Raw genomic sequence first — 72089 nt, forward strand, 5'->3', positions numbered from 1 at the left:
AACGAAATCCAAAAAAATACACTCTATCATCTAAGTTCATTACTCATATATTGACAACGGCTCTAAAAGCAATCAAGTGAGATAATTAAGGTTTTTCTAGAAATTTAAAGAAGTAATTAGTCTTGACTGAAGCAGACTCATCAATTTGGACCATTAGGTCGCTTGATTGGTCAATTTTCCCAATCAAGATGTTCCTTGCATCAGTAGTAACACCTACGTTACCACTCTCGATGCTCTTTATCGAGAACAAGACAGGTCTGCTCGAATACTGACATCTCTACGTTTTCAAGACAGCTCTAATCGAACAAAACTGCTCTAGCTTACTTTTCCAAGAGTTTTTCAGTACAAGAACAAGACAGCTCTACTCAAACATGACAGATCTACTCGGATAATTTCAAACCTGATAATGGACAAGTGTACAAAAATGTTTGTAATTTATTATTTTAAATACCTCTACTTGAATAGTTTAATGATAGTTCATATTGCGAACAGCTCGAATTTTTGGTCCCTTTTCTTGCACCTATGTTTTCGGTTCTTCTGATTGTCTGCCTTTTTATTTCATTGCTGCGACAACCTTGAGCATGAAATGGCCGATTTTAATTTTTCAAAAATACCTTTTCACCCCAAAACCAGATAAGCTTCAGGAAATGACCGACTGGCGCAACCCTTGCCATTAATGGCTAAATCTATGTTTATAGTTTCAAAAATGTCGTACAATTTCAAATGTATATAGTTTCAAAAGCCCTGTTTGTTCCAACTGTCGCCTAAGTCATATCGAATAGTTTTTGGGTAAAAACATGGAAAAATTATAAGTTTTGGACAATAAGTGAAACTTTGAGCGGAAGAAATTAATACGGCCGATTTGCTAGCCTCAATTCAATTTGGAAAAAATTTGTTGCCCGGGATAATTTGCAACGCATAATTAATTTGCTTTAAGCATTATGAATATGTTCTTCAAAGTGCGCATACTATAGTCCAGAACATAGCCAATATGGCAGTTTTCAAATCCCAGAATTTCACAAACAAAATCGGAGGTGAAATATCTTTTTGAATTGGAACTCAGAAAGTGGATATCTTCAATGGGGTATTCCTCGAAAAATGGAACACTAATAATAACCGAATTCAACCTTAAATATTTAATAATTCCAACTGAATTTCGGTAAATTTTTGTGACTTCTTCATGACGTGTCACTTCCTTTTGGCCTAATTGTTGTGATAATCTTATTTAAAAGATTTGTTATGTTTGTGCCTGTTTGTCGAGCTCCCTTTGAGGGATTTCAGAGACAGGTCTGTCAAGTGGCTTTCTGGGGGGAAGGTGCAAAACTGAAACTGGCTTGAAGAGTCTGGTGGTGCACCGCTGGACCTACTGAGCTCGGGTGAGATTGTTCCTTGTTTCTGATTTTTGAATTCGATTTTAAAATTTAAATTAAATCAATTGACTTTTATTTGCTGATATATAAAATTCCCATTAACCGCTTATCATTGGTTAGTTCAGTCCCCTAAAGTCCAGTCGAAATCCTTTTTCTTACTTTTACGCTGTGTCAAGATGAGGAAAAACAACAAAGAGTGTACGAGCAAAGATTGCTTAAAACCTTCACGCCTGATATATTGGATTAGATGTGATTGTTGTTCTAGTTGGTATTATATCAGTTTGTTAAATATTTCTCATAGAGACTCTAAGAAAACCCAATGGTTTTGTTGTCCTTTATGCCTTGATGTAAAATCTGTCGTTAAAGCAACAATAGGTTAGGATTCAGTACCAGAAAAATATGTTAATACAGCCATCTCAAATGTCCGAGTACTCAAGACAGTACCAAAAGACTCGCGTGTTCCCCAGGCGGAAAATCTGTCAGACAAAATAAATGACATCTTCTACAATGTAGAAGATGTTACAAAATGGCTTAATTTTTTAAACGTCTTTCTTGTTTTTTGGAGCAACCAAAAAGAAATGGACGCAAGCAGACCACAAGCATGAGTTCTCTGATTATTAAAAAATATCCGAGCAAATGACGTGTAATTTCCGAAATCCCATCGCCAAGTTTAAAGACCGCCCCTGAGTGACCTCGAGTGGAAAATAAAGCTAATAAGTAGTAAGCTCGATGAAGGAAAAACAAAGGAAGGACAAAGCTTGCTGCTTCGGATGACAAAATTGCTCTTTTTTCAACTGATGACTATCAAAAATTGTTGTCTAAGCACCCTCAGCGAGTTAAATTTGCTGCTACAAAACAAGTGAATTTTGATAGTTTTTTGGTAGCCAAATTCGATCAATACGAAGCCAGAATGTCATTTCACTAACGGATCAACAGCAGTTCCGGATAAAGTGGTTCCTCAAATTTTTAAAAACCTTGCTAGTAAGTCGAATGGCAGTGCAGGACTTAATTTTTTGAAATCGCTTGCAAAGCTGATAAACCTCATTGGAGATGGCAAAACACCCGAACCCTTAAGACCTTTCTTTTTTGGCTCAAAGCTTATTGCCCTCATAAAGATAGACGCAGGGTTGAGACAATATGACATAGGCAACACGCTGAGACGTATTGCGTCTAAATACGCTGGCAGCAAGGCCCTCTCCCAGCGACAAAAAAATTTCGGAAACCTACATTTAGATGCGGCACTAAACGAGAAGCAGAAATAGCTGCACACTCCTTTCGAAACATAATTGAGAGCGACGACAATCCAAAATTCGCTATTCTTTTGAAACTAGATTTTAAGAACGCCTTTAACTCTCTAAATAGAGAAACAATGCTGAATCAAGTTTTTCAATTCGTCTTGAATTGTACAAATCCACCCATTGCGCGTATAGTAAACCTAGTTACCTTTTTTACGAAAGCTCTATCATAATGTCAGAAAACGGAATTCATCATGGCGATCCTGAAGCCCCAGCCCTTTTTGCTGAAGCAATTCAGACACTAGTCAAACAGTTGGAGTCGCAAACGAATATCTGGTATTCAGATGACGGAAATTTAAACGACGACTATAAGGTAGTACACCGGGACTCTAAAATAATAGTGAAATCGGAACAATTTTACGGCCTGAGCTTGAACACTGAATAGTGCGAGCTTTAATTTTTGATACCGACTCCGAGTACAAGTATAATTCAATTTTAACACTTGATTCAGAGCTGAAAAAAATCTCCAATCATTGACAACCTAGACATCCATTATGGTTTTTAACTCCTGAAAATTGCCTTAGCATGCCAAAACTCCTTTATTTTTGCGTACGAGACCTTGTTTTTTGCAAAATGATTTTTTGGAACGCTACGAGAAACTAAGAAGAAATTCGTTATGCAAGGTGACTAATGGTAAAATTGGGTGATAACCAGTGTTTACCAGCAGTTCGTCCGGCAGCCAAAGGTGGCTTGGGTTTTTCTTCCGCTCGCCTACTAGCTCTACCAGCTTTCTTAGCCTCAGCATTAGGAGCAAAAAATGCCCTAAGGGAAGGTTATGGTTTGGAGCTTGCGGATGGAATCTATGATGATGCACTTAAGTGGTTGTTTCATATTAGAAAAATTGAAATGGATCCAACAAACGAAATCCAAAAAAATACACTCTATCATCTAAGTTCATTACTCATATATTGACAACGGCTCTAAAATCAATCAAGTGAGATAATTAAGGTTTTTCTAGAAGTTTAAAGAAGTAATTAGTTTTGACTGAAGCAGTTTTATCAGTTTGGACCATTAGGTCGCTTGATTGGTCGATTTTCCCAATCAAGATTTCCTTGCATCAGTAGTAACACTTACGTTACCACTCTCGATGCTCTTTATCGAGAACGAACAAGACAGCTCTGCTCGAATACTGACATCTCTACGTTTTCAAGACAGCTCTAATCGAACAAAACTGCTCTAGCTTACTTTTCCAAGAGTTTTTCAGTACAAGAACCAGACAGCTCTACTCAAACATGACAGCTCTACTCGGATAATTTCAAACCTGATAATGGACAAGTGTACAAAAATGTTCGTAATTTATTATTTTAAATACCTCTACTTGAATAGTTTAATAATAGTTCATATTGAGAATAGCTCGAGTTTTTGGTCCACTTTCTTGCACCTATGTTTTCGGTTCTTCTGATTGTCTGCCTTTTTATTTCATTGCTGCGACAACCTTGAGCATGAAATGGCCGATTTTAATTTTTCAAAAATACCTTTTCACCCCAAAACCAGATTAGCTTCAGGATATGACCGACTGGCGCAACCCTTGCCATTAATGGCTAAATCTATGTTTATAGTTTCAAGAATGTCGTATAATAGGAAAAGCCCTGTTTGTTCCAACTGTCGCTTAAGTCATATCGAATAGTTTTTGGGTAAAAATTATGGAAAAATTATAAGTTTTGGACAATAAGTGAAATTTTGAGCGGAAGAAATTAATACGGCCGATTTGCTAGCCTCAATTCAATTTGGAAAAAATTTGTTGCGCTGGATGATTTGCAACGCATGAGTAATTTGCTTTAAGCATTATGAATAAGTTCTTCAAAGTGCGCATAATATAGTCCAGAACATAGCCAATATGGCAGTTTTCAAACCCCAGAGTTTCACAAAAAAAATCGGAGGTGAAATATCTTTTTGAACTCAGGAAGTGGATACCTTCAATGGGGTATTCCTCGAAAACGGTGGTTTGAACTTGGAAAAATTGAAATGGCTCCGGAAAATGAAATGCAAAAACATTGGACGGAGCCAAATTTTGACAGCGAAGCTGCGCACATGATTTTACGAATCGAACCAACGGACGTAAAAAGATTCAACGCGATCAAAGATAGATTTGGCTCCCGTTGGGTGAACGTCATCCCGTGCAAAAATTGAAGGCTAAAATTGTCAAACCAACGACTAAGAGTTGCAATACGACTTCGATTAGGCACAAAAACTTGCAAACGGCATAAATGTGTGTGCGGAAAAAACGTTACCGAAGATGGTGGGCATGGCTTTTCTTGCCCCAAAAGTGCAGAGAGATTCTCTATGCATTCAAATCTGAATGCCCTTATAAAGCAGAGTTTATCTTCTACTCACAATACGTCTATTTTAGAACCACGACACCTCTACAGGAACGATCAGAGGTGACCAGACGGTTTGATGCTCGTTCAATGGGTTATTGCTAAGCAGCTCTTGTGGTATGTAACGGTAGTAGACTCCATAGCCTCTAGTAGGAGTAGCGCCGGATCTGTTTGTAACTGTTGAAGCGGATGAGCGAAAAAATGACGATTATAAAGACTTAATAGATGATGCGTACCTTTTTCAACCACTAGCTTTTGAGATTCAGGGCGCGGCCGGCCCCAGCACCTAATTTTTTCAGAGCAAGCTTTGTATGAACCTAAACATATGCACTGCAGAACCCAGATCAGGAAGCTTTTTAAAACAGAGAATCTCCCTATTAATACAGATTGAGAACGCCGCTTGCGTATTCGGAACAAAATATGACAAAACAACTTTCGATGAAACTTTTTTTTGTAACACAAATTCATTTGTATATTAGGTTTTCTCGTGTCGATTTGCGTGTTCTTATCGAAGAAAAATTACACGTATCGAGTGTAATTGTGAGCAAATCAACACTTATCATCTCCTTTTTATCATTAGCACTCAAAGGATAATGATACAATGAGAATGATCATCTCCTTTTTTTTAATCAAAATCACTCAATTAACGCTGTAGAACTCGGGTCGCCTGATACCTCTGGACAAAAATTCAGGGTATGGCCCAAGGGCCCAGGCGAGGTTCTGAGAAAAATAGTTGGCAAAACAGTCACCCAATGTATAAAATCAGTTCTTAAAAATCTCATAAAAAATTTCCAACTCTGCATAGGCCAGAAGTGTGGAATCGAATATGCTATCCACAGCTTGATGAACTAGTTTGAGAAACCGGAAACGGATGCCCTACTACTTATTGATGCACAAAATGCCTTCAACTCGCTCAATAGAGAACTTGCTTTAAAAAATGTAGAAATCCTTTGTCCGGCAATACATCATGCGCTGGCCAACTCATATAAATATCCCTCAAATTTATATGTCAATAACACGGTTTTGACATCTACCGATGACCGAAGCGCTGGCGGTGATCTTAAGAGCCTCCGCGCAATACTTGATAACCTGGATGTGCACGGAAAGGCTTTCGGATACAATGCGAAGCCTTCCAAGTGTCAACTCATAGTTAATGAAAACCGTCGTGAAAGCGCCATAAAAGTATTCGAAGGCACAAATATTACAAGGGTAGACGGTTTGAGAGTCCTTGGATCGGTTGTAGGAACACCATCAGCATGCGATAAATACATGGAAAGCAAAATTTAAAAGACAGCTACCCATACTGAAAAGCTTTCCAAAATAGCTAAAACATCACCACAAAATGCGTACTCCTGCTACACAAAGAGTTCAAATAAATTAAGCTTTCTAAGCAGAACAACCCCGAAAGCATTTAAGTAATTTCTAGCAATTTCCAAGAATTTTGACTGGAATAAGTGATGAAGGGACCGCTGACTGTAATCTCGGTTACAATGATATTTTTGACCTTCTGCTTCAAGATGTATGATATAGAGAAGTAATTAAAATATTGAAATTTGAATTTGTTTACTTCCAACTTAGCAGTGTCGTACTACAATAGAAAACAATTACGATAGTAGTCTACATCCAAGATAATGTTGGAGCACGTGAATCAGTCACCTGTCTGAACATTTGTTTTTCGTACATCTCAATCATATAACTTTCAGTATCCATGAGACTTGTCAATTGCAATTTCTTACGTCACTCTATGCCTTAATAACACTTGCACATAATTTTGTTCATGTTAAAATTGTTATAGTTCTCGACATCTTAATTAGAACAGTACTGGCTACGTTTAAGCACCCGTTTTTCTTAAGTGTGCTAAATGAGTTTTTTTTGCGAACATGATAGATACGATAACACGGCCATCGTGGTTTTGGTCAAAATGTGTATTGTTAGGTCTTCTGTTTTTATTAGGCTTTTAATTTTTACAGATATCTTGTGGCAGTGTTAATTTCTGTTAAAGCCAATGGCTAAATGGGGAGAAGGAGACCCGCGTTGGATCGTCGAGGAGCGCCCTGACGCTACAAACGTAAATAACTGGCATTGGAAAGAAAAAGACGCTACGATGTGGTCAAAGGAGAAACTGAAAGAACTGCTATCTGAATTGCAATTCGGAGATGATGCTGGCAATGCGTTGGAAGTAGAAGAAGTTAGCTTCGGAGACGAATGTGAAGCGGTGATAAACAATCGAAAGCAAAAACTTATCTTTCTTTATGAGTTCAATATTACGCTGAAGTCTACGGGTTATACGTCTGAAAATGATAAAATCACAGGAAAAATTGAGATCCCGAATTTAGAACAGCAAGAACCTATTGAGGATGTAAATATTGATTTCATTCAGGAAACTCCAAAATCGACAAACTCTCAATATTACGACTTCTTCAAAAGCAAAGTACGACCCTTTATTCGAGAGAAACTAAAGATGTATGTTACCATGCTAACTAAAGAGTACTCAAAAGGCCTTGTCCTGCCGACTAAGGAAGCAAAAATGACCGTCAATAAACCTGCGGGAGATAGTAAGAAGAGCACAATCGAAAGCCAAAAAGCTGATCAAAGCAATGGCGTACAGACAGGATTGAAAATATCAACATTCAAAATAGAGTTGAAAGAAACATTTCAAGCAACGGCTCACGACATCTTGGAAGCTTTTCTTGATAAGCCACGCGTTGAGGCTTTTACTGGCACTGCTGCTCAAGTAGATAGAAGCAAAGGGGGTGCATTTGGTTTGTATGGAAAAAATATAACTGGTTAGTCATGTTTTGAAATTCGTCTCAGAGCTGTTGAACGGAGCCACATTTTCTCATTGTTGTTTTGTTTCTATGCTAGGTTCATTTGATGTACGAGTTAATTACGCTTGTGGTTAGCAGGCGTGATCACATCGGAATATAGATTTTGTTTAGGTTAACAAATAGTTTAACACAATCACTTGAATCATTTTACCTTTGGCTCAAATGAAGTCAAAAGTCACACGTTAACTCGCGCATGCAGCGAAAATTTAACGCACCTACCTACAAAGACAAAGGTCAATGATTCGAAGCCGGCCAGGACCTGTTTTTTTTGTAAACGGAAAATTGTCCGCGCGTCGAAAAATCGTTACCCGACTTCTGTTTGTCTGCTTGTTTTTTGTCGGATTAAGTTGCCACAGCATCAAATTAGTTTGAAATTTAGGCAATTCTTACCTAAATTTAAAATAACTTCATTGTATTCCGGTTTTGTGCAAATGATTGACTGTCTTATAATCAGGAACTAGATTTTTCAGAATGCATGAAATTGATTATTTTTCCGGTAAAAATTGAGTTGTCGGACTTTCGCTTGTCTGTTCAATTTTTGTCGGCTTAGGTGCCATATCACGAGTTTTTCTTGTGCTGTATCCTAGTATCGTCGTAGTTGCAACTGCTGTTCATTGTAGTTTCAGGGGGGCCTGAAAACTTATTAGAGAATAATTTTTTTCGACTCAACTGGTGTCTGCTCAAAGATGGTCGGCTTTGTTTTTGCTTCGTAAGTTTTGTTCTGTTGCTAATTTAAAATTCAAAAGTCTTTCTTGGTAAGTTTGCCCAGAATTTTTGTTTGTTAAAAGCTGTTATTATGAAAATGTATGGGATTTTTTTCTTTCAAAATTCTTAATTCTTGAAAACAACTTTCAGTAAAGGGGTATCAGTTGAAATACTGCCCAATCCCCTGCGCGCCGCATAATCTTGTTTCTTTTTCTTTACTTCAATGTCTACAGCTTTCGAAAAAGTCTGTGTGGAGAATATTTGACCCACATTTTTGGATTTTTGTTTTTTTAATAACTACCCTCTCAAATCAAATATTTTGGGTTCAGTGAATAGAACGGGGTATGGGAAGTTTTGTTCATGTGATTTTTTGACCGTTTTTTGGACTTTTTTTGACTTTTCTCGAAAGCTATCCTCTCAATTCTGAGATTTTACGTGCAATGTAGAGCGCTGGTTATGGCAAGTTTTCTTGATTTAGCGGCCACTCCCAGTTTTGTTCACACAAAAAAGTTTTGTCACTCGGAAAAGTCAGTTTTTATTTATTTTTTATTCACTGTGAAATTTTGACTTCTCTCGAAAACTACCATTTTAATCTCGAAATTTAGGTTCAATCCAAATAACAGGTTGTGTGCATATCTTCTGCATAACTGGCTACGCCCATTTTTTTTTTTTACAAAAAGCTATGATTCTCGAAAAATCTATATTTTTGATTTGTTGACTGTATTTTGGGAAGTTTTTTGAGCGTTCTCGAAAACTATCCTTTCAATTCTTAGGTTAAGTGTTCAATTGAGAAACACGTTTTTGAGAACCTTCTCTGCTTAAGCGGCCATGGCCCAATGCAGAAAACTTTTTGAACTTTTGACCATTGTTTAGAAATTTTTTTGACTTTTCTCTAGCTATCCTATCAAATCTGAAATGGAGAGTTCAATCGAAAGAACCGGAAGCGAGAGTTTTGCCAATAGAAGCCGCGATTCCCTATTTTTTGTTTAATTTCCTTGGGAAAGTTCCGTTTTATTAAAATTTTTCACTCCTCTCACTTATTTTAGTAGAGAAACAACAGGTTTTGGGCAAAGTCCAATTTTTCAAACTTAGAATTTACCCATATCATCTTGCATTAACATAACAAGAAAAAATGCCGATCAGGTACCTTCAGCTTCAGTTGGGCCTCTAGATTTCTTTTATCGATACATACGAAAATTTTGGTTCACCTAGTTTTTTAAATATTTTTCTTTTTTTTTTTTGTTTTTTTTTGTGTTTGTGTTGTTTCGCAAGTGTGCGAAGCTCCGCTTCGCCTCTGTTCATGTTTGTTTTTGAAACATTTTTGGACGTTGATTGTACAACTTTAAAAATTGATTGAAAGAACAGTTTAACTTTTTCTTTATCAATTCAAGGAGTATTATGTGCATTTGGTGAAGTGGTAATACCCATGCTAGACGACGCAGCCCGGAAGTTCGATTCGAGTTAGGACCTGTTTTTAAGGGAACTGAAAGTTTTGGCTATTTTAAACTTTCGTGTCTGTTTTTTTTTGTCGGCTTCGTTCCCAAAGAAAGGCCCGACTTATTTTAGCATTTTGAAAGCTCTTTGTAAAAATTCTATTGGTGCAGGTAACTTAATTCCGGAGTTTCTTTTGTTATTTTTTGACAAAACTATTTGACAAAACAGGTTTTTTCAAGGTTAATGAACGTAGTGATAACTCTTATATAGGTCTTGGTGATTTTTTTTTTTCAGGAAACAGTCTTGAAATGCTCTAGTAACTACATACATATTAATGCATTTAGAAATTCATACATATTAATGCATTTATGAATGCTCTTAGATATATTTGCACTTTTTGAGTTCAATTCAAAATTATCCGCATAAAGTTACGTAAATAGCACTCACCAAATACGAAGGTGGAAATGGCGATAAAAAACGTGAACAATTTCTAGTTTCGAAAGTGGAATTTGATTTTTAGATTTCCAGCGGAATGAAAACTTTATCTATTGATCCAGTTTTCTCAAGTTGGGTTTATCTTATGAGAAAAGGGCAATCATAAATTGTTTTAGTATTTCAAAGAGCTTTAAGGGCATCTTTTTTTTCTTTGAAATTCAACAAAGTCAGTCTTTGATTTTTTCAACAAAGTCAGTATTTTTTTCTATTTACTTGCATTCATTACTCTTTTCCAACTGTCAGTTGGCTATGTTTTCATTTTTTGATTTGTCTTTTTATTTGAGTTTAATCATAGTCGTTCATTTTTGTATCGCATGCTTCGCCTCTGTGAAAATCGTTCAGCCTCTGTCGTTGCTTTGAATTTACTCTTTTATTGCCCGAGGGGGGGGGGGGGGTGGTTGTCATTTTACTCCAGCCGTTCCCGCTTAAAGGTGCGGATGACATTGGAGAACCTCCGACCGAGAATAAAACGGGATTGGACCCACGACCATCCTGTTAAGAGCGTGCGCTTTACTTATTCGGTTCCTGCCTCTCTTTAACGCCAGTGGTAACATGGGATGTGAATTTAATTTACTTTCTAGGGTTCTTCGACGTAATTGAAGATAAGAAGCTGAAGATGCGATGGCGCAAGAGTAACTGGCCACCTGAGCACTACAGCAACGTGGAAATTGCATTGAACGAGAGGAGTGAACAAAATGAGACCGATTTGAAGTTGGTCCAGACGCTGATTCCCTCCGACTTCTCGAACGAAAGCGAACTAACCAATGGATGGAAAAACATGTACTTCCAGCCGATGAAGCAAAGGCTGGCTCTTGGTTACCTACTCTAACGCTAGCTCCATAAATTGATGCTATCGACTTGCAGGATCATTATGAAATTGGATCGATGAAGTTAAAACCAAAACGGACTCAGAAACTATCTGTTTCAATAGTGTCCGATTTGATCGATCAACTAACTGATCATTAAATTAATGTTACACGACATGACTTAAATGTAATTTTGCTTGGACAATTCATTTTTCACAATTCATCCTTTTCAATCAAAATGTCCATATTGAAGGCATCGTGACTAGCTATACTCTTATGAAGGCAGTTCATAATTACACTTGCGATTAGCAAGCGTTATCAAACTGGAATATAGACTTTTTTCTAGTTAACCAGTTTAACAAAATCAGTTGCATCATTTCAATTTCAGCTGGCATTATCAATTTCATGAAAATTCAAATGCAGCTTACATGCTCAATTTCATGAAAATTCAAATTTAACTACTGGGTGGGTTCTAGTTACTACAGGGGAGTTTCAGGGGGACTCGAAACTTTAAATAAAATTTTCTTACAAAACGGTTTTTTTTCGGCTCAACTAGTGTCTGCTCAAATATTGTCGGCCTTTTTTACGCTTCGTAAGTTTTGTTCAGTTGCAATTTTAAATGTCTTATTTGGTATGTGTGCTAGGAATTCCTGTTTGATAGAAATAGGTTTTATGAAAATGTATGAGGTTGGGTTTTTTATTTCACTTTTTTGAGACGCTTTGTGTAAAATTTCTCAGAAACTCTACTGATTTTCAAAAAAGGGGTATCCATAGTAGGATAGCCTGCACCCTTGTGTGACTGCATACCACCCTGGTCTTTTTTGCTTTAACCTTTCATCTACAGCATTCGAAAAAGTCAGAGGGGAATAATTGACCGATATTTTTGATTTTTTTTTCCTTTTCTCAAAAACTAACCTACCAAATCTGAGATTTTTGCTTAAATGATATTTGTGTAAATGAATTTCCCCTGCGGGGGGGGGGGGGGGGCTTATAATTGACCGATAGTTTTGATTTTTTCCTTTTCTCAAAAACCAAGCAAATCTGAGATTTTTGCTCAAATGAATTGTGAGGATTTAAAAAGCTACCCTCCATAAGCGGCTACGGCCAAATTTTTTTCACAAATAAGATAATAAATGTTTTTGACTTTCCAAAAAACTAACCTCCCAAACCCGAGGTTGTGGGTCCAATGAAAACAAAGCATAAAAGGAAGCTCCCCTAAATTAGTGTCCACTCACAAAATTTTTGTGAGTGGACACAAAGTTATTGTGCTCAGAAAAGTCAGTTTATAAATTTTTAAGCGTTTTTGTTTCATGTTTTGTGAGTTTTACCGAAAAATGCTTTCTTATACTTGGGATTTTGTGCTCAATTACAGAACGAGTTGTGGGAAGCTCCTTTGTATAACCGACTACGCCCAACCTTTTTTGACACAAAAAATTGTGGCCCTCGGAAAAGTCAAAACTTTCCACCGTTTCTTTTGAAACTTTTTTCGAGAGCTGACCTGCCAAATCTGGGTTTATGGGTTCGATCAAAATTGAAGGTTGGGTAAGTTTCTTTCGCACAAGTGACTGCGACCTTTTTTGGACTTTTCTAGATAACTATCCTGGCATTTTGATATCATAGGTTTAATCGACAAACCAGGTTGTTGCAAGCTTACTTTAATAACTCTTTTCGCCCAAATTCTTTTAGAAGAAGTTATTGCCTTTAAAAAGTAGAAAGTTTTGAAACTTTGACCGTTTTATGGGAGTGTTTTTTTTCCTACTTCACTCGGAAATTACCATGCCGATTCTCAGGTTAATTAATTAATCGAGAAGCACAATTTTGGGAATCTTGTCTGCTTTAAGGGCCACGAACTGATTTTAGCAGTAAAAAAAAATTACGGGTTTTGGAATATCAAGTTTTTGAGCTGTGAACATTTTTTTTGAATCTTTTGATTTTTCTCAAAAACTACCCTATCAAATCTGAAATGAAAAGTTCAATCGAAAGAAGTGGCTGCGTGGTTTTTTCCAATAAAGCGGCTACTCTTCAAAAAAAATTTCGTTATTTTATTCGGTCGATAAAGCTTTTTTGTTTGTTATTCAAAAGACATATTTAAAGCATTTCTGCATTTCAAATATCCTTTTTTTATGTATTTTTGTTGGTTTGAAATCTATCAACTCCGGTTCTGCGTAATTTCTGTTTTTTTTTTGTTTAGTAGGCTTCAAAGAATTCCGGTGTACATCTAATCGGCGTAGTGGCATTATATTGCGTCGTTGATTGAGCCAAACAAGTTTCTAATGAGTGAGTCTTTTGGTGGTCTGTTTTTTCTTCAAACTTCCTGCCTTTGTTATTGATTCTTAAATTTTGTTTCCTAAAGGGTGGGAAGCCCTGCTTTGCTGCTGTGTATAAATTTGAACCAACAGCCATAATCGGCCAACATAATCATTTTGAGCATGTCTGGAGTTTGCGCTCACGTTTTATTCGAAATTTGTTCTTAATATGCCTATACGTAAACTCCAAAATTTTAAAGCTCTTTTTAAAAAGATTTTTTTTTTTCAAAAATTTGGAGTTGACGTAGAGGCATATTAAGAACATATTTCGGATAAAACGTGAGCTTAAACTGCAGACATCTGTATGATTACAATGTTCCTTTAGACTAAAGAACACAGTTTTTTTTTCAAGAAAAAGTCTAAAAACTTGTTCATGCTCGATTTTGATTTTTCCCGGTTTGACTTATGATTTAAAGTTCAGTGCATTTCCATTGTTAAAAGGAAGGCAAACTCCACTATCGAACAACCAAAGTGCGCAGGTCACGAAAAACGTCGCCGACTTTCAATTTCGAAAATAGATGTTAAATCTTTAGGTTTCTTTTTGGATCTTCAAGAATTGTTTGTTTTTTCGACAAGAAAATTCTATTGTTTGCCGCGCTGCTTTTCCTAAAACTGACAGTATAGAGAACTAAAATAAAATTTTTGGGTTGATCGTCCGACGAAAGATATTGTTAAATAGTACCAAAGTTAAAGCTCTTCGATTGACCAGGAAGTCAGCCAAAAACGAGTGTCGTAAAACAGTATAATGAGGACCGATGGATTTTGCCTCCCTTTTAAATATTTCCCCGTTTAAATTTTATTGAAGGTGAAACCTAACACTAAAATTATCTACTTTCAAAATCAGAGATAATAATAATAATAATAATAATTGTAGTTCCTGCAAATCGCAGAGGAGCTATCAGTAGGCCTTAATAGTCCTGTCGAGTATAGTCCATTTGTATTATCTCCCCACATTCCAGACTGTGTATTTTGTTGAGCGAAGCTCTTTTTTGCGACTCAAGGCCGTTTTTGTGCGTCTAGAATTTTCACGTGGTACCACTATTGCAGCCAAACTTGGTCAGGTTGTGGTAGACCTGAAGCTAGAGGTCAAGTGAGAGCTCGTCCTCACACACTATCATTGCCATGGCATGGGATCGATTACACGATCTGACGATTCTTAAGTGAACGCCTTACCACTATGCTAAGTGCCCCCACCGTTTTGGTTTAAATGGATATACCAAAATGGATTGATATTCACCTGTGAAGAACCTCAGAAAATTAGAGCCTTGGTTTTTTTAAAAACTTTTGTTGCAAATTTTCATTTTTTATTCCTTCTAAAAAGTTCCTTTTAGCAGCATGTTTGTTTGCCAATTGAAACGCAAATTTTGCTTTCTGTGTCAAAAATGCGATGGGGCAAAAATTGAAGCTTGACTTTGTTTCAAAAATAGTTTTTTATAGATTTTCTAGCGGAAAAAAAATTGTCTCTCCACATCAAGACATGTTTGCGAAAAATTTTGCTAAAAAAATTCTTGATATTCAAAAGTATTTTTATGATTTTAAGCAAAATGAAATTCTACAGTTGCCAGGGATAAGTTCTGCTAAAGCTAAATGTTTCCATTGTTGATACTCAAAGTGAATAAAGAACGTTCTGAGCTACATCAAAATGGCAAAATACAATTTTTGGGATAAATTGTTCTTCCACGACTTACTTGAGCCTTATTTCTGCGATGAGAGACTAAGAAGTTCGACTTTTCAATTTTTTTGACATGGGTGAATTTATTATAACAAGAGTTTCAGCTAACTGGCTGTGGGCTTTATATATGTCGGCTTATTTACCATTTTTTCCTTAAAATGTCCGGAAGTTTTTTTGATATCGATAAGACTGTCACCAAATTTTGAATGACCATCGTCAACATTACTGGGTTCTCTTCGAAAAACTTGAATAAATTTTCAAAAATGTTTTTTATTTTTTGTTTGTTTTTACACTTCTTGGCCCACCATGATCCGTGCTCGTTGCTTGAGGGTGAGGCAACATTACCCAGCCCCGAAAATTGCATGTAGTTCTTAAGCAGGGGCACAACAGCGGTTCGCCGTGATGAGCTGTACAGCTCGTATGTTGGTCCTATCCCTCGTGGATAAATGATCTTAATTCTTGCGTCAATTGTAACATTGTTCAAAATTCTGTTCGCTAATTTTTTGGTGCTTTCATCCTATAATTGTTGAATCGCAAGAGGTGCGAAGCTCAGCTTCGATTCAGTGTTAAAATTTTTGTCGAGTCCTCTTTCTGATGTCAATTAAGTCGGTAGTTTCCGATAATTGCTGATATTTTTTTAGTATAGTGAGCGGTGCAGATAATTGAAGCAAGCATAGAGTTTATTAGATCAAAGTAAACAACATCATATCGAACAATTTAATTTATGTTGGTAGATTTGAAGCGGGCGTAGAATCCTGGAATTTCATTAGATCAAAGTATCCATATCCAACAAAAGAAATGTTGGAGCGATAATTAAAAACGAGTAGTTCGATTGAGGTTTTCTGGGGTACACCCACAATGCTACTATTTTAATTCTAAATTTTCATTTTCTGAAAGTATTTTGGTTTTCCAACCCCTTTTTTAGGGTTAAACTTTGGACCCGGGTGTTTATCTCACTTTGGAATGACGTCGTACAAACAGGATTGTACAAGCAGGAGCGATCGTTTTTTAGGGTTGCCCTTGTGTTCTAAGGGTTTCTCGTATAACCCTACCAACAAAGACGATAGTTCTACTTAAAGAATGGAAACGAAATTTGTTCTAGGGATTTTGAACGCATAAATTCGTAGCAGCAGTTGCAAGCTTAGCTCTAATCAATTTTGACATATACCTGGCGCATACTTCATTGAGGCACTTTTTTCAGTATTAAGGCACCCTTTTCAGTATTAAGAAAGCGAGGAGTACTACACCAAGGGTTTCATTTGCCCCCATTTTTTCCTATGTTAAGTTAAACATACACATAACTTATGATTTAGGTTAAGCCTACAAAATCTATGCGCTAATAATTCCGCCAAATCCCATTCGGACAGCCAGACAGAAAAAAAACTTCAGATGTGTCGGGGGAAGTATCTTGATTTTTTAAGCCCTCTAAATTGTTTCTCTAAAATGAAAAAAAAATTCAACATTTACTCGAAAAAATCTGGATAAAGATTGAATTTAGTCTATTGTATCTTGAGCGCAAACCTTTCAGTTGTCGACCAGAAAGAAAAACATATTGAATTATGTATACTATGTGAAAAATTGACTCCATAAAAACAAACTTTTTTTGCGGAAGGCTCTAAAAAAACAACTGCTTCTACGAATAATGGTAGATAAGGCGGACCAAAGAAAAATTCTAGCCCAATATCAATTCAGCTAGGATATCATTGAAAAGTAAAAAATTGTATTCTTAAGTTTCACGGAGCAAACATTTCTGAAACCAAAATCATTGATAAGCATAACGCAACAAAAAGGAATTGATTTTACGTTTGACAAATTACCGATACTCACCTGCTTAAGATTAAATACTTAGTTGAGACAGTACTTGGTTGCTGAAAACATTTTTATTTTATGCTCACTTGGCCTTACAAATAAATGTCAATCCATCTTGGACCTTAGTGGTTTACTTTGGTCAATCCATCTAGGACCTTAGGGACTAGTTTAAGGTTTCGCATCTTTCAACAGCCATTTGAACAGGAATGCTAACAATTGACGACCCTTTCTATGGCGTGGTTGGACGAAGATGTAGACTAGATTTGAAGAGCGACTGGACATCCCATTCTAAATTTGGCGAAGAAAATGGACGTTTTGTATACAGGAATCATCCGAAAAAATTTGCACCTGTGCTTCACCCGCTTAGCCGAAACTCGCTTAACCGAAAATACAGGTTTGATAGTAATCACTTAGATGGCTCAAAAGAGTAAAAAGTTAGACGTATCCGTATCAAAAAATTATAATAAATGAAATGCTCACTAATGTGCGGGTGTCGTTACTTCAAAACTACATGCTCTGAAAGTTTTTAGAGTTTGAGTGAACTATTTTTGTGGAGTTTATCTGTTTGTACTTGTTAACTTTTATTGATTGCCGACTTGAGTTTGCGTAAAGTAACTGGAACCATTTTTGAACTAACTGGTTGCTACTTGGCTCATTTGGGTGCGTCTGGCCAAAAAGACAAATCACTGTTGTTAAAAGCTGTAACGATAGGCGAACAAGTTCAAGAAATCGGAAGAAAATATGACCCTCAAAGAACTATTGCTGCTAGAGGCTGTCATCAGCGGCCTTTGGGTGAAAAAAGAAATATTTGAGTCCCACAAAAAAGTAAAACGAAAAGTATTTGAGTTTCTCAAAAAATGAAAGAATTTTTAAAATTCGAATTGCTATCTGTTTTTTTTCTCAAAAAATGTTTTTTCTTTCAAATACGGGCCTGTATTGAAGACCAGAGCTTGCGGGTGATCCTGGGCAGAGTCGAAAACCTTTACTGATTTTAATGTTTTACCGTAATATAAATGCAAAATCTATTTTGAGTAGAGTTGGAACCGGGTCCGGGCGTTTTACGGGTGAGGCTCGGGCTTCATTTTTAGGATCAGCAATCGGGCCGGGCTGGGCTCGGGCCCGACTTTCAAAAGATTTTTTACCTTTCACACTTCACTTCACACCTTTTGAAACTTCACTTCAAACCTGGTAAGGATTCCGTTCACACCTTCTGAAACTGCACTTCACACCTGTTGAGGCTGCCGTTCACACGATAAGCGCTTCTTTTACACCTTTTAACGGTACTAGTTGACTTTTTTGGCCACTCATTGATTATACGAGAGGAAACCACAGAGAAAGATGGTACAAAAAGTCTTCATTGTGAGTTTTTTCATATCTCTGGAGCCATAATAATTTCGTCTATGTTCTGGCTTCATCTCGACATTTGTCCCAATCATCACTTTAAAACGTTTTTTCGCGTTCTTCCACACGCACTCAACCTCATTGGTATGCACTTCTTTAACAGGATCGACAAAATTCGCGTGTATTGACTTCGAAAACAACCACGAATGTGTTTGTATGTTTTGACTTATTCATCTATTTGGACAATTACCCCAGGGCCATCTAAAGAAACAGGATGGCTGACAAGATAATTTGAGCAAATGTCCCTCATATAACTGTTCCATTGAATAGCTCTGACTTGGCAATAGCCAGCAACTCTTTAGCAGTGCCCACAGACACCTCCTGTGCCCATAGATAGGCAAATAAAATAAAGTCCTTACTTTGTGATGCTCCAGATAGCTACCCTTGACTGTGAATTCCTTTTCGCCTTGTGAGTCGGGCAACCATTCACATCCGTCCTTCATCCACAAACTCGGCAAGAAGGTGCGCAAGATCGCAGTACTCGTTTTTCGCGAAGGATATCCAATGCATTTTTGGAAATTAGTAAAGAGCTGCAAAATATCGGCCAACCGCATTTTGCGAGAGAACAGATCTAGATAGTGTAGAAAACAGGCCTAATTCAGTACTAACTCAGGTCTACCTAGTGTAGTGGGTACGAATGCGACTATCAACAAAATGGCGTGGGTTCATATGACGTTCTATGCTGGATTTTTTTCAAGCAATAGGCGGGGCCTATATAAACTAGTTTTGTCACAGGACCAAACAGGTAAACTAGTCCTCAGTATTCTCATAGTCATAAATAAATATCACTGAGAGTTAGTTTCACCAATATGCACTATTCTTAGAGGGTAACAAGTTCCCTAGCTACCCTCCTTACGAATCCGAGCTTTTTAAAATCACCGGGTATGAACCCTTCCAAAGATTACATCATAGGATCCACAGTGCTAAAAGTATTGTGGCGGTTACCATTCATGGCAACTTCGGGAAAGCCCATTTTCCACAAATAGCTTTCTCAACATCAGGGGATCTGTAGAACACAGTCCCCTGTTTCTGGTCTCCACTAGCACAGAAAGTTGTACCAAAAGTCGACTCTTTCCGAGGACACGCGAGACAACTAATGGTACTTGGTCTGGTGGCTTTCAAGGCCGGATCCAGCCGGGGCATGCGCAACACAAAAATTTCGAGCGACCCCCAAGGCTTGCGTTTGCCGAAGCAAGGCTCCCCAAGGTTCGCACTTACGTCTTTGAGCACTGGGCAATGCGGCGTGTGACGTTTGCAGAAATGGCCTCGTTTGATGAACCGTCGGTGACATATTGGAAGCACGTGATCCAATACATCGCGCAGGTAATAGGAAGTACAAATACCTGCCCGACAGCCCAAAAGCTCAGACCAAATCCCCAGGATACACCGGTGTAGATCCGATTACTGCGGACCCTACCGCAAAGGACTACACCACTCGAGGAGGTGTCACACTAACGTATCCCATACTTTTTGTTTGGAAATTATTTTTCACTAAAAACGGGCCTGTGCCGGGCCTGGACTTGAAATTTTTGTTCTCCAACTGAATTCAATTAGTTTTTTTTTATAAAAGGGGAACATTTTTTAGAGCTGGTTCACCTCCAGGAAGAAAAAACTTGAAGTCTGTCTTTTTTTTTATTTATGAACTTTGTCATAACAAAGAACGTGACAGCGGGCTATGCTACTATCAAATGAAACTTCAGTAGATGTTTTTAGAGCTGTCGATTTTGAATAAATGATGTCTTGTCTGCTTGATTTTTGATATCTGGTTACATTCATTTCAATAGATTGTCATCATGATAATTTTCAGAAATCTTTTCCTTATGCTACTATGAACGCTCGTCCAGGCCCTTCTGCCAAAGAAAATTCAGCCAATTTAAAATTCAGACAATTCAGCCAAAAATTGGAAGACAATTCAGCCAGAGAGAATTCAGTCAATAATAGTGACCACCGGCGACCGTAAACCGAGAAATAACTCAAAATCCGACCTTTTTTTCGAATCTAGCGTTTTGAAAAATAGCTTGAATTATCTCAGGCCGCCGAATTTTCTGAATTTCAAATCGTCTTCGGCCAAATTGTCTGTGCGTCTAATGAAAGATCTTGGATCTATCGTTGTACTTAACTGTGCAATAAGAAATGGCGCTGCAAGCGGGTCAAGTATTTTGTTGAGTTGTTCTCCTTGTGATTTTGTTTTTTTCCTTGGTATTTACTGAGAAAATGTCAAAAAATTATCACCCTTCGTAATAAAATTAAAAAGTTATTTACATTCATTTTACTTTTTGTAAAAAAAAAATGAAAGGTTATTCATGTTTTTTTTTCAATTTTATGGCTCTTAGATTGTCCAGCCTTTTTAATCGATTTTTTTTTATTTTTGGTTGTGCGAACGGCTGTGTGTATCATATTTTTCAAGGTTTATGCAATTTAGTTTGTTTTTTCGATTAACTTTTTTTTGTCAATAACTGACTTCTTTACACCAGCAAAGCTTTGTGTTATAGTTTGACCTCTCTTTTTTCAACCTAAGTCGCAAACATTGTTGCAAAAAAGTGTTCATTTTGCAAGTGATCGCTTTGATCAATAACCAGTTATTAAGTGCAGTCAATGCTGAAGATACTAACACAGACTATTATATTATACTATTATATAACACAGACTATTATAATAGCACTTTAAATTAAAGGTATTATGAATCTGTAGCGTAGATTTAGGGAGCAGACCCACAACAAAATAAAAGGGTTTGAACCTGGGCAGAGTCGGATGTTTTTAATCAACTTTTTCGTACACTAGCTAAAATGCGTCCGCTCTTTAAATTGAGGCATTTTAGTTGGTAAAACTCTTTTTTTTTCTAACTGACTGGGGCTGCTAATGTGTTATAATTGGCGTGCATCACTTAACTAATAAGTAGACTCGTAACTGGCGTGCGTCAATTAAAAAATTTCGGTGACTAAAAGTTTTACACATTCAATTTTCCCCAGTAGCGTTATCGGTCATATTTTTGCTTGTGTATGCGAAGTGCAACTTCGCCTCTGTGTAAAAGTTTGGTTTTCACAGTTTCATTGCCTTCTAGCTTCTATTGTTTGGAGTGGTAGCCTTTTTTTCTTGTCTGGCCTTAAGCAAGCCCAAAAATTTTGTCCAGTATCTGTTTATCGTTTTTTGTATCTTCAGTTTGTTGCATTTTTTCGGAGCACTTTCTTTGAATCAGTCAAAAATTGTTTCCAGATTTTTAATTGTTTTAATTCGTTTTAGGAAAGTTTCTTTTTTTCACTTTGAGAACAAATTCTATTTTTTTTTCAAATGAATACTATGTCAGCGTTGAACTGTCTCCGCTCCTGTAAATTGAATTTATGTTTTATTTTGGCAGCGATAACTGATTGCGTGATTTGAGAAACAAATCTTATGTTAGTATTTTTTGTATTTTTTTCACAAATTTTTGCCGTAGTGTTATTTTTTGCCTTCTTTGCATTCGCTGCAGTGCAGCCCAGTTAAAACCTCAGTTGAATTCAATTTGAATTTCGATGCAAAAAAAATTTATACTTTTTTATAGATCAGTTAAATTACAAACGCTACTTATGGGTTGCTATAATGCTTATTCAACCATTCTAATGGCATCCCTCCAGCTCACCTAAGATGCAATAAACGGCACTTCAAAAAGTTTTCTGATAGCAAAAAATAGAGAGAAAATATCTTTTCACTATCTCAAACATAAAGTTTAAAAATTTGCTTGAAAAAACTCAACTTCAGTCATAGAGAAACTTTCGTTGAAAATCAGATTTTCTGATGTGATAGGTTTTTCCTAATGATTTAAAGGTGATTGTTTTCTTAATTGTCTTAGAGTTAAAGATTATATCTAGAGAAACAAATTCTCCTACGATACATCACTCCATTAAAATTTCTTACTTTGCTATAGTGATTTTCACTTTGGTCACTAAAGTTGAATCTTTTGTATAGCATGACTCTGAGTGAGGTACTTGAAACTCGTAACAAATTTTAATTTTCACCAGCCGACGTAATATCTTTTTGAACCCATTATTTTTACCAAGTTATTCAACTTCAAGAAAGGATGTATCGTTAACTTATTTCCTGTTTTTTTTTTCAATCACACGGCTTATATCATCATAGAAAAGTGCAGCAATAGATATACTTTTTAAAGCGCTCAATTTCATCGTGTCTTTTTCAAAAATGACAACCTCACAGTTTTTAAGAGAAATAGAAAAATCATTATTAAACAACGGAAAAATAAGAGGTCCAAGTATGCTCGGTTGTTTTCCGTTGCTTCAATAACTGATTATTTCCGAAAGACAACCGCTTCAAGTTTAATTAAATTTTCCCCGATAACCCGTTTTTTTCCATTTTATCAGTGGGTATTATATGGCGTACTGTATCGAAGTACTTTTTTGAAATCAACAAACAACCGGTCTAAAGTTTTTTCGTCAATAGTTTCCCGCATAAAAGTAGTTATTTGAAGGATACATGACCTTGTTTTGCTGTTTTGCCGATATTCCATATTGTTCAAATAAACATATCACTCTATTGAAAATCAACTTTTTGTCGTTTTTGGTCGATAGTTATTTGCGGTTTTTGGAGCCATGTTTATGCAAAGGAACAATTTTATTATTTTTTAATTTTCAGGAAAAACACCTTGTTAATGCACAAGTTAGAACAATGCACTTATTAGAACAATGTACCAAGAGTGGACTGATTCAATAGGGCATATTGGTCGCTGATATAGCGCTTCAGAGTGTTACCATTATTATTAGTGGTCAAATCAAAGCCAACTAAAAGCGTCTTTCTGCTGTTTCGATGCTTGGGTTGCATTCAAGTCAAAATTGAAATTCCCGATAAAAGATAGTTCTCCTTCAGTAATTTAAATTGCTCAAGGAAACATCAACAACTACAAAAAACCGATTCCAACGATGTTGGACGGTAAATTAAGCATAATTTAAAGAGGGCAGTGTTGTTTTGTTTGGTTGTTAACTCAAAATACTCTTGGGGATTATCAAATGTCAAATTCTTTTCTTCGTTTCTGTCTGTACAAAAATGCTACACCCTCTTCTTTTTTGTTTTACCATTTATAGTTATTAATTACAACAATCCACCAAACATGAGGTATTGTTGAGTCATTTTCGGAAATCCACGTTTCACATAAAACTAATAACCTTCGAGTATAATAATTGAAGCAACAAGTGTTTATAAGTGGTTCTAACGGCTCCGCAATGATTGCACATTCACGAAAAAGTTTTAATTCACTATTCTGGAGTTCATTCTCAGAGCCGCCGCATTCACAACTCAACACATATCTGAAAGTTTGCACAACCCAAATTTTTAAAGATCCATTATCAAGACGTCAGAAAAATTCTTGTTGTTTATATATTCTGCATCCTGCGAATTACACAACACAATATTTCAAGGATTCATTTTCAAGAAGTCAGGAGCATTCTTGTTGTTTATATATTCTGGATTAGGCAATTCGTTCCGTAGGGCTCGAACATGGTTCAACAGCCCAATAGGATCTGACGTATTTTGCGCTAATTCCGCCAGTAATTTATAAGTTTTTATATCAGGATATATTTACCGAGCTCTTTTCAATGTTTCATCACGATGTTTTCGACCAAGAATAGACTAATTTGTTTTAGGCATATTCAAGTTTGGTCTGGCTACAGAGTTTGTTCCTGGATAGTGCCTGATTTCACGAGCTTAAAGTTTTGCATCCTAACTTTTTGTAAATATTTCTTCAGCATCCTTAGTACCGACTAAATTATGCCTTCAAAACCGCCATTTTGATTCAAAGTTAGTGCTTGCGGAACACCATCATAAATAACTGTATAAATACCCAGTGCCCTGGACTAATCAAAAAGATTCGAATCTTTCTTAGTCAGACGTTTCATACGAGCAATTGTTTTGTAATGGGGAACCAGTATTTTCCCCCGTAAACATTTTTTCTTACACTCTTCTCTCTATTCACTTCTTTTTTTTCTCCAGGCTCACTTTTTTATTGACTTCTTCAAGATTTTTTCCCTTTTCCAGATTTCTTTTAGTTTCCAGGTCCTTTTCCTAAAGTCTGGTGTCTAGCCTCGGCCCGACCTTGTTTTTTTTTCAGCATGCATGCAATTGCATTCTTTTTCGGTAAGTTTTGAGCTGCCGGAATTTTGTATGTCTGCTTCAGTTTTATCGGTTAGTTCCTATTTCACGGATTGTGTTTGGGCTGTATGCAGCTTTTTTGCTGTTGCACTTGCGATTGTGTTCATTGTAGTTAAAGGACGGTACTAGAAAGACTTATTTTTTTTGTAGAAAATCAGTTTTGTTTCTCGGTTCAACTGGCTCAAAGGTTTTCGTATTCTCGCACTAATATGTTTGGTATCAACCAACTTTCATTGTAATTTCTCAGCGAAGGACTTGAAGGATTCAAACCAAAAATTATAAACTCAGGTTTTTTCGGCTCAAATGGTGTCTGCTTTGTTTCCTCTTTATTTTTTTGTTCCGTTGTTATTTTATTAATAAATTGTCTGACATGTTTGCTTAGAATGAGGTAATTTAGAAGCTAATTTGACATAAACATTTTCAATTTTTCAGGTGCTAAGTCACATTTTTGCTCTAATTATTTTCCATGAAAACTTGTTAAAGCTTCTTATCAGGCATCTGCTTTTCCCGAAAAATTTTTTCCAACAATTTTTGATTAATTTCAATATCTGTCAATAGAGCATATTGGTCATTGATATTGTACTTCAGAGTAACGTTAGGGTTTGAACTAATACGGGGTCAGCACGTTTAAGTGTTGACTGTAACTATTGTTGCTTCACTGTTTTTTTTAACAATCAAAGCAAAATAAGCTGGTAAAAGAATCGTCTTCCTTTCGTTTTGTTTCTCTAGTTGCATTCCAGTCAAATTGAAATCTCCCCTAATGTATAGTTCTTCTTCAATGTCTCAAATTGCTCAATGAAAAATCCAAATTTACAAAAAAAAAGTAAACTGATTTCAACGATGGTGGACGATAAATTAAGTGGAACCAGTTCTTAACTAGTCTTTATGATTGGAGATAAATAGAATTATATTATTGATAAAACTATCACTATAAAATTTTAATAACTAACCAATCATATTCCATCTCCAACATTGACACTTATTTGTAACTGCTGAAACTACTTGCAGTTTCAGTACCAGAACAATTTGAATAAATCTTAGACTACAGTTGTTCTCCTTTTGGACAAGCTCCAAGACTAACTCGCAAATATCAGTATACACTAGATCTCTTGAGACTAGGAGATATAAGAGTAAGATTAAGATTGGTATTAGACTAAGAAGTTGCACGAATCTATCCGGCCGAAAATAATATAGCGTGACGAACAGACGGTGTACCTTATCTGAAAATACTCTATGAGAAAGCTACGATTGCAATGATTGCACATTTATCATCATTCATGAAAAAACAAATTTTAATACACTTTTCTGGAGTTCATTCTGAGTGCCGCCACCATCTGAAACGTTACACAACACAATTTTTCAATGATCCATATGCAAGACGTCAATTGGATTCCTGTTGCTTATATATTCTGCATCAAGCCAATTTTTTGCCTGGTTTGAACAAAGTTGAACAGCCTAATATGATCTGACGTATTTTGCGATAATTCTGCCAGTTATTTATCATTTTTCTCTTATAATATCAGGTGATATTTGCCGAGCTCCTTCAATGATTCATCAGGATGCTTTCGACCAAGAATAGAATGATTCGTCTCAGGCATTTTCAATTTCAGTCTGGCTACAGAGTTTGTTCCTGGATTAGTTCCTGATTTGTTGAGCTTAAGGTTTTGCCCCGTAAATATTTCGTCGGTATCTTTTGTATCGACTAAACTATGTCTTCTATAACCGGGCTTTTGATTTGCAATTACCACTTGCAGAACACCATTATAAGTATTTGCGTATGTACCCAGTCCTCTGGACTAATTATTAAGATTCGCATCTTTCTTAGTGAGACGTTTCATAATACTCTTAGTCAGATATTTCATAATACCTCCTACTCACGCCAAGAAGAGGAAGGCAGGCCTTCAAATTGTACTCAGTGATGTCTTGTCCCATAATTTTGTTGAATAAATTCAAGACATCCCTAACAATATTGCGTTTTTGAACTTTGAAATACGTCATTTTTGATCTATTTTTTGCTTTGGCTGAAAGTGCAAAGCAACAGAGTAACAACGGACCATTCTTCGAGTCATTATTAACTTTGAGTCAAATTGATAATGGTGCCTGTAAGTTTAAAAAAGATTTTTTTTGCTGATGAGTAGAAAACTCATTTTACAGTCGTTTACTTAAGATTTTTTAAAAAAAATTTTGCCTTCCACTTTTTCTGCATTGCAAGTAATGTGAAACTTTGCTTCTTTTCTGGGTCAAAAAATGCAGTCAATCTTTTTCAAAATAATTCTCTTACCCAAAGATTGCAAAATTCAAGCTAATTTTGCCATGGGCCGGCAAACGAATAATTCATCTTATATCATGAATTAAATATTAGCTCAATTGTTGATAATTTTGAACAAATGTGAGTTTTTATTTGGCGGTTTGATACTTTTGGGCAACTGTTTTTATGACTTAGTTGTCTCGTCTTTTCAGCAACAGCGTGTCTGCATCATCTCTGCTGGAACTCGCCGCATCTCTTCGCCAAGTGTTCATCATCGTGTGTCACTCGCCAGCCATCAACGAGAGTCTAAGAGCCAAGAGTTACCTGCCAATCATCTACCCTGCCAAGTTGCACCTGCCGCCGATTGGGCTGGGAGTGCATGGGCTAACCACAGTACCTGGTTATAACAGTGGCTCTTGGTGGCATCATGGAAACCATTTTTCTTACCTGGTTTGTTTTTTAATCACCATAAACTCCTCCAACCCTTTGCTACCTAATAAACAATATCAAGCCCTAGAACTTGTTAATCAAATTGGTAAGCATTCAAATTGATGACAAAAAAAGCGCATTTCTACTGCAAAGGATTGTTATGATGATCCGTTTTGCGTGGAGGATTGGTCCATAAATTCCATCATTTTGGGCATATGCAGCCTTGTTCGCAATTTTTCCCACACTACAAATGCGTTGAAAGTCTAGCAGGGTATGGACCCTTAACTGCTGACAGGCTGTCTTCAATCACAGATCAACCTAGTATCACCTTATGTTACTTCACAGTATGTCGAAAAACCGTCACAGACGAACGTTTTCAAAAAATGTAATTGTGTATTTTAGTGAACTTGGCTTGCGCAAAATTAAGAAGTTTTTTCTCGTGTTTTAAGAGTTCCGGAAAAAACCAATTGTATCAACTACAGAGATTTTTTGCCACCATTTGTCCCAATAATTATATATTTTGCTTGTCTCTGTTTTTTCTAGAGCCTGTGTGATAACCCAGCTTTGGTGAAGAAAGCCAGCAAATTCTGCTACGGCTGTCATGAAAGCGCCAAACCTCAGTAAGTGACCACCAGTAAAAATACATATACCTTTGCGTCACCAAACAGTCTTTATTCTTTTATGATCAAATAAATGTAGCTTTTTTGAAAAAGGTGTTATCGAGTTTTTTGGAGTACGCGAGTACATCTAATCTACATTCAAAGTAATTTCTTGACTATATGTTAAAAGTTCATTCGAGTATGCAAGATTTATGTAATCGCGACGCTCTGTGGTTTTCAAATTTTATCTCCAATTGCTTTTATATTAGATGACAATGATACGTATCTTCTTAAAACATACTAGTCATCAAAAAACATAATTTTTGACAGAACATCTTTAGCCGCTAATCAAATGAGTCCGCACTTTGTAAAAAGCACTCAATCGTGAACTTAAAACTATGTACCCGATTTGTGTCAAATTGATGAATTTCATTGCGTTATCGAAAATATCTTCTTGAATATTTTATTTGCTATGGTGGTTTTTGATTTACCCGCTACAGTTACGATTGATCCTTTGGATGGAGATCTTCCCGTTCCCCAAAAAGTGCTCAGGTAGATATGTAAACCTACATGAATTTTGAGTAGTGCTACACAATGTCTTGCAGCAAAACATAAACGGTACAAAATTAGAGTTGAAACCGTTTTCCTCGAAGCCGTTGAACACAGAGTAACATGAAAAAAAAAAAACGTTCAGCTATCATTGATATATTGATTTGCCGGGCATGAAAATTCTGCGCAACATTTTTATTTAAACTCTAGCATGCACTGGGGCATGCGACCTTTCGGTTGTTTCCAGTTCAAATTTCTCCTCTTTAATTGAAGTTAAAATTTATGGGTTGTTTTTGATTGTTAAAAGTTGACCCATGTAAAAAACGAAAGGTTCGTCCGCACAAAACAATCCATGTAAGTATTCTTTTCTACCATTCTGCCTTTTACGCTTATTTTTTTCAAATTTTAGTAGCTAATGAGGTCTAACCGGAATGTTAATAGTTTAAGCTTAAATAAACTACGCTATGCCTTGGTTACAAGAGTTCAACTTGCGCACTTAGCCGCAAATTGTAGCGCACTCGTCAATTTTAAACCGGCAACCAGAGACTGCTAACACATGTGTCACGATGCCACATAGCAACTATTATAAATAATTCATGTTCCGCCTTTCAAAAAACGGACGGAATATTTGTGCTTATAGGGTTTTTCCATTCGAAAAATTTCGACTTCGACTTTTTGACTAGCCTTTTTTGACAGGAAATTTTTTAATTGTGTGAAAACTAATGATGTTAATGAAGTTATTTTACCTGATGACAATGATGACATCATTTTTTGTAAAAAAAATTTAGGTTTGAAAGTTGCCACTTTGGCCAATTCGGATAAAACGCCCGATTTATTTTGAGTTGATAATGACAAAACTTAATCCGCCACAGAGACTGTTTCAAACTAAAACAAAAATTTTCATAAGCCAAGGCAAAGCCCTGAAAGCTTCGACTGCCCCTTAATTGATATCGAATAGTTGTTGCTAAAGATAATGTGGATCTACTTAACAATTACCCCCTCCAAGAACGGGGACAATTGTTAAGTAGATTAAGTTAGCCAAATTTTCGACACATCAGAATGCAGCAAATTTCAATTTTAATTACAACGCTCGTGCTAATTTACTGGTTTTATTTATTCTGCTTGAGTAGATACCATAAGGGAAGAATTGTTAAGTAGTTCCGATAATGTTTGAAAAACTATGAACTTTGGACAAGTGTGAAAAATTTATTTGTAAAAAATTAATCCGACCGATATGCTTGCTTCAATTCAATTTGGAAAGACTTTTTATAGCGGTTTATTTGACCATGCATAAATATATTGCGTTACGTTTTCAGCGTAATTAATAAAACTTTCATAACGCGAACAAATCAACCCGGAGCGCTTAAATCAACCCGGAGCATGACCAAGTTGACAATTTTCAAATCCCCAGAACTAGTCTGATCATTCAGGGCTTTGCCTTTATACGTCTTGGCGTATTTTATAGCTAAACACATCAATGCAAAGTATCATTTAAAAATTTTGGTTTTGGTGTTCTGGCTTTCGAAGAAAGTGAGGAATATATATGCCCGTGGTGGCTTTTTTTATTCAGACCGATGTTAGAAAGTTTGACTGCGCATTGACATCGCTCCGGAAGTTTTGGGATGCTAAAGCAACGTTCTCGTTCAGTTTCATTTGATAAAGTATTTCAAAGAGAAAAGGATTCAGTACAGTTGTTTTTGACGCCGTGCTTACTCTTTTTTGATGTATGCTTTTGCTTTTGGAATAAGAATCGTATTCGAATTTTTTTTAGGAGACTTTACATTATTAGTCCTCGTTAGCGCTCTAGTAACGTTATATAGCGTAGAAATACATCCCACCTAGGCAATGTAAACACTGTGAAAATATGATATTATATGTAAGCAATGTATAAAATTTAACAGCAAATCTCTTTTGAAGCAAAAAATGCGGCGTTTTTTTCGTTTTCTCAGAATTTTTTTTATTTCGGAAGAAAAACTGTGTGCTACATGCATTGCAGCCAGCTAATTTTTCTTAATTACGGCCTGTTTTCCTAGTCTCAATGAAATCAGAGGCGGATGTCACGGATTTAAAATTTTGACTACTTAAAGGGTAAAAAGTCTTTTTTTCTTAATACGTTTTTATTCAATTTTGATGGACGAACTCTAAAACTTTTCTAAAAGCACCATTTTGAGGGGGCATTAAATTTTGGTCATAATTTTTTAAAAAACTGCATAAAAAGTACCTGATTTTTTTAAGTTAAGTTGTGATTCGCAAGAGCTCGGAGAATCAATTTGGACGATCCAAAAATTAGTGTTTGAAATTGAGGTTTTTTGATTCTGCTGGAAGTCTGTTTGTTAATTTTTTACGGTTCCTATTAGCATGCGTTATCAAAATAGAATACAGACCTTTCAAGTCTGCATCGGTTAACAACTTGTTTAACAAATCGGTTGACAACCTGATTAACAAAACCACTGAATGAATCATTTGCTCAGTTTGTTTTAATTGTATCAAAAATGAGGTACGAATGTGGCCTGTTTAGTAAGGAGGTAGCGTCCGTGCGTGATAAGACAAAAATTGTGCGCATGTTTAGCAATGAGTTGGTTTTTTTCTGGCAGAAACTTAATTTCCGGATTAATGTGTATCTGCTGAGTTTTTTCGGCTTACCTTCCATCCAAATCATGAAAGTTTTTTCTGATTGAAGCAATGCTGGAAAGCGAAGCATTTTAGTTTGTTGCTATCTCTGATTAGTCTATTTGGCCTATATGAATCCGAACATAATGCAATATACTTAATCACTTTTGATTGCGTCGTTTACTCATCTTGAAAACTATCGCTGGCTTAGTGGCAATCAATTAATTTTTTGAATGCTAATTTAACACTGTCGATTGTTTTTTTTTCGGAATATTTTTCTCAATTTAAACATCATTAGGGACAAACGCACAAATACGTTGTAACATAAACTATTTCGGCATATTAGTTTTGTCGCTTATTGCGCAACGAGCGAAAATAAAAAGTTGTTCCGGATTCCACAAGTGTAAGCGGATTTTGTAAACTAGTAGTAGTTTTCGAAAAAAATAAGCAGATTTTGCAAAATTGTAATGTATATTGTAATAATTTATTTAGACCCAGGAAACTTTCAGTAGATTCTGCCAACATTTAAGCGGATTACGCAAAACTGTTTTGTATAATGGGGTAGGACATATTCGTTTATAAATTCTGTAAAATGTTCTGGATGCCGCATACTTTGATCCGGGTTCCACTTTTGGAACAATTTTGAGCGATACAGTGTTTTAACTTTTTGTTTTTGGAATCAAAAACAGCAAAAATATCAAAGAAAAATAGCCTTGTTGGAAAGCCCGCGACATATCTGTTTTCAGCTTGTTGCGGAGTCAGCTGAGGACTCACAAATTATTGTTCCGACTTTCGAAGAAAATGGAATATTTATGCTCGGTGTGGTTTTTTTTATTCAGTCAACTTTCACCGATCGAAATAATAATTACAACAAAAATTTTTTGTACCCCATTATAAAATTAGTCATAATAATAAGATTGAATTAAACCAGCAAGGCGGAGATAAGTTGCTCTTAGTCATTGATAACAAAGTTAGTAAAATAAACTTCAAAACCATGACTCTGGATAAATCGAGTATTTAATTGTTAGTAGTTTGTCAACCAATAACACGTTCAAATTCTTTCTAAAGGTTACAGGTTCTTAAAAGTGATCATAGCCAGGCAATTTCTTCAATCTCGCGAGAGTGTTGGACATTTCTGCGTCAAATTTAAAAAATATATTCACAAAAATTGCTCCGTGTTATCATTGGCATTCTCAAAAACGTCTGGTTTCCTGTTCGATCTGAATCAGGGCCCTTGTCGATTGTCTAAAAATTAAATAAATTTATCGGCAACTCGTTATTAAGAATTTTATTCGGCAAAGTTAAACCATTTTAAATAACGCTAGTGAAATTGGCAACAGTTTGCTTTTATACAAGTAAAAAACATAATCTTCGTCAATCAATTCATTTTTTTTGTAACACCATTTTAAGCATCGACGTTGATATTTTTCTTTTCGCTTACATTGGTTTTTAGTCGGAAACCAAACTGGAGATGCATAAACAATTATTGATAGTATGGAACTTTTAAAAAGCGAAACCCGAACAGAGCTACTCAGTGAGTTTGGTCAAGATCTTCTGATGTAATTAAATTGCATGTTTGCTTTCTTAAGCCTTTCGGTGATGTGGTATATCCATGACGTTTTCAAATTGCACCAAAACCCACGGTTTTCCAACGTGTCTTTTAAAACTATTTGTTCTCAATCAATAGATAAAAAATCGCTGAACTTTGATTTTTGAAATCTAATTTGTTCAAGTTTGTCAAAAATGAAATAAGTTTTTTTTTCTGCTGCCCAGGTGATTACTTCGTCTAAATCAGTTTGAATCGAAGAAAGGTCAAAACAATTTCCAATATTTTTTGTTTCGTCAGCATATAAAAAGGAAGGGTTGTCAATTTTTTTTGGAATATCGTTTATATATATATATATATATATATATATATATATATATATATATATATATATATTGAAGATATTGACTTCTTGAGTTAATGTAAAAAGATATTTCACCTCCGATTATTTTTTTGTAAAGTTCTGGGGATTGGAAAATTGCCAAATTTGCCATGTTCTGGACTAAATTATGCGCGCTTTGAAGAGCTTATTCATAATGCTGAGAGCGTAACGCGAATTACTTATGCGTGGTGAGTTATCCCGCTTAACAAAATTGTTCCAAATTGAATTGGGGCTAGCTAATTGAGGTCGTATTAATTTCGTACGACTCAAAATTTTACTTTTTGATATTGTCCAAAATGTATAGGTTTTCAAAGTTTTTTTCTCCCAAAAACTATTCGATATGAATTAAGGAACAGCCGGAACATTCAGAGCTTTGCCCTGATAAACGAGCAGTCTTGTTCTGTCTAGCGTCGTTTTATAATGTAGGTTGTTTTCCGACTTAGTGGCCTTCGCCTCCTTTTTTTTAAGTTTGAGTTGCATTGCAATAGACGCGAAGCCTGCTTTGCCTCTGTGCTACAAATCTTTTATTTTTAAACTATAATTCAAAATTGATTTTCAGTTGGCACGAGGAGAAATATCGATATCTTGGCAGTGGCTACAAGGTCCCCAAAAGTGCCCTCTCCCGCAAGCGGCTTTCCCAGTTAGATCAAGTGATCTTGTCGGGCGAGGATGGGGATCAGAGAAAGGGGGTCAAAAGTGCATTTCACCACAGGAGGAACACTATGGGTGGGTAGCTCTCTACTTTTTGATGACACATGTCACATGCATCAAAGAATAAGGTGTCTGAAGCAGATTGGTAGAAACTTCTCAGAAATTGAAAGCGATAGTCAAAACTCTATTGGTGATTATTTTAGTCTTAAGTCCACTGCCTCTCATGTTAGTTCTATTTAAAATTGATGGTCGCTTTTCGTTCTAAAGACACAAAGACGAAATGATATTAATTGGTTTTAGTTCTGATCCTCTGCGGAAACGCTCAGCTGAATTGCATAACATTATTTAGAATGTACTTAAATTCAATATATTTTTGGTCTCATTCAAACCGTCTTAGAAAAAGTTTGAAGCTCTTCAACAGTTTGAGAGGATAATTTTTCTTAATAATTGAAAAAACTTCAAGGCTTGACGTTGAATTTGAATATCATTTCAAATATGATTTTGTAACATTTTTCAAATGCGTATACTCAGATTTTGAATTCTCCGGGCTCACGTGATGTCAGCTTACTCTTTGGGCAAAATCAGTTTTGAAGGTAGTTGCTTTAAAAAACCATCGAATTGTTTTTGGATTCGCCTAAAGTTGCAGAAGCGCAGCTCACAGTTATCAAACCCCTTATTTCAAATACTATTCGTTTCAGCCGTCCACAGGACCACGCCTAACATCTTCGATCCTAGAAAAGATTTGACCTCATCGTTCTACCATGACGTGTCTTCGCAGGCTAGTGGCGATCAATTCAAAATAGTCATATGAAATAATTGAATATGAAATAATTCCATTTTAATGTCTAACTGTTTTTTAAGGGGAAGCATGCGCAAAAAAAATCAAGTATTTTTTCGAAAATTATTGAAAATTAATTTTAAAAAAATGATGTATTTGTGATAAAATGGTCAGCATAAAAAAGATCGACTGGTTTTTTATTATCAAAATCCGCTGTACAAAAAATTTGAATTTTTCAATTTGAACCAAGAATTGTTTTAGGCTCTGTCCGAGGAGAGAGCAGGAGGTTTGAGCTCTTCTGTCGAAAGAGGGAGACAGCAGAAGAAGCATGTGGTGAAGATACCTGCTACTCTGTCACATAGGGAGAGGCCACTCACGAGGCACAGCCCAATAGTCGAAGTTGACTCAGGTGGGCAAGGAGTCAATCGTTGTGCTGACGTGACGGCACATGCTACTTTTGAAGTTTTGCCGTTTTTAATATGCCTCCTTGTAGCTAATTTCGATTTTTTCCTACCTCTTCCTTTAAAAATTAGTTTACCGGTGGCAGAATGTAATGAAGTTTTGCATGGTGACAGATGAACGCTTCGGAACACATTTGTTTTCATACTACACTTGATAATTTCAAGCATTTAGGCATAACTGTGTAACGCTTGAATGAAAATGGAAATGTTGAGTGCTAGTCTTTGATTGATTTAGGGGCATGAACGGGTCTGTATACCCTCTACCTCAGGATTTTCTCACCCTCGCTAGCCTTTTTTGACGCCAACTTTTTGGTGCCCGATTCTGCAATATAGCCTGGGGCAGATTTAGGTGTAGGGTAGGGGAAATTTTTTGAAGTTTTTACGACATTCTTTTTTGCGCAAACAATTCTAAATGTTTTTACGAAGGCACCTCGGGCAATTCTTTCGTCAAAACTTTTCAAAACTGTTGAGCAGAAACGATATTTTTGGTCTGTTTTTTTTGTAAAGTTCGCTTGTGGCGCTGAAATTGTTGGCCAAAAAGGGTGCTTACAGTAATTTGAGAGACCCCAGAAAATCAATTTCGGTCGACATGTAAAAGATGGAGAAAATATTTGAACAATTTTTGAAAATGCACCCCTCCCCCTCGAGACAATCCTAATTCCGTCCTTGATTTTAGAATTTGTAAAGAGCTTGTGAAATATTTCGAAAGTTGTCTTCAAAAAAGGCGCAACCAAGAATGAATGATCGTTCAGAAGCTTGATTGTATTTTCGTAGATCTGCATTTTGTATTCTCTTAGTTACTTATTTAGTTTCTTTAGTTCAACTGCATGTTTCTTGATTTCTTTTCCCACAGGGTTCCACAGTCCAAGAACCCCACGTCGCCACACCACTTTTGGGACCACTCCCACAATCGTATCTGCTCGGAACACATCGAGCGTGAACAAATACAACAGTGGCGAGTTCGGGTGGTCCATACGACTAAGAAGCAGCCGAAGTCTCAAGTCGCTGAGAACAAACACTTCTGAATGGTCAGATTACGAGGATGAGAATTGCAGTTGTGAAGGGGATAAAAATCACTATGATGGGCAGCATTTACGCCCTCGTGCCCAGTCTGTTTTTTACTGGGACTCATCGATGGGCTTGCCCAGTCGCAGGCGACCTCTTACAGGCGCTAAAGGTTCATTCATTTCACCATTTTCGGCTTAAAAATTCTATACATATACCGTTGGGGTTTTAATTCTCAATATGAATCAGAAAAAAGGCAAATTCGGCTGAAACGTTTGGTTAACTATCAATTAACTTGGTTCTTCAATATTGTTTTTAATATATATTTTTTTGAAGTTTCAAGTTTTTTTAAATTCTTTTATTCCGCAAATTTCAATGTATTTGAAAGTAAATAAATGGTTAAATGGATAAATGGTTAAAAGCAACATTTGCATGACAGGTTTCAAATTTCAGCATTCTGCATGTTTAATTTCACATACTCGCATCTCTCTGATTGTAGAATTCTGTCCTTTCTCTTTTCATCTTGTGTAGCTCTTCGTGAGAAGTCTCCCGTAGCTGTGAATGAAGTAGCTGACACTCACTCGGTCACTGAACTAGATGAGCCCCCTCATTGTGACCCCCACGAGTACTTGCGGGAGGGGGGAGCTATTAGGAGACCTACTTGGTGCAGGTTGATTTCTGAAGCCGACAAAAAAGAGGAACCAAATGATGGTTTGTATGCAGTAGCACTTTAGTACTAGTTCAATGCTTCTATTTTGGACGAAGTGCTCTGACACGTTGCATCAATGCGCTATAACTTTGAGCGGGTAGCGCGTGCCCACAAAACACGTTTTTATGGCCTAAACTTCCATGCAGAGCTTAAAAAGGCCATAGTTTCAAAAGAACTCTTAAAATTATCTGTGGCGCAGATTGCTGGTTGCTACACTAGATCATTGTTTGTTTTCGATCATTGAAAAATTACCGAGTATCCTCTTTGAAAAATTGAAAAATTACCGGGTCTCTTTGGATATAACTGAATCTGAATCAAATTCGGAAAACTGTTAGGGAAAACTATTTTTGCAAATTCTTGTTTGCGGCCGCAAAACAATATTTGTTGAGTTGATGCTGGCTGTCTTCTCTTTACTCTCCAGGATATCCTACTCGATGAGCAGTACTGCTCTTTAGGATCTCCCTCCAGGCATAATATATTGCTTTTGGCGTTGTATATGTAGCTGGTAAAATATTCAAATTCAAATATTCATATCGGCAGTTAATCTGAGTAAAGTTATTATCTAATGGTATATATGTTATTGCGCGTTCCAAGGTCGTGCCTATATGCCTCGATTCGCGACCAATATTCGACACTTCCAAACTGCTATGACCAAAGTTTAGTATTTTCAGACTTTTCAGACCAACCGCGGAAACGTTTTTGTGCAAACGGCACCAACGAGGGAAAAAAACACGGAAAAAAGACAAAAAAATTCCGAAATGGGACAATGATAGCCGTTTGATGTGCAAGTATCACAGACGGTTCCGACCATAATCATAACAAAATAGAAAAAAAAACTTTTTGATTTTCTTGAAATCAGTGACGGTTTTAGTGGACGGTGCGATTCGAGAATTTTGCGATCGCGTAGAGAATAATTTATTTAGGCATCATCAAAAATTTAGTTTCAAAAACGAATATCAAACAAAACATGAAGAAAAAATAATGTTTTTTTTTTTAATTTTTCATTTTTTTGTACAATAGCTCTTTAACTTTTCTTTAACATCCAAACTAGTTTTCTTGATATTGATATCAAGTTTTGCGAGCCTAAAAAATTTTTTTAAAATTAATTTGCATATAATGAGCGTTTCTCGATAACATTTTTTGCTCGGAATTGAGCTAAAAACAAAATTTAAACATGTTTTTCACAACACTGGGAGAATTTTTTGGAATTTTTTGATGTCGTTGAATCACGACTGAAATGGTTTTAACTTGATATACCACTCAATTCTCTCCGATGAGTATTTGTGGTAGCTAATTTTGAGTGAAGAAGAAGAAGAAAAAAGAAAAAATCACACCCGAATACAAAGTTGTTCCCATTTTTCAAGCGTCGGATCAATAAAGTTATCGACAAAAAGACGGCCGTTGGTTTTGTGAAAAAAAAAAACAGAATTCTTAAGCAAAGACTAAAAAGTCCTTTTTCTTAGTATTAACTTCGATAAAAAAGGACCAGAATAACAATAAATCAGTTTTTTTACAGAGTTAACAGACTTAACAGAGTAACAAATACAAATCCAAAACTAGCTCGAAGGAAACAAAACTGTCAGAGGTTGGCGCAAAAAAAGAAAAACTCTGTGCGACAGTCGAGATTGCGAGAAACATCTATGACAAGGACTGTCAGTTTTTGCCACCTATGCATCTATTTCTTGTTTTAAAAAAATGAATTATTGAATTATTTCTATGACCTATCCAATTTCTATTTGCTCACAATTTGATTATTTTAAGTAATGAGTTAAAGCACGCTTCCGTATAGCAAGTAGCAATAATAATTAGGCAGAAAAACTTAGGCCGAATAAAAAAACTTTGGTAGAATACGGCGTGAGATTTTTGTCTGGCAAATTTAACAACATATTGGTTAGGCAGTATGCAACTAACTGTCTCGGTTCAAACAACATAAAATCAATCAGCAAAAACAATAAGATAAAAGACCGCAGTCGCGCCAACGTGTTAAAAGGTTGCCTACAGAAAGTGGGTATCCTTACAAAATATAGAGCTAATTTTTGCCGTTGAAGCGGCCAAGAGCACCCACCGGTGGCCTGAAACTGCCAGTTGGCTTAGTAGTTTTCGACCGCTTTCGCGTGCAACCTTCAACTTCCATTTTTCAAGCAATTAAACTCATTTAAAGCGATTTGCATGTGGACCGATATGAAGTTGTAAGCTTGTTGCTAAGTGACCGCCCCTTACTAAAAAGAAAAAAATTCTTATTGTAAAGTAGAATAGTTTAAGAGGAATCAAGAGTCTCAAAATGAACTCAGTAGTGATAACCAAAAGCACTGAAAACATTTTCGCGCTCTTTTTCCTTTCCCCCTACCTGCGAGCTTTACAAATGAATTTTTGTTCACAGTCGCCTAATATTGCAGTTTTTTGTTCAATATTTTATTAGGTTATATCTTTTTCTTGTTGTATCCAACAGATGTCAATCGTTTTTCACTGCATTTTGCAGACAAGTTGCGAGACAAACTGCGAGACAAAAGTCTTTGGCTGGTAACAGGTTTGATATTTTTTGTCGTTTTGTTTTTGTGTCGACAGAGTGATTTCCGAGCACATGAAAAAATACTGAAAAGACTCTATGGTGCCTATAATGGCTAAAATTTCCGTGCCTCTGCTTAATTTTTGAAAATATGACAAGTGGTAATTATTTTATGAGAAAGGTGTTTTTTTTTGGCGCGCACTTTTATTTCGAAATTTTTGAGCAGAAATTTAGATATAAAGTCTCGGCCAAAACGGATGTCAGGAAAAGGAATCAAAGGGGGTTCCTTTGGGTGCTGAAGAGGTCGAAAGTGTGTGTCGGGAGGGGTAATTTTTTGGCGTACGCTGCGCCTTCCTCTTTAATCTACGCCTGGTTGAAAACATTATATTGTGAACTTTTTTCATTGACTTTGAAACCATTGCGATAAGCAAGGGTACTGCACTCGGGTACTAAGATTTCCCCTTAAATAACTCTGTTCTTGGGACTCATTTCCTTGAAGGACTCATGACCTTTGCATCTGGACTCGTTTCCTCATAGCAACCAATTTACCGGTACAGAAGTATTTTGTGCTTGTTGGGATTTTATATACCTGTTCAGTTCAATTTTTTATGTCGTTTGTAATTTAACCAACTTGATTTGCAAAGGTTTCGTGGTTTGTTCTTCTCCTTCATTTTGGCTTGATAGGTTTTGGTCTATGTTATATCGGTATAGATTAAGACCATTTATCCATGGGGGAAAGGACCAACACAAGAGCTGTACAGCTCATCACGGCGTCCAGCTGTTGTGCCCCTGTTTAAGAACTACATGCAATTTTTTTGGTTATTTTTTGGGTTGGGTTATGTTGCTTCACCCTCAAGCAACTAGCACGGATCATGGTGGGCCTCGAACATCCGACCTTTCGATTGAGAGGCGGAGACGTAAACAATTGACCACCGCTCCCCAATAGTAGCTTCATTTGTTTCATTTAAGGGGCGAACAAAGTTTTTTTGTGTGTGCGTTGAGAGTGAGGGAGACTTAATAAACTTTAAATATCTTGCTGATTTTTTTCAGCGTAAAGGGTTTCCTCTAAGGTTTTTTTGGCTTTGCTAACGCTCGGTAAATTTTCTTTTGATGCGAACTTTCCATTCTGTTGTCTTTGCTTGTTTTCGTTTCAAAACTAGCCCAATTCATTTTGATAGATCTAGTTTTGACGACTTTTTTTTCTTTTTTTTTATTTAGCGGCTTTCTTATTTTGTATCGCAAAAGCTCATCTTTGCCTGTGTAACAAATTTATTGTTTTTTTAAATTTTGTCTGGTTTCAGATTGGGCTCCCCATACTTCAGGACTGGACACTTCTGGCAAGCGAGTGCAAGACACTGTGGCCCGAGAGCGGAGTCAAATAGACAGGAAAAACAACAGAACTGAGAAGCTTTACACAGGCAAGTTATTAAGAGTCAATGAATGGATAGGAGGCTCTTTTTATGCCGAGTGGCATTTTTTCCTTTTTTCTTACAGAAATAGGTCTCAAAGGCTGAATTGAATGTTCACGCTCAATATCGATTTTTCTCGGTTTTTCAGTTGATTTCATTTTAAGTTTAGTTCAAATTCATTTCCTAAAAGGAGGGCAAATTATACTCTCCGAGAATGAAAGTACAAATCATGGAGCAAAAAAAACCTGTGTGAACTTACATAACCTAATTTTAGATATGCATAAAAGTAATAATTTAGATATAGCAAAATATTATAACATTTAAAGCAATGCTTACACTCAGTTTCATTTTCAGCACCTGATGCGTTTGTTGCGAGGAAGTCTGACAAAGAAGCGACAATAGCCGGCGATCCCTTCAGTGCCAACAGGAGTTTCGACCTCCCCAAAGGAGATGGAATGAAAATCAGGAAGAGCTCAAAGGGACCCACTTCCTTCGTGGAAATCAAAACTGACAGAGATGAATTCACGAGTAGGCTATGTCTTATGGTCATTCTTATTGTGAGCGCTTACTTAATAAATGACTCATAATATAAAGCGGCTATAACCCTGTGTTCCATATTAACTAACCATTTGCTAAAAAGGAGTTATAGGATAATTGAGTTACTAACGATTAACAGATGCGCTTTTTGAAAAGAGGGATCTTCAGAGAGGTCAAAAAATAACCTCTCCAGTTATTCGTGAAATCAGTTTGAAAATGTACAGAAACGGGTTCAACTATTTTAGTGCCACCGGCTGAAAAACTGAAAAAACCACCAGCAAAAAGCGCAACTCAGTTCGATGCTCCCGAAGAGAGGGAGAAAATAGAGCTTCCGTCTCTTCAAACTCCTATTGAGCAGCCTCGCATCCATTCCCCTCCCTCGGTCGCCACCGAAACACTGTACGAATGCGAATACTGTCCTGAAGTGTTTGCAGAGGTTCAGCATCTAGAAGAGCATGCGAAACTTCACACCAGTTAGTCTTAACTTCATCATGTTCTTTTTCAGACTCTTGAAAATGAATCAAAATCAAGCTAAATATTTTAGGAATTGTTAGGATCTTTAATCACTTTTCAACAGATCTTTAATCATTTTTCAACAGATCTTTAATCTACGTGAAAGCTTTCCTTGAGACTTTTTAAGATTTTTAGGAAACTGATTTTCAAACTTTGGCTTTTTCAAGTTCAATTGGTTTTTCTGGCCAGATGAAAGCGTTGTGAAATGTCCAAACTTGTTTTTAGTTCCTCCTCTAGAGTGTCCAAAATGTCCCGAACGTTTCTGGGACGACCAGCACTTAAAAGAGCATGTGACTGTTCATGGTAAGTTTGAGCTACATCAACTTCACAATTGCGTAAAAAATTTCAGAAACTCACGAACAGTTGTAAAATCAGGAACAAATCGGATTAATACTGTTTAACCAAATTAACCACTCATTACAATACAACGCAAAAAGTGTGTTTTTTTGGTTGAATGGTTTTTTGGTAGAATTTCTAGTTTTTCATGATTCTACTACTAATGTGACCTTATTTGTAACGGTATCCTTTTTTGGCCACCCTAAAAAAAATTTTGTTTGCCCTAAAAGTGATACTTGTAAAACATAACTGAAATTTGTTGCTCTAATCTTCGTGAATAAATTGAAGTTTTTCTGAACAAAAGTTCTTTGTTGTTTTATAGTCCCTCCCGTTGAGTGTCCTGCGTGCCCAGAGCGTTTCTGGGACGAGGAGGAGTTAGACAAACACAAAGTTGTCCATGGTAACAGTACTCGTTCATAACTACCTTTCTAGTTTTGACAGAAGCTTACGATTCTGAAGAAATATCAGCAATATTTGATTATTTTACAAAATTTTGAAAGCCAAGTTCATTTCAGCCCCGAAATTGCCCTGTCCTAAATGTGATGAAATGTTCTTCACCAAGAAGGAAATGAAAAAACATGTCAAGATACACGGTTTGTTGCTGAACTATCATCAAAAAATTTTAGTGCTTTGCTTTTAAATGTAAACAGTTTTTTCGGTGTTATGTTTTAGATCCTTCCGTAAAGTGTCCAAAGTGTACTGAACTTTTCTTCACGGAAGCAGAAATGTTGGAGCACATAACTATTCATGGTACGCCGGTTTCATTGACCTGTAAATTAATTTGAAGTCTTGGACTAGATGACTTCAATTAAAAAAAATTAAGTATTTAATTTTACTATAATGTGAAAGTGAGATTACCCTTTAGATCCAAAAGTGGAATGCAGGGATTGTGATCAGTTGTTTTTCACTGAAAGCGAAATGGAAATTCACTGGTCTGAAGTCCACGGTTCGACCTTTTGCTCCTACTTTCTGCAAATTGTAAAATTGTGACTGAATAATGAATGAAAATTGTTTTCAGAGAAGAAGCATGTTTGCAAGAAATGCGGAGAGGCATTCTTTGAAGAAAGTGAACTGCTGCAACATAAACCAATTCACGGTAAGATAAACTAACAGAGTTCCTTTAATAGGAAAGGCGAGTGTGTGTGTGGAGGGGAGTTGAGATAACTTACTCATTTTTACGTCTTCCTTCTTGCTTATTGATTGAATATCAAAAGCATTAGTCTACAAAATTCAAACTTTGAAGAAGCAAATATTGCAAATGCTTGTATTCTAAACAAAGTAATTTTACAATGTTATAGAACCCCAAATAAAATGCGTGGCCGACAAGTGCAATTGGAAGTTCTTCTCCGATGAAGACAACGAGCAACACTTTGAGTTATATCACAGTGAGTTAGATTAAACTTCTAGGGGTAGCTAGGTTAGGTCCAGTCAATAATCCTTAACTATAATCCAGCGCCGTCATTTCTTTAAAAAATATATTACCTTTGAAGTCCAACTGTTTGCTGAAGATCTGTTATACTTAGGATTCATTGCTTTTTTGGTTTCCAAAGAGATTAATTTGTCCTGTATACGTTTAGAACCTCATGTTAAGTGCTCGGAGTGTCCCAAAATGTTTTTCAACTGGGAGGAATTGGAACATCACTACAGTTATGTCCACGGTCAGTCAAGTGCTGAAGAACTCTTTTCATTTGGCTCTTAAGAACTCCATAAATGTTGTCCAAAACAATTATATATCTCGCGTAGTAGTTGATTGATGAGCACCTATGTCATGATGAAGGCTTTTATAAAACTGAATTTTTTTTATTCGTTTTATGTTCTTCTTTTTTTTCAGCTGAGAAGTTCAAGTGTCCTAAATGTGATCAGTGGTTCATAAACATAGAAGACGTTAATCACCATCTACCAGTGCACGGTTAACAAACATTTTTTAAAAGTTTTAGCAAGCGTTGTCAAATCGGAATATAGTTTTTTTTCTGCTTTGGAAAGTTTTGACCAAAAACTGGCGTTCACTTTTTGCGCGATCACTCCTCAATACTAGTATACATTGAATGCAGCGATGAAATTTTTGGCAAAAACTTTTCGCTCTATTTTGGTAGAGCTCGGAAAATCAAATTGGTCAACTTATCAAATATGTTCAAAAGACAAGCCTCCTGAGAACAAAATACGTACTATGTTTCAATTATGCTAACGAGTTTTTTGTTGCAGTATACAAAGCTGATGTCGATCATCAGAAAAAAATGAACAAAACAGATAACTCTAAACAAAAATTTCACAAAGCGGGACAAAATTAAAAGATCAAGACTTAAGTTCACTAGAACTAATAGGGTTTTTAGGCATTTACTATGCCAATGCCAAACAGTGGTTAAAAACAAAAAATAGGCAAGAATAAAATATCAGTTTGAGCTGATTTTGAAATTTAACATCACAATCCAAGTAGCCTTGAAATTTCGACCAGATTTCTCATTAGTTTTGATGTTTTCTCTTAGATCCTCAGATTAGCTGTCCAGAATGTGGAGAAAAGTTTTTCACAGAAGATCGAATGCGTGAGCATAAAACTGTCCACGGTAAGACGAAAAACATCATACTTTCCAAAAACCAAAAACCTATAAATGAATAACGCGTCGTTTGCTTGTGCGACTTTAGTTATCTTTCAATTCGCTCTAGTTACCTTAAAAAGAAAAATTGCTTTTGTCTAACTTGCCCAAATCTGTTTCAGAGAAACCGTTCATTTGCCCAGACTGCCCTGAGTCATTTTATACAGAGAAAGAACTGAACAGGCATACAGTTATTCATAGTAAGTTCAGTCAGATGGCAAGTGAGTTGTCAAAAACGGCAAGTAGTGAGTACATGCGTGACGAGTCATCATGGTGCGAATGAATAAGTGGTTTTCACTCATGGTATTGTTCTGTTCGTTTTCCATTGTTTTGTTTCAGATTTAGGGGACTTAGCGGATTTAGGGGACCTTAGGGGATTTAATTGTAACTTAGAGGATTTTTCGGGTTTTAGATTTGACCCTCTGACCACCCAAAGGGTCCTCTTTGTTAATAGTCAATTTTGGCCGATCTACCCTTAGACTTTCTAAAAGCGCTTTCAACGCCAAAATATGTAAACAAAATATATTACCAAGATTATATTTTCTGATCTTTATACTTTTTTAGAGTATCGTGTGCCTGAGCTCAAATGCAAAACATAATAACCTTAAAATGTTGAAAATATTTCAGTTTGCAGAACTAAATTCTATGGAGTGTTATGCACTTACTTTTAATGTTCAACGCGTAAATACAAGTATTTGGGAGCATCAAAAAAATCCAGCGTTCAGCGCACTTGCACATTCATTCCAAAATGAATTCCGACGAGCTAATGTTTTCATTAATTTTCTAGTAGACTAGAATTTTTTTTAGTCTTCAACAATCTTTGAAACTAGTTTACGATTAAAGCATCTTTACTTTTGTTCCAACCATTAAATCAGGTACCATAAATAATTTTTGGAATGGGTCGAGTGATATATCATTTTAAAAAACTTTCAGTCTTGATTCGAATGACGTTATAAAATTTTCAAAAAATATCCAAGTGTTGAGAAATTATAGCAATTTAGTTTAATTTCGAGCGAATAACGCGATCAAGTAACGTTCATTATATTAAAATTTTCTCTTTTTTTAGAATTTAAGGCTAAAAAAACTTGATTTTACTCTAAAGAAAACTAGTTTTGGATGTTTCATTCAGCGCTTGTTTAGCAATAAAGGTTTTCTTAAAAGATTTTAAGCTATTGTACAAAAAAAGAAATTTAAATAAAATAACTGATTAAATATTTTCTTCCCATTTTTGTGTTTGGTATTCTTTTATTGGAGAAAAATGTTGTCAATATTGCGAAATTCACTTACTTTCTACTTTTTTATAATTCTCAAATAATACCACGCACTAAAAATGACATTAATCTGAAGAAAAAAAAACTATTTCTTCTAATTTTTTTAATGAGTTTTGTCGGAACAGTATGTGCTACTTGCACAGCAACCGGCTATCCTTATTTTGTATTAGTTTTTCTCGTTTTATTGTCTTGAAGGTTATGACTTAATAGTTGTGCTCGGTGTGTTTTTTTTGCCTGACCTAGTTTGAATTTTTGACCCGCCACTTTTGAACGGAGTTTTTTGCACATTTAAAAAGTATTAAAAATTTCAGCTCAAATTTTCTAAGATATTTCATTTGTGAAAATTTGTTCAAAAACTTACAATGTTTTGATAACTGGCAAAATGGGACAATCAATTTGCGATATAATCGGCTGCTACGAGTTTTTCGGTCACGTTTCACTTTTGTTTCTTTAGAACCTCAGCTGAAGTGTCCCAAATGCACCGAGATGTTCTTCACGCAGGAAGAAGTTGATGTCCACTTGCCGATCCATAGTAAGAATACACCAAAATCAACCAAAATTAGCTCCAAAATAAATACGCCTTCTTATCTTATGGCGTGCATTTAATTCCCGCATTACAACTAAAAGAGTGCTCCAAGTTAAAAATTTACGCTAATTATTTATTGATGCTAATCAAGCATTCATTTATGTTTGTAGAGCCGCAAGTGAAATGCATCAAATGTGAAGAAATGTTCTTTTCGATTGAAGAAATGGAAGCACATCTGCCTATTCATTGTAAGTTAGCTTCGAAAACTCCCTCATCGAGTTTTTATAAAGAAATATTTTTTTTTTGATTTATCAGCCTTTTAGAATGATTCTAAAGGGATCCAAAATGGTGTATCTGACAGTAGACATAAATATAATCCAGATTTAACAAATGAAATGTTCAAAATAACAGCTATTAAAATAAACGTTCAAAATAAACGCTATCCATTATTAGATTATCTAGGAAACTGTTTGCCTTATCACATTTTCCAATTTTATTAATTTCAGTCGTGAAGAAAGCCGCTCCTCCACCACCACCCCCTGAACCCGAGTTCGTGCCTCCGCCGGTATGAAATAACTTTGTATTATCAAATAGATGAAAAGTGTCCAAAGCAAAATAGACAAAAAGTGACTATTGAAAGCACGAAAAAAAATGCTTACGTCTGTTTGGACTTATGTACAGTAGAGTGAACTCGATCTAGACAAAGTTATTTTTAAAAAATTGCTAGATGTTTTCCTTATTTTGGCAAGTTTTTTTTTCAATTTCTGTCTCACAGCAAAAACGGGTTATTTGAAACAAAGAAAGGAGTAAATTTTTCGATTTTCCATGAAAGGGGTTTGAAGAAAAAATGTTTTTTACCATTACCAAACACCACAAAAATTATTTGGATTTGCATATCATATGCCCATCTTTTTATATGCGTTTAAAATGCCTTTAAACTGCCCTTTTAAAAATCCGTCCGCATGATATGTCTGGATTCACCCTTGCCCAGATAAATAAACTCGGTTTCCTGCTTGGTTTTCACTTATACGTTTACAACAGACATTTACAAATCTTTATTTAAAAAGAAATTCAAAAAAGATCTCGAACTACAGTATTGAAAAAAGTAAAACTCAGTGGTGAAAAAATGACTGAAATAATTTTTCCTAACATCCAAATTTATACTACCCAAACAGTTTTTAATAAACTGCCGAGCAGTAATGCGTTGGTATGGTAAAAATAAAAACTTCGGTGTATGTTCTTAGCTCAATAAACAACACTCGACAGTTTCAAGCAAAAAAACGTTTGCATATCCTTTTTTGATAATATAACTAAATCATTCATAACGAATAATTAGCTGAATAAAGTAGCTTTAATTCACTTTTCTGTCCGATGATTTTTTTTGCATTAACAGATCGATAGTTTTTATTTGTATTTAAGCGTATTTTTTGCCTCTGGCTGAACTTTGTTGATTGAATTGGTTTTGTTTACTTTTCAGCTGCCAGAGCTAACTGAAGAAGAAACCGTTGAGCTGGTTAGTCAATTTCATCGTTTTTTATTTCACAGCTCTTAGCCCTTTTACTCAGTGTTGCATTATGGTGTTATGTTTTTCATCACAACAAAATATCTCAAGTTAAGGCCCTTTATCTGTAGACAAGGAGCAAGATATAGCTTTGTTAATACTAAGCGATTTAACCTTTTATTTTTAGCTTGAAAAGCTTTTTCTGGTTAATCAGAGTAATCAGACACATGTCCGCTTCTCTGAAGCTTAAAACCTCTGGCGCTGTTGACTCGTGAGTAGATCTTTAATGAGCGTCGTTTAAACGAGAAATGTGATCCTTGAGCTACCAAAATCTTGAATCAAGTGCTGATGCACTAGCCGCTCGAATAATGCCAAAATCTGAAGGTATCTTAGAGAAAAAAAAGTCATGACATCTTCAATGCTTCAAAGACATCTTCGAAGATAGGCTTTTAAAAGTAATCAAAATCTATTGTCAATAAGCTTATATCTTTCGTTTCCTTCTTGTTTTGAAATTTTTTGAAAACAGTCCATATAATATAATTCTTTTCTTCTTTTTTAAACTGTCGAAATCAGTTTTTAACTCAAAATATTGTTAAAGAACAAAGCAGCACAGGTGTTAACTAGCGCAGAAGGTTGGAATGTCCTCACAGCTATAATGTGTTCGCGACAGAACACAGTCGTGGCGCAAGCATCCGACGAGGAAATCCGAAAAGCCGTCTCGTTTATTCTCACTCGCCAAAACACGAGTGCCGCATCCCGATGCTCGAGTAGCGTCATCGCGACTCCTCGGAGTTGCGACGAGGAGTACTCGCTGTCAGTCGCCTCGTGCGGCCCCGGTGATCGGGACTCGGATATTCGCGAGCCGGTGAAAACTCGCGATGACGAAGTCTATGAGGCTCTCGTTAAAGAGTTGTCACTGTACTCGATCTCAGAGCAACCGGTGTGAACAAATAGATATAGGCAATGAAATAAAGTAGTCAGTTGGGACAAAATTTTTGGGCTTATAAAGTTTATGTAGGTCCGTAAAACTGTACCGTTCATTAGCTAATATTTTTCTTGAGGATTGATGATCCTTTGTTTGTAGCATGTTTTATCTATCATTTGCGCGATTCGATGTTGAACTATGCCAGTTCAACTCTTTTTTTTAGCTTGGTTCTTCTATTCAATTTTAGATGAGCTGTCGAAAGGTGTGCACTGAAATTGACTTCTATTTTCTGGAAGATTTTTGTGTTTGCTTTTTTGTAGCTGAAATAGTTATTTAGTCAAATTTCTAGCTGAAAAATTAGCTAAAGTGTTCTTGAAACTGATCAATTCTTATAATCAACTCTAAATGACAGGTCTGTGTGTGTAGGTTGTCGAGGAAACTAAAATACCGACGCCTGTTCCTGAACGAGAATTAGACCCTCATCTGAAACCACGACCAGCTCCACGAAGAAAGTTAGTGTGACATATAAACTAACCATCATATGATTTGAAATCTACAGAAAAAATGGGAAAAACTTATTTTTAGCGAGAACAGTATTTTCACGTTTGATGCCCAAAATGTTGCGAAAAGCTTGCAAAAAGACTAAGAACGGATCTATGATTTTCTTGATGGAGGAGGGATTTCAAAAAAATTTAAAAATTTGACCGACCTTTTCTATGTCGACTAAATTGGACGTTTCAGGCACTTTTTGCAAAACTCCGGCTCTACCCCTCGCCTGTTTCGAGCGCCCCGCCCCTAAATCCGCCCCTGGAAAAAATTGAATGATTCTTTAAAACACTACTTGGGGGCTAGAAGCTGATAGACTAAATAGTGTCTTATTCGTTTTAATATTGATTGTGCATTTTTCTCTGCAGACTACCCAAATTCAAGAAGCCACCGAGGACTGCGATACCCCCTTCGAGGATGGAGCCAGAGCCAACTCACGATCCCTTGGATTACCTCGCCAAATACTGCATCATTGTGTAAGTCATCAAAATGAAAGATGTAGGGGTGAGCGAGGGTAAGGGAAGGAAGTCTGTCACATTTTTCAACGGCTTGTCACAATCTGCGTAAGCCCTGACAAACCGTTGAGAAACTTTTTGAAGGTATTTACTCGTTATTTTGGAAGCAAAGCATAAAAGCACGAGGGTAAAAGTCTGCCTATTGAATATGGACTGCATATAATTGATAAAATTTCATTAGGCAAATTTTAAAGGTGACGTCACAAAGCCATATGTCTCCATTGAACTGAAGAGCAATGAAACGGCCGCCCGCCTTGATAAAAAATAGGTGATCTTTCGGCATCCCCGATACCACCGCTGTCGAAAAGGCAGAATCTGTGTTTCGGTAGGTCAGAATTCCTATCAACGGTTGGTTGGGTCACGGGTAATTCCACTGTTTCTTGTCGTTTTAGAGCTCTGAGTATTGCAAATCGAGAGCGTAAAGCTAGTTGCACAGCTTTTTTTTTCCACAAAGTATTGCAGGCAATTTGCAATTATACTGCTGTTTACGGGCACTTGCTGGATTTTGGTGTTTTGTTTTTTCTTCCGAATTAGAGTTTCGCATGTCCGACTGACCAGAGAATACTTCGTGGCTGTGGTCATTGCGCGAGGAAACTAGATCATCGCCAAATGTAATAGCCGTCTCCTCGCATGTGTGGGAGTGCCATATCTTGAAAAGTTTAAGTGTTCGTTTCCGTTTTCGCTTTTTCTTTTCTGTATTCTCGTGGCCACCAATAATAAGAGTGGAACATTTGCGTTGCGATAATCCCCAAGAGCTTTGGCTCATTTTGTGTAGCATTTTTGAATGATAAAAAGACAGATTGAAGCAACGTTTGCTTTCCTTCTACCGGAAAATTGCGTATTAAACTTAATTAATTATTATAACATACAATCTTTAGGCAAAGCTGGATTTTGCAACTCAATTGATTCTTAAAATTTGGTTTTAAATGAATTAACACGTGCAGGGTAAAATATGATAGTTTGGTATATACTAACGCTTGCTAATCGCAAGCGTAATTAGTACATCAAAGAATAAATTCAATTCCTACACAATTGAGCCTAAGATAAATTAGCTTAGGGTAAAAAAGAAAATGTAGGGCAGAATGGCATAGGCCAATTTAGAGCATAGGTCAAAATGGTATAGGGCAATTTGGTAGAGTATAAAATGGAATAAGTTAATCTGTCCCGCTACCAGGGGTTCAGTGGAAAAGTTTATTTTTAAAGGTTCGACGCAGCTGTTAAAGCACTCTTGTAGCCAGATTTTTATCACATCAAGTTTGAGCAGCGGCTAGGCACTCTGGTACAATTTTATTTATTGATGAACACGAAAAATAGCATTAGATTTGCGCCTACGAAAAATGGAGAAGACAATAGCAAACAGATTACAACTTCAGTTTTAACATTTACAAGTTTACAAGATTCCGTTTTAATTGTATTCCATTTGCAGGAAGGACCGTGTTCCCCTGTACAAGAAGGTGTTTCGGGACACATTGGAAAGACAGAAGAGCAGGATGGGCATAGACTATGAGGACGAAGAAGACGAAGTGGTCAACAAATTCCGACTCATGCGGAGAGCCAAATCGGGAGGTAAACTTAATACGGAACTCAGCAGTACTTAAATGATTATAAAGAACTGAAGTTTAAAAAGACAAACCAGTTACGCATCTTTCTTTGGTGGGAGCTGGTAATAATTTTGCAAAAAATGAAAAAGTGTTTTTTTTCCTTCCTCGGAAAAGACGATGAAGACTAATACTGCGTTTATTAAGCGACTGATTATGTTTGAATTTTTTTCCAAACTTTTCAAAATGCCAAAACAACTGATTCAAAAATTGACCCATCTAAATTTAGTTTGATATTGTTCGATAAACCTTATACTTTTTGTTCGATAAGCCTTTAACAAGATAACAGTGTCCTAATTGCTCTTCACAAACAATGAGACCATCTGAAATTTCTCTACCATTTTTTTCGTCTTTCCAGCTATCAAAGTTGACCCCGAGACAGGTGAGTTGAGTGACCCCACAGTGTCGATCGTGAACCCAGATGACCTTCCGAAGACAGAGGGCGAAGAGGACGATGGACCTCAGAGGGAGGAATTCGAAGGAGATTTTGACCCCAGACTGAATGTGGATCTGGAATTGACAAAAAAATCTGTGGAGTATGAGCACTACTTGGTAAGAATTTGTAAATTCTGATTATTTTAACAATAGAGGATAACTCAAACGCAAATTTCATTGGTTGCGGTTAGAAGGAAGGGCCGTTTGCGCTATCTCGCATTGTATAAATAAATTACCAAGAAAATATCTAGATTGTGTATTGCAAACTTTGCAAAACGATGCAATGAAAGTCCTTAAAGTTGGTTTTTGAAACCATTAACCGTAAACGATTATCGCTAAGCGATAAGCATGGGCATTGCAACATGATACTAAATTTTTCCCGTTAGTTTTTTTTTTACAGAATTCATCTGTTTATTTTATCAGAATACTGATTTTTCTATTAAATTTGGTAATTAAGCGCAGAGTTGACGAACTTTTATGCGTATGAGTTTCGAGGAGCGGGAACGTATAAGCTTTGAGTTTCATTTGGTTAGTGAATATTGATGCTATTTTAACGTTTGCCATTGTGTTTTATATATTTTTGCAAAAAAAATGCGAAAAAAAAATTAAAAAAAAAGACGTGCTTTGTAGTTTTTTGACATGTTTAATTAAACATACGTTATTTTTTTTGTTTTGGTGTTTTCGTCTCTTTTTCTGTCGGCTGGCTTACCATGTTAGCTTTGAGTATTTAGGTTTGAGTGTGGTCTGAGCATTTTCAGTGTAAGACTACACGACAAAATTAACGACCACCCATCTACAATTTTAACGTTATTCTACTACATCTAAGGTTCTTTCAGCCATTCTGTACCGCTTGCAATTTTTTCATCTAATTCAGTCGCCCTCTTAAAAAAAGTAATCGATACGGAAAAAGTGAATACATTTTTTGGAAAAAGTTTTGAGGTAGAGTAATTGCAACTCAACTCCCTCTTCTTTTTTTCCTATAAAATGAGCTTTTGGTTTTTGCTAGATGAATCAGCGGGAGCTGCTGAACAAGATCAACTTCACAATCTCCAACATAGAGTCCAGACAAGTCAAGATGTCACAGGACAATATGCAGATGGAAAGTGAGTACTATTAACGAACTCAGTGAACTTATTGTGTAATCATTGCATGAATAAATCAAAAGAGGGCAATTTTCTGCGCAGAAAATTAAGTACATCATTCAAAGATATTGAGAGCATGGAAAACTTGCATGGCAGTAAATTTTTTATGGGATCGAGGATTTTTCTACTGCCACCTGAATGTCAATCAAAAACAAGGGTCGGACAGGATACTTTAAGATAGTAGCAAAGATCCTTTAGAAAAAGTTAGCTACCAGATTTGAGAGAGTGGCGGTCAAAACATCGAATCCACGGAACACAATGTACCACAAAAATTTATTGTCCATTTTTGGAATCTGTAGAAAAGTTTAGAGGCAGTATTCAATTCTGTTACGAGAGTGAGCCATTTTTACTGACTCCATTATACACCGTTTAAGACTTGTCTGCGGGATCCTTTAAGTTTAAGTTGTTCAGAGTCGATATTTTGATTTGTGTGATAAAAAACTGTCATTTTTTCAGAGGAAAGAGTTAAATTAATTTGTCAGTTTGCCCGAAATGAACTGAAAGAAGAACTGTTCCCCAAACCAGAGGCTGACTCTAAGAAGGGAGGCAAGAAGGGAGGAAAAGACAAGGGCAAAAAGGGCAAAGGGAAAGGAGGGAAGAAAGGGAAAGGCCCTGAGCCAGTGGAGTTTCCCGAGTGGATGAACACGGAGTTGGTTGAGGATGTGAAGAGTGATGAGTATGTGATGGCTAGACTGGACGAAGACCAATGGTGGATGGTAAGTGTAAAGGGACGATGAACAGGCGAAGGTATCCAGCTCTTTGTCGAGGCAACCCATGATCGGAGCGGGGAATCCCACATGGTTGAAGAACCGAATGCGCGAATTTTGTCAGCCTATACGAATTCATTATTCTTCAAACAAGCAATAAAATCAGTCAGTTTTGCATTGATTAAAGGGCATTGATTGGGTGAGAATTTTTGCACATTCGGTTCTTCGCTAATGAGACTAGACCGATTTGTGCTCGTTGCCCGAGGGCAAGGCAACAATTGTCAGAACAAGAAAGTTACCGACAAAAAGCATGAGTTGCTCAAAGAGGGGCTCAATTTCAGATGTCTACGTGTTTCAAAAAAATGGATTGATGAAATTAGCTTTTCTAAGAGACAATGAATGAAGTGAAGACACGTATTTCGTTCTTATTTTTTGGTTTTTTAAAAGTCTAAGAATTATGACACGCTCATATTGTATTGTTCGTGATTTGACTTCTGATTTCGTTTTAAAGTCAATTCAATATCATTTGGTATTAGAAGGCACATAACGCTCTACAATAACAAAATGCAGTTGGCTCAGCAGACAATGTGAAGGACTGTAGTTTAAAAAAAGGTTTTTGTTTTTAAAAAATATCAGCAAAAATATTATTCATTGACCGTTTTCTTTGATTTGTTTTACTTCATGAAAAAAAGGGTCAATCATCATAAGGTTCTTGTAGCTCAAATAGTTTTAAGATGATGTTTTCAAAAATTAGAAATTCAAAAATGGTTTTAATTTTCTAGCAAATCAAAATAACACCATGAACCTTGTTTAGGAAAGCAACGGATTTAAAAGTGATTAAAGGCCGTTTGGAATCCTTTCTTAAATCTAAAACAACAAAATGAAAGTTTTGAACTTTTTTATGAATCACATCACACTATGGAAGTTTTAACTGTGGAAGTTTTAACACTGTGGTCAAATCAATTGCAAAACGGCAGAACAGTTGATCCACCCACAAAACGCTCGGAGTTTCAACCGCAGACTTTTTGAGGAAGGCGAACTCCTTGCTATATAACAAACGTTTTTTCAAGTAATTAGGAACATAACAGATTTTTGGCATTGGTTTTTCATTATTAAACAAAAACTGATACACGGTAAAAATGTTTTATTGAAACAGCATAAGCCAGTTACTGCGTCAGTAGCTCAACATTTTCAGACCACTTGTGGTTTATTTGTGGTACAGAATTTGGGGTGAAATGAAACACCTATTTTTTTCGTTTTCATTGATCAGAACAACTAGAAAACAAAATGAAAGTTTTGAATTTTTTTTTATGAATCACACAGTGGAAGTTTTAACTAGGTCAAATCATTTGCAAAACGGCAGAACAGTTGATCCACCCACAAAACGCTCGGAGTTTCAACCGCTGACTTTTTGAGGAAGCCGAATTCCTTGCTATATAACAAACGTTTTTTAAAGTAATTAGGAACATAACAGATTTTTGGTATTCTTTTTTTCATTATTAAGCAAAAGCTGATACACGGTAAAAATGTTTTATTGAAACAGCATAAGCCAGTTACTGCGTCAGTAGCTCAACATTTTCAGACCACTCGAGGTTTATTTGTGGTACAGAATTTGGGGTGAAACGAAACACCTATTTTTTTCGTTTTCATTGGTCAGAACAACTAGAAAACAAAATGAAAGTTTTGAATTTTTTTTATGAATCACACAGTGGAAGTTTTAACTAGGTCAAATCAATTGCAAAACGGCAGAACACTTGATCCACCAACAAAACGCTCGGAGTTTCAACCCCTGACTTTTTGAGGAAGGCCAACTCCTTGCTATATAACAAACGTTTTTTAAAGTAATAAGGAACATAACAGATTTTTGGCATTGGTTTCTCATTATTAAACAAAAACTGATACACGGTAAAAAAATTAAATTGAAACAGCATAAACCAGTTACTGAGTCAGTAGCTCAACATTTTCAGACCACATGTGGTTTATATTTGTGGGTTTTTTTTGGTACAGAATTTGGGGTGAAATGAAACACCTATTTTTTTTTCGTTTTCATTGGTCAGAACAACTAGAAAACAAAATGAAAATTTTGATTTTTTTTATGAATCACATCACACAGTGGAAGTTTTAACTAGGTCAAATCAATTGCAAAACGGCAGAACAGTTGATCCACCCACAAAACGCTCGGAGTTTCAACCGCTGACTTTTTGAGGAAGCCGAATTCCTTGCTATATAACAAACGTTTTTTAAAGTAATTAGGAACATAACAGATTTTTGGCATTGTTTTTTCATTATTAAGCAAAAGCTGATACACGGTAAAAATGTTAAATTGAAACAGCATAAGCCAGCTACTGCGTCAGTAGCTCAACATTTTCAGACCACTTTTGGTTTATTTGTGTTACATAATTTGGGGTGAAATGAAACACCTATTTTTTTCGTTTTCATTGGTCAGAACAACTAGAAAACGTTATTGTTTGAATTTTTACACTTGAAATAACCTAGATAAGACTTGATCAAGTTTTTTAGGACAACTGTTTGATTGAAAGGATTAAAGACAAAACTGAGAATACTAAAAACCTTATGTTTTTTTCATGTGTTGAACTCGTTCAAAACTTAAATAAACCTACGCTGAAATCTCAAATTTAAATATGCTGATTGCTCTATTTCCCGCCTTGAACTATATGCAATCAGTTTAGTTATATACAAAGTTGTTAAGAATTTCGACAAAAAACGACATTTTTTTATTAAAATATGGAATATTTTCAAAATTTGTATAGCTAGTTTTTGTTCGCATTGCTTAGTAGTGCATCTGCTTTGAAAGAAAGATTTCTTAAAACCGAGCAATAATTTTGTCATTGTTAAATTTTTTTTAATTAAAAAACTGACTAAAAAGTTACAGTTAGCTTCATCTATGGTACTTGTATGCAAAACTTGAAAGTTTATTTTTGACTGAAACTTGATTTTTTATTTGAGAGCATACATTTTGTAAGATGAATAGCAACTGAGTCTAAAGCTAACAAACAGTATTGCAATTCGAACTTGCATACTATCGAAACTCTATTTGAAACGTTATGGATCATAGGCACAATTTTTTTTTCATAAATTTGCGTAATTTCTTAGTGATTCAGCTCATATTGCATAAAATTAAAAAACAAATTATGATTGAATTCCTACGTGTCATATTCACGTTTGGTGCTTGTTTTAATACCACCTAATGAGTGTAAATTTTTCAAGCTCTCTTTAACAAAACCATTTAAAGTTTCTAGGAATACGATGCTTTTTCTAAACTCAATCAACACCAAAAACAACTGAAATTGAGATTTTGGCAATAAAATTGAACCATTCTGCTTTTTTGTAGCATAAAATTTTGTCTCTTTTGCCAAAAAATTAAATAATTTTGTTTTCCATCAAAATGACACGCTCTGTTTTATAAAGTACGAATTAATTTTTTGCGTAGTTTTTCGGACTCTTTTGCGTAGTTACTATTTTTGCCAACAGCTGATATTTTAAAAACTAGTTCTCAAAATACGCAATTAGAATAACTATTTCAGCTGTTTTTTGTTGTAAATGTCTTGCGTTTTGCTTGTTGGGTTTTTGATCTATTCTTTTATCTGTTGGCCTATTTGGTGTTTTGACAACAAAATTTTAGGCAAAGGCTAGCAGTTAAAACTATCATTCGAGGTGCAGCAGAAAAAAAGCTGGGAAGTTATCAGAAGTAGAAAGAGAAAAATCCATCAAACGAAACAAAAATGTATGAAAAGAAAAGAAGAGGGTTGACTTTAAAAAAGAGAATAGCCAGTTATAAATAACTGTAAAAATTGACACTAAGAGGTAAAAAAAGCAAACAATATTTGACTAGACGACCGATGAGTCAAAAATTGTCATAAGTTTTTCCAAGAAAAGTTTTCATGTATCTCCAAGGTTTCAACCTTCTTTTCTCACTCACCGAAGCCCACACGCTGAAAATTATAAATTCGCCTTTCATAGCGACGTATTACCAGACAACTAAACTGATATAATATCAGCAGAAACCCCTTAAGCCGAAAAAAAATTTTAAAGAGAAAAGAAAGAAAATTACTATTAATAAATATCAGGTAACAATTCAGCACCTTTTAAGAATAAAAAAATGCATTTTAAATATAGTAACGATCGCTTAAAACAAAATTTTTTCTATAATTCAGAAAGCAAATCGATTAATATAATCATACAGACGATAATTTGACAGTTGAATTTTTCCCAGAAAATAAATTCTCTCTCACGAAGTGCTACTCGCAAGTGCAACCCTTGATAATCGCAAATTCTAGACAAGTAGTTTGTGGGTGTTTTTTTTTCACGCAAGGACAGTTATCACAAAAATACGTTGTACGAGGTTGAGTGACATATACCTAAATAGCCTTCTGAATCGTTTTCAAAAAAAAAAAAAATTTTTATCACTGTCCAGAAAAAATCTCTACTACCTTTTATGATCTTCATAGGAGTTTTGAGCTAACAAATGAGCAAACACATTAATTCAGTTTTCTCTGAGTTACCCCAGACAGTGCTAAAAATCAATTTGTACGTTGATGAGCTTGTTAATAACTAAATATGAAGCTTTTATTAGCTCCTTTTAGTTAAACTCAGCCTCCTTTGAAAAATTTTGAAATATGGAAAAAAATTGGATGATATAACGTTTTTTTTTGCAGAAACAATACAATAGCTGTTATCCACTAGCGTGCCGAGGGGGGAGACTGCCCCCCTCATTTCTGGTTGCCAAAGTTTTCCAAAGGGTCACCCTTTGATATAACTTTATGACATCCATTTTTTGCTGAACAACCTCAAAATTTTTCCAAAGACGCCTTTGGCGCCAATATGAATAATTTTGAGGGGGTGGCGCTCGCCGAAAAAGGCTATTTTTTGATCAAAGTTTTCCAAAAAGTGCCTAAAAATGCCTTTTTTTGGCCGTTTTTTGAAAAATTTGACTGTGGTGCAGAAAACTTTTCACAAAATAGGGTCCTTGATATCTATTTTAGGAGAGCTCGGAAAACCAATTTGGTCAACCTAAAAAAAGGGCGACAAAATTTTTAAAGTTTTTTGAAAAACCGCCACCCCCTGGAAAAATTTCTGCGCAAGCCGCTGCTGTTACCACTTTCAGCGCGACTTGCACAGCAACCGCATTTGAGCTTTGAAATTGAACAAAAATAAATTTTATAAGAGAATTTTTAAATAACGAACTCAGTGAACTTATTGTGTTAATCATTGTATAAATAAATCAAAAGAGGGCATTTTTCTGCGCAGAAAAATAAGTACATCATTCAAAGATATTGAGAGCATGGAAAACTTGCATGGCAGTAAATTTTTTATGGGATCGAGGATTTTTCCACTGCCACCTGAATGTCAACCACAAACCAGGGTCGGACAGGATACTTCAAGATAGCAGCAAAGATCCTTTAGAAAAAGTTAGCTACCAGATTTCAGAGAGTGGCGGTTAAGACATCGAATCTACGGAACAAAATGTACCACAAAAATTATTTAATTCTGTTACGAGAGTGAGCCATTTTTACTGACACAATTATACACCATTTAAAAATTGTCTGCGGGATCCTTTAAGTTTAAGTTGTTCAGAGTCAATATTTTGATTTGTGTGATAAAAAACTGTCATTTTTTCAGAGGAAAGAATTAAATTAATTTGTCAGTTTGCCCGAAATGAACTGAGAGAAGAACTGTTCCCCAAACCAGAGGCTGACTCTAAGAAGGGAGACAAGAAGGGAGGAAAAGACAAGGCGAAAACAGGCAAAGGGAAAGGAGGGAAGAAAGGGAAGGGCCCTGAGCTAGTGGAGTTTCCCGAGTGGATGAACACGGAGTTGGTTGAGGATGTGAAGAGTGATGAGTATGTGATGGCTAGACTGGACGAAGACCAATGGTGGATGGTAAGTGTAAAGGGACGATGAACAGGCGAAGGTATCCACTTCTTTGTCGAGGCAACCCATGATCGGAGCGGGGAATCCCACATGGGCGAAGAACCGAATGCGCAAATTTTGTCAGCCTATACGATTTCATTATTCTTCAAACAGGCAATAAAATCAGTCAGTTTTGCATTATTTAAAGGGCCTTGATTGGGTGAGAATTTTTGCACATTCGGTTCTTCGCTAATGAGACTAGAGCGATTTGTGCTCGTTGCCCGAGGGCAAGGCAACAATTGTCAGAACAAGAAAGTTACCGACAAAAAGCATGAGTTGCTCAAAGAGGGGCTCAATTTCAGATGTCTACGTGTTTCAAAAAAATGGATTGATGAAATTAGCTTTTCTAAGAGACAATGAATGAAGTGAAGACACGTATTTCGTTCTTATTTTTTGGTTTTTTAAAAGTCTAAGAATTATGACACGCTCATATTGTATTGTTCGTGATTTGACTTCTGATTTCGTTTTAAAGTCAATTCAATATCATTTGGTATTAGAAGGCACATAACGCTCTACAATAACAAAATGCAGTTGGCTCAGCAGACAATGTGAAGGACTGTAGTTTAAAAAAAGGTTTTTGTTTTTAAAAAATATCAGCAAAAATATTATTCATTGACCGTTTTCTTTGATTTGTTTTAGTTCATGAAAAAAAGGGTCAATCATCATAAGGTTTTTGTAGCTCAAATAGTTTTAAAATGATGTTTTCAAAAATCAGAAATTCAAAAATGGTTTTAATTTTCTAGCAAATCAAAATAACACCATGAACCTTGTTTAGGAAAGCAACGGATTTGAAAGTGATTAAAGGCCGTTTGGAATCCTTTCTTAAATGTAAAACAACAAAATGAAAGTTTTGAATTTTTTTATGAATCACATCACACCATGGAAGTTTTAACTGTGGAATTTTTAACACTGTTGTCAAATCAATTGCAAAACGGCAGAACAGTTGATACACCCACAAAACGCTCGGAGTTTCAACCGCTGACTTTTTGAGGAAGGCGAACTCCTTGCTATATAACAAAGGTTTTTTAAAGTAATTGGGAACATAACAGATTTTTGGCATTGGTTCTTCATTAATAAACAAAAACTGATACACGGTAAAATTGTCAAATTGAAACAGCTTAAGCCAGTTACTGCGTCAGTAGCTCAACATTTTCAGACCACTTGTGGTTTATATTTTTGTTTTTTTTTTTGGTACAGAATTTGGGGTGAAATGGAACACCTATTTTTTTGTTTTCATTGGTCAGAACAACAAGAAAACAAAATGAAAGTTTTGAATTTTTTTTATGAATCACATCACACTGTGGAAGTTTTAACTAGGTCAAATCAATTACCAAACGGCAGAACAATTGATCCACCCACAAAACCCTTGGAGTTTCAGCCGCTGATTTTTTGAGGAAGGCGAACTCCTTGCTATATAACAAACGTTTTTTAAAGTAATTAGGAACATAACAGATTTTTGGCATTGGTTTTTCATTATTAAACAAAAACTGATACACATTAAAAATGTTTTATTGAAACAGCATAAGCCAGTTACTGCGTCAGTAGCTCAACATTTTTAGACCACTTGTGGTTTATTTGTGGTACAGAATTTGGGGTGAAATGAAACACCTACTTTTTTTCATTTTCATTGGTCAGAACAACAAGAAAACAAAATGAAAGTTTTGAATTTTTTTTATGAATCACATCACACTATGGAAGTTTTAACTGTGGAAGTTTTAACACTGTTGTCAAATCAATTGCAAAACGGCAGAACAGTTGATACACCCACAAAACGCTCGGAGTTTCAACCGCTGACTTTTTGAGGAAGGCGAACTCCTTGCTATATAACAAAGGTTTTTTAAAGTAATTGGGAACATAACAGATTTTTGGCATTGGTTCTTCATTAATAAACAAAAACTGATACACGGTAAAATTGTCAAATTGAAACAGCTTAAGCCCGTTACTGCGTCAGTAGCTCAACATTTTCAGACCACTTGTGGTTTATATTTTTGTTTTTTTTTTGGTACAGAATTTGGGGTGAAATGGAACACCTATTTTTTTGTTTTCATTGGTCAGAACAACAAGAAAACAAAATGAAAGTTTTGAATTTTTTTTATGAATCACATCACACTGTGGAAGTTTTAACTAGGATAAATCAATTGCCAAACGGCAGAACAATTGATCCACCCACAAAACCCTTGGAGTTTCAGCCGCTGATTTTTTGAGGAAGGCGAACTCCTTGCTATATAACAAACGTTTTTTAAAGTAATTAGGAACATAACAGATTTTTGGCATTGGTTTTTCATTATTAAACAAAAACTGATACACATTAAAAATGTTTTATTGAAACAGCATAAGCCAGTTACTGCGTCAGTAGCTCTACATTTTCAGACCACTTGTGGTTTATTTGTGGTACAGAATTTGGGGTGAAATGAAACACCTACTTTTTTTCATTTTCATTGGTCAGAACAACCAGAAAACAAAATGAAAGTTTTGAATTTTTTTTATGAATCACATCACACTGTGGAAGTTTTAACTAGGTCAAATCAATTGCCAAACGGCAGAACAATTGATCCACCCACAAAACCCTTGGAGTTTCAGCCGCTGATTTTTTGAGGAAGGCGAACTCCTTGCTATATAACAAACGTTTTTTAAAGTAATTAGGAACATAACAGATTTTTGGCATTGGTTTTTCATTATTAAACAAAAACTGATACACGGTAAAAATGTTTTATTGAAACAGCATAAGCCAGTTACTGCGTCAGTAGCTCAACATTTTCAGACCACTTGTGGTTTATTTGTGGTACAGAATTTGGGGTGAAATGAAACACCTACTTTTTTTCATTTTCATTGGTCAGAACAACAAGAAAACAAAATGAAATTTTTGAATTTTTTTTATGAATCACATCACACTGTGGAAGTTTTAACTAGGTCAAATCAATTGCCAAACGGCAGAACAATTGATCCACCCACAAAATGCTCGGAGTTTCAACCGCTGACTTTTTGAGGAAGGCGAACTCCTTGCTATATAACAAACGTTTTTTAAAGAAATTAGGAACATAACAGATTTTTGGCATTGGTTTTTCATTATTAAACAAAAACTGATACACATTAAAATTGTTTTGTTGAAACAGCATAAGCCAGTTACTGCGTCAGTAGCTCAACATTTTCAGACCACTTGTGGTTTATTTGTGGTACAGAATTTGGGGTGAAAAGAAACAACTATTTTTTTCGTTTTCATTGGTCAGAACAACTAGAAAACAAAATGAAAGTTTTGAATTTTTTTTATGAATCACATCACACAGTGGAAGTCTTAACTAGGTCAAATCAATTGCAAAACGGCAGAACAATTGATCCACCCACAAAACCCTTGGAGTTTCAGCCGCTGATTTTTTGAGGAAGGCGAACTCCTTGCTATATAACAAACGTTTTTTAAAGTAATTAGGAACATAACAGATTTTTGGCATTGGTTTTTCATTATTAAACAAAAACTGATACACGGTAAAAATGTTTTATTGAAACAGCATAAGCCAGTTACTGCGTCAGTAGCTCAACATTTTCAGACCACTTGTGTTTTATTTGTGGTACAGAATTTGGGGTGAAATGAAACACCTACTTTTTTTCATTTTCATTGGTCAGAACAACAAGAAAACAAAATGAAAGTTTTGAATTTTTTTTATGAATCACATCACACTGTGGAAGTTTTAACTAGGTCAAATCAATTGCCAAACGGCAGAACAATTGATCCACCCACAAAATGCTCGGAGTTTCAACCGCTGACTTTTTGAGGAAGGCGAACTCCTTGCTATATAACAAACGTTTTTTAAAGTAATTAGGAACATAACAGATTTTTGGCATTGGTTTTTCATTATTAAACAAAAACTGATACACGGTAAAAATGTTTTATTGAAACAGCATAAGCCAGTTACTGCGTCAGTAGCTCAACATTTTCAGACCACTTGTGGTTTATTTGTGGTACAGAATTTGGGGTGAAATGAAACACCTACTTTTTTTCATTTTCATTGGTCAGAACAACAAGAAAACAAAATGAAAGTTTTGAATTTTTTTTATGAATCACATCACACTGTGGAAGTTTTAACTAGGTCAAATCAATTGCCAAACGGCAGAACAATTGATCCACCCACAAAATGCTCGGAGTTTCAACCGCTGACTTTTTGAGGAAGGCGAACTCCTTGCTATATAACAAACGTTTTTTAAAGAAATTAGGAACATAACAGATTTTTGGCATTGGTTTTTCATTATTAAACAAAAACTGATACACATTAAAATTGTTTTGTTGAAACAGCATAAGCCAGTTACTGCGTCAGTAGCTCAACATTTTCAGACCACTTGTGGTTTATTTGTGGTACAGAATTTGGGGTGAAAAGAAACAACTATTTTTTTCGTTTTCATTGGTCAGAACAACTAGAAAACAAAATGAAAGTTTTGAATTTTTTTTATGAATCACATCACACAGTGGAAGTCTTAACTAGGTCAAATCAATTGCAAAACGGCAGAACAATTGATCCACCCACAAAACCCTTGGAGTTTCAGCCGCTGATTTTTTGAGGAAGGCGAACTCCTTGCTATATAACAAACGTTTTTTAAAGTAATTAGGAACATAACAGATTTTTGGCATTGGTTTTTCATTATTAAACAAAAACTGATACACGGTAAAAATGTTTTATTGAAACAGCATAAGCCAGTTACTGCGTCAGTAGCTCAACATTTTCAGACCACTTGTGTTTTATTTGTGGTACAGAATTTGGGGTGAAATGAAACACCTACTTTTTTTCATTTTCATTGGTCAGAACAACAAGAAAACAAAATGAAAGTTTTGAATTTTTTTTATGAATCACATCACACTGTGGAAGTTTTAACTAGGTCAAATCAATTGCCAAACGGCAGAACAATTGATCCACCCACAAAATGCTCGGAGTTTCAACCGCTGACTTTTTGAGGAAGGCGAACTCCTTGCTATATAACAAACGTTTTTTAAAGTAATTAGGAACATAACAGATTTTTGGCATTGGTTTTTCATTATTAAACAAAAACTGATACACATTAAAAATGTTTTGTTGAAACAGCATAAGCCAGTTACTGCGTCAGTAGCTCAACATTTTCAGACCACTTGTGGTTTATTTGTGGTACAGAATTTGGGGTGAAAAGAAACAACTATTTTTTTCGTTTTCATTGGTCAGAACAACTAGAAAACAAAATGAAAGTTTTGAATTTTTTTTATGAATCACATCACACAGTGGAAGTCTTAACTAGGTCAAATCAATTGCAAAACGGCAGAACACTTGATCCACCCACAAAATGCTCGGAGTTTCAACCGCTGACTTTTTGAGGAAGGCGAACTCCTTGCTATATAACAAACGTTTTTTAAAGTAATTAGGAACATAACAGATTTTTGGCATTGGTTTTTCATTATTAAACAAAAACTGATACACGGTTAAAAAATTAAATTGAAACAGCATAAACCAGTTACTGAGTCAGTAGCTCAACATTTTCAGACCACATGTGGTTTATATTTGTGGGGTTTTTTTGGTACAGAATTTGGGGTGAAAAGAAACACCTATTTTTTTTTCGTTTTCATTGGTCAGAACAACTAGAAAACAAAATGAAAGTTTTGATTTTTTTTTATGAATCACATCACACAGTGGAAGTTTTAACTAGGTCAAATCAATTGCAAAACGGCAGAACAGTTGATCCACCCACAAAACGCTCGGAGTTTCAACCGCTGACTTTTTGAGGAAGCCGAATTCCTTGCTATATAACAAACGTTTTTTAAAGTAATTAGGAACATAACAGATTTTTGGCATTGTTTTTTCATTATTAAGCAAAAGCTGATACACGGTAAAAATGTTAAATTGAAACAGCATAAGCCAGCTACTGCGTCAGTAGCTCAACATTTTCAGACCACTTGTGGTTTATTTGTGTTACATAATTTGGGGTGAAATGAAACACCTATTTTTTTCGTTAACATTGGTCAGAACAACTAGAAAACGTTATTGTTTGAATTTTTACACTTGAAATAACCTAGATAAGACTTGATCAAGTTTTTTAGGACAACTGTTTGATTGAAAGGATTAAAGACAAAACTGAGAATACTAAAAACCTTATGTTTTTTTTCATGTGTTGAACTCGTTCAAAACTTAAATAAACCTACGCTGAAATCTCAAATTTAAATATGCTGATTGCTCTATTTCCCGCCTTGAACTATATGCAATCAGTTTATTTATATACAAAGTTGTTAAGAATATAACAAACGAACTCCTTGCTATATAACAAACGTTTTTTAAAGTAATTAGGAACATAACAGATTTTTGGCATTGGTTTCTCATTATTAAACAAAAACTGATACACGGTAAAAAAATTAAATTGAAACAGCATAAACCAGTTACTGAGTCAGTAGCTCAACATTTTCAGACCACATGTGGTTTATATTTGTGGGGTTTTTTGGTACAGAATTTGGGGTGAAATGAAACACCTATTTTTTTTTCGTTTTCATTGGTCAGAACAACTAGAAAACAAAATGAAAGTTTTGATTTTTTTTATGAATCACATCACACAGTGGAAGTTTTAACTAGGTCAAATCAATTGCAAAACGGCAGAACAGTTGCTCCACCCACAAAACGCTCGGAGTTTCAACCGCTGACTTTTTGAGGAAGCCGAATTCCTTGCTATATAACAAACGTTTTTTAAAGTAATTAGGAACATAACAGATTTTTGGCATTGTTTTTTCATTATTAAGCAAAAGCTGATACACGGTAAAAATGTTAAATTGAAACAGCATAAGCCAGCTACTGCGTCAGTAGCTCAACATTTTCAGACCACTTGTGGTTTATTTGTGTTACATAATTTGGGGTGAAATGAAACACCTATTTTTTTCGTTTTCATTGGTCAGAACAACTAGAAAACGTTATTGTTTGAATTTTTACACTTGAAATAACCTAGATAAGACTTGATCAAGTTTTTTAGGACAACTGTTTGATTGAAAGGATTAAAGACAAAACTGAGAATACTAAAAACCTTATGTTTTTTTCATGTGTTGAACTCGTTCAAAACTTAAATAAACCTACGCTGAAATCTCAAATTTAAATATGCTGATTGCTCTATTTCCCGCCTTGAACTATATGCAATCAGTTTAGTTATATACAAAGTTGTTAAGAATTTTGACAAAAAACGACATTTTTTTTTTAAAATATGGAATATTTTCAAAATTTGTATAGCTAGTTTTTGTTCGCTTCATCTATTTGTATAGCTTCATCTATGGTACTTGTATGCAAAACTTGAAACTTGATTTTTTATTTGAGAGCATACATTTTGTAAGATGAATAGCAACTGAGTCTAAAGCTAACAAACAGTATTGCAATTCGAACTTGCATACTATCGAAACTCTATTTGAAACGTTATGGATCATAGGCACAATTTTTTTTTTCATAAATTTGCGTGATGTCTTAGTGATTCAGCTCATATTGCATAAAATTAAAAAACAAATTATGATTGAATTCCTACGTGTCATATTCACGTTTGGTGCTTGTTTTAATACCACCTAATGAGTGTAAATTTTTCAAGCTCTCTTTAACAAAACCATTTAAAGTTTCTAGGAATACGATGCTTTTTCTAAACTCAATCAACACCAAAAACAACTGAAATTGAGATTTTGGCAATAAAATTGAACCATTCTGCTTTTTTGTAGCATAAAATTTTGTCTCTTTTGCCAAAAAATTAAATAATTTTGTTTTCCATCAAAATGACACGCTCTGTTTTATAAAGTACGAATTAATTTTTTGCGTAGTTTTTCGGACTCTGCGTAGTTACTATTTTTGCCAACAGCTGATATTTTAAAAACTAGTTCTCAAAATACGCAATTAGAATAACTATTTCAGCTGTTTTTTGTTGTAAATGTCTTGCGTTTTGCTTGTTGGGTTTTTGATCTATTCTTTTATCTGTTGGCCTATTTGGTGTTTTGACAACAAAATTTTAGGCAAAGGCTAGCAGTTAAAACTATCATTCGAGGTGCAGCAGAAAAAAAAAGCTGGGAAGTTATCAGAAGTAGAAAGAGAAAAATCCATCAAACGAAACAAAAATGTATGAAAAGTAAAGAAGAGGGTTGACTTTAAAAAAGAGAATAGCCAGTTATAAATAACTGTAAAAATTGGTAAAAGAGGTAAAAAAAGCAAACAATATTTGACTAGACGACCGATGAGTCAAAAATTGTCATAAGTTTTTCCAAGAAAAGTTTTCATGTATCTCCAAGGTTTCAACCTTCTTTTCTCACTCACCGAAGCCCACACGCTGAAAATTATAAATTCGCCTTTCATAGCGACGTATTACCAGACAACTAAACTGATATAATATCAGCAGAAACCCCTTAAGCCGAAAAAAAATTTTAAAGAGAAAAGAAAGAAAATTACTATTAATAAATATCAGGTAACAATTCAGCACCTTTTAAGAATAAAAAAATGCATTTTAAATATAGTAACGATCGCTTAAAACAAAATTTTTTCTATAATTCAGAAAGCAAATCGATTAATATAATCATACAGACGATAATTTGACAGTTGAATTTTTCCCAGAAAATAAATTCTCTCTCACGAAGTGCTACTCGCAAGTGCAACCCTTGATAATCGCAAATTCTAGACAAGTAGTTTGTGGGTGTTTTTTTTTCACGCAAGGACAGTTATCACAAAAATACGTTGTACGAGGTTGAGTGACATATACCTAAATAGCCTTCTGAATCGTTTTCAAAAAAAAAAAAAAATTTTATCACTGTCCAGAAAAAATCTCTACTACCTTTTATGATCTTCATAGGAGTTTTGAGCTAACAAATGAGCAAACACATTAATTCAGTTTTCTCTGAGTTACCCCAGACAGTGCTAAAAATCAATTTGTACGTTGATGAGCTTGTTAATAACTAAATATGAAGCTTTTATTAGCTCCTTTTAGTTAAACTCAGCCTCCTTTGAAAAATTTTGAAATATGGAAAAAAATTGGATGATATAACGTTTTTTTTTGCAGAAACAATACAATAGCTGTTATCCACTAGCGTGCCGAGGGGGGGGGAGACTGCCCCGCTCATTTCTGGTTGCCAAAGTTTTCCAAAGGGTCACCCTTTGATATAACTTTATGACATCCATTTTTTGCTGAACAACCTCAAAATTTTTCCAAAGACGCCTTTGGCGCCAATATGAATAATTTTTAGGAGAGCTCGGAAAACCAAATTGGTCAACCTAAAAAAAGGGCGACAAAATTTTTAAAGTTTTTTGAAAAACCGCCACCCCCTGGAAAAATTTCTGCGCAAGCCGCTGCTGTTATCACTTTCAGCGCGACTTGCACAGCAACCGCATTTGAGCTTTGAAATTGAACAAAAATAAATTTTATAAGAGAAATTTTTATATAAAAATTCTTCATAAAAACTAATTTTTTAGCTGAAATACAAATACGTTTTCCAAAATTAATTATGTTTTCCATATGCTTTTTAAATCATTTTTCGAAATTAAATTGTGGAAGCAGTCTAAACCTCAAAAGTACCAGTATACGCTATATCTATTGAGACTAGGAGATATAAGAGTAAGATTAGGATTGGTATTAGACTAAGGAGTTGCACGAATCTATCCGGCCGAAAATAAGATAGCGTGACGAACAGACGGTGCACCTTATCCGAAATACTCTATGAGAAAGCCACGCCGGACTTAAGCTAAATTGCTATTTCGTACTGATTCAAATACGTTTTCCGAATCGTTTTCAAAAAATTAATTCACTACTCTGTAGTGAACACATATTTCAAAAGTAGTTTGATTAGTTTAGATGATCTAGAAAATCAAATTCTATAAAAATTGGAGCAAAAGTGGGAAGAGTCGAAAACAAAAGAGTGGAAACTTTGGTGTAGTGTTGTTTTTTGTCGAACAATTTTAGGTAACTCAAAAAACACTCGCAGCTGGTCAGGTCTAGTATCATACTGAAACTCTTTCAGTCCTTGATGTAGATTTTGAAAAAATATGGTGGCGCCAGCAAAGACTCGAGTAGAATAAGCAGCCGTAAGAATATATTTCAAAAAATATATATTCTTCAGTGCTGAAAAAAACTGGACCGCATTTTTTTTGCTATTCAGATTCAGCTTTTCAGGGTCTGGTTGATATCTGAGTAGGAGGATCTGGTTGGGTATCCCAACCTTAAATTACAATTGGTTTTAACTTAGTTCGGCTATTTTTACTATACTTCTGAAATCTAATTTCAACTCCTCGCAGGAATTTGACAAACTTTTTAAAACAATTTAACTTCTTTTGTTCAATTCTCAGAATTTTTGAAGCAAACACTTGTGTCGACATATATTATTGTATTATTGTTTTGTTTTAGTTGGCATCTGACAGGAAAGTGGAACCCCTGACTCTGAGGATCAACCGCAATCTACAGAAGACAGAGGAACTGGAGAAGAGAAAAGACCAACTTATGAGTAAATTTGTATTCAGAAATAACACTGGATCCTGGTCGCGACCTTGAGTAACAAATTCGGCCAATATCTCATCATAACATGGCAAAATTAACACTTGAAACATTCTGCTAAAAACCTTAAAATTATTGTCATTAAAATCTTTAGTTGATAATTCAGAAAAAGTAATATCGTAGGTTCTTGAATAAGGGTGTCATTTTCGGCAATTCTTCAGCCAGTCGAATTATAGATAGCTAATATATAAACCAGCCGCAGCTACTGGTATTATTTATACTATATTTACGGTGAAGCTAGGAAAATTGATGTAAAATGTTTACAATTCAGCAAGTTCATTTTTTTGTCCTTTCAGCTGAAAAAGCGACTTTACAACTGGATCTGAAAGAAACCAGAGTAGAAGAGACGTTCGGTCGTCCCCAATCTCAGCGGTTTCGGAGGAGACAGAGTGACCTGTACCAGATGATGCACACCTCCCCCGACCCAGAGATTGAGATAGAACTACTAGAACATTCTCTGAGAGACGTGAACGATCAGTTGATCACAGAGAAAGAATGTGAATACATTTTCTACGTGAGTCACACAGACCATAACTGAGAATTATTTTCTGGCTCAAATTTTAAGGGTCAAATGATTAGTTCAATAAAACACATTTTCAATTCTTGTTTAATTTGAACCAACCATAAATTTAAGCTACCCGCAAGTGATAAGTCTCCTTTAAAAATAATAAATTGCCAGAATTCATTTTAAAAATATGCCAGTTTGTTCTAAATAAGTTCAACTTTTATGGTGACTGAAATCTGGATAATTAAGAGTCAGAAGCAAAGAAAAAACAATTTTTCAATCTTTCTTGTTTGCAAGGTGCATGTTTTTGAAATAATTTTGCCAGCTCCAAACACTGCTTCAGATAAAGTTTGACTTTTAAGTGAGCAACTTTTGACAAAAGTTATTATATCTGCCGAAGGGTATATTGTTGTCTTGAGCTCAAATTCAAACAATTTTTTTTATCTGTGATTGTTTTTTGTAAAGTTATGGGGTTTAAAGATTGCCAAGTTGGCCAGTTTGGGATAGTTAGAGCTCGATATTTATTTTAGCGTATGGGGGATAATATTCAAGAAACAAGAATTAAAAGCAAGTTAATCTATATACCTTAAAAGGCAGTCGGAACCTTCATGTCTTCGCTTTGATACGAGCAGATTTGTTTGGTTTCTATTTGCTTTTTCTTTTAATATACTATGAAAACTTTTAAAATACTATGAAATTAAGCCCCAATAAATTTACGCAAAATGATCACAGATGAAATATCTTCTTAAATTTCAGCTCAAGTTAAAACTAAATTTCGAATAATAAAAAAATATTTTGTCAAAATTGTTAAATAAAAATTCGAAATTTGTCTTGTGCGTCAATTGAGATAAATGTGTCGTTTGAACTCGAAATGAATAAAAACCGGCTGTAATGAGTGTCTCTGTATTCGATTGGATAATACATGCAACTGGAAAGATCCCTAATAGAGATTATCCTTAAAAGTATTCGAAACAGTTTACAGCATACAGAACTTTAAAAAAAAATCTGAAGAAATGAGTCTATAATGACTCAGTTTTGAACACAAAAGTACGTTGATTGATTGAGAATTTTTGGGGAAACTCTGGTGTGTCATATTAATCAAATATCTTGCGAGAAGTGCCCTACGAAAAACAGCAAACCCTTGAAAGTTTTTTTTTGTGATTAGATCTTGGACTTGCCGAAGCGAGAGAGAATCAACTTCCGTTTATTCTGTGTGATAGCAGCTCTTTCTGAGAAGATCAAGATGCTGGAGCCAGTCATCCGAAAACTCATCAATCAACTAGACTTCGAGGCACTACAGGTCAAAATGAAAAAAAATTGTCAATTTTTTTTTGCAAAATTAAGACCATTTATCCACGGGAGAAAGGACCAACACAAGAGCTGTACAGCTCATCACGGCGAACGGCTGTTGTGCCCCTGTTTTAAGAATTGCATGCAATTTTTTTGGTTATTTTTCTGGGCTGGGTAATGTTGCTTCACCCTCAAGCAACGAGCACGGATCATGGTGGGCCTCGAACATCCGACCTTTCGATTGAGGGGCGGAGACGTAACCACTTCACCACCGCTC

General features: G+C 35.5%; 2 protein-coding genes across 4 annotated transcripts; both read left to right on the forward strand.

Annotated features, from left to right (window-relative positions):
* Window positions 1-6951: 6951 nt before the first annotated feature.
* On the forward strand, window positions 6952-11474 carry LOC134844484 (activator of 90 kDa heat shock protein ATPase homolog 1-like). The gene is made up of 2 exons (XM_063861188.1): window positions 6952-7769; window positions 11027-11474. The coding sequence occupies exons 1-2, from the start codon at window positions 6989-6991 to the stop codon at window positions 11272-11274; spliced, it is 1029 nt and encodes a 342-aa protein (XP_063717258.1). The 5' UTR covers window positions 6952-6988; the 3' UTR covers window positions 11275-11474.
* A 5616-nt stretch (window positions 11475-17090) lies between these two features.
* Window positions 17091-59338, forward strand: LOC134843867 (uncharacterized). 3 transcript variants are annotated; one of them, XM_063860178.1, is made up of 33 exons: window positions 17091-17432; window positions 27032-27269; window positions 27792-27868; window positions 33494-33660; window positions 34284-34363; window positions 34625-34772; window positions 35678-36001; window positions 36361-36540; window positions 40346-40462; window positions 40808-40981; window positions 41236-41463; window positions 41729-41806; window positions 42162-42239; window positions 42355-42432; window positions 42512-42589; window positions 42705-42785; window positions 42858-42935; window positions 43138-43224; window positions 43417-43497; window positions 43671-43748; window positions 44323-44400; window positions 44553-44630; window positions 46156-46233; window positions 46398-46475; window positions 46734-46792; window positions 47705-47740; window positions 49080-49165; window positions 49568-49675; window positions 51141-51280; window positions 51671-51864; window positions 52754-52850; window positions 53346-53605; window positions 59237-59338. In XM_063860178.1, the coding sequence occupies exons 1-33, from the start codon at window positions 17245-17247 to the stop codon at window positions 59252-59254; spliced, it is 3948 nt and encodes a 1315-aa protein (XP_063716248.1). In that variant the 5' UTR covers window positions 17091-17244; the 3' UTR covers window positions 59255-59338. The 3 variants fall into 3 exon arrangements, with proteins under 3 accessions (XP_063716248.1, XP_063716250.1, XP_063716249.1); XM_063860180.1 differs by lacking the exons at window positions 35678-36001; window positions 36361-36540; XM_063860179.1 differs by lacking the exons at window positions 17091-17432; window positions 27032-27269; window positions 27792-27868 and adding an exon at window positions 28057-28399.
* The last annotated feature ends 12751 nt before the right edge of the window (window positions 59339-72089 follow it).

The sequence above is a fragment of the Symsagittifera roscoffensis genome, chromosome 4 (assembly GCF_963678635.1).
Source record: "Symsagittifera roscoffensis chromosome 4, txSymRosc1.1, whole genome shotgun sequence".
Taxonomy (NCBI): Eukaryota; Metazoa; Xenacoelomorpha; order Acoela; family Convolutidae; genus Symsagittifera; species Symsagittifera roscoffensis.

Excerpts from the sequence above, each read along its gene's own strand:
- LOC134843867 (XM_063860178.1), top strand. The coding sequence starts at position 17,245 with ATGCTAACAATTGACGACCCTTTCTATGGCGTGGTTGGACGAAGATGT. Across the intron at positions 41,807-42,161 it reads AGAGCATGTGACTGTTCATG|TCCCTCCCGTTGAGTGTCCT; the intron begins GTAAGTTTGAGC and ends GTTGTTTTATAG. Across the intron at positions 51,865-52,753 it reads TGGAGTATGAGCACTACTTG|ATGAATCAGCGGGAGCTGCT; the intron begins GTAAGAATTTGT and ends GGTTTTTGCTAG.
- LOC134844484 (XM_063861188.1), top strand. The coding sequence starts at position 6,989 with ATGGCTAAATGGGGAGAAGGAGACCCGCGTTGGATCGTCGAGGAGCGC. Across the intron at positions 7,770-11,026 it reads GTATGGAAAAAATATAACTG|GGTTCTTCGACGTAATTGAA; the intron begins GTTAGTCATGTT and ends TTTACTTTCTAG.